The following is a 72089-nucleotide window of genomic DNA, read 5'->3' on the forward strand; positions in this document are numbered from 1 at the left end:
AACACTGCATTATCATATGCTGGAAAGAGCAATCTGTCAAGGCTAATGCAGTCCATGAACTGAGCTTTCAGCAGCATCCTGTGCAATTTATCCAAGACTACAGTATAAGCCCAGTCTTCCATATGTTTCCTGAAAATGAACTGGTGAGTCCTTCCTCCTAGCTACTGTCCTGCTTTCAAAACAAATTTCTGATTGTAAAGAGAGCCTTTGCGAAGCTGGAGCAGCAATTAAGCCAGGGCATCTGATCTCACCTTGACTTGCTCTTTCACAATAGCCTGTTCTCATGGTATTTGGCACTGGGAGAAGGAACTATTTACAAAGAGTCGCCAACAGGTTCGCTCAAAAGAGACAGCAGCTTCCATTTTCATTTCCTGAAAGCAGAGCTGCCAAAAGGCCAAGGAAGGTGGATGGAATACTTGAAGATCAAGATGTAAACCAAAGGGCTGAACTTTTACTGGGAAGGAACTGGAATTACCCTTCTCATTTCTGCCCACCCTCAGTCCAATGGCAATGGAGCAGTTCGCTGCACAGCCCCAACATCCAGAATGGTTTCGTACAGAGTCCTGCTAGAATTCAGCAGGGCTTATCCTCTGGTTTATGTGCTAGAAGCCATTTGCAAGACTATTCTGTCTTCCCCGTAGTTTCATCTATCCTGGAAACTCAAGAGACCTGATTATATATACCCCTGGGATTCTCTCTCTGAAGGATATCTGATGCGTTGAAACTAATTGCTGATGGGACACACACCCGTTGCAAAGAATTGATGGTTCTTTGGACCCTTAGACATCTGATATACTGTACCTATCTACATCAGCATGGATGACTGTACTATCTCTCTACTATTAGTGTAGGCTTGAATTTTTGTTCATAGATGGCAATGATAAGCGTGTTCTGAGGCTCATTGGGTCAACAGGAATTTCTCCATTGATGTTAATGGATTTTCTCCCACTGTTAGGAAAGGATATTTAGTAGAAAAAAATTGTTTCAGAATTCAGCTATCCATCTATTATCCACACAATTACCATACTGACCATCCCTTACAGATTACAGATCTGCCACTATTTCTTCTCACCTTCTGAGACTTGATCTGCATTCAAGAGTTCAAGACTTTCACCTGGCTCACTTGCTTTCCCCTGACTCTAATTTTTAAATACACTATTCAGCTTATCCTGAAGCCTAGTTTGTCACAGCAGAAAACCCTCTTTTGTTGAATTATTGTATCAGCCACATGCTCCTTCCAACATCCTGATGTTCATCCAGAATCTGAATGGAGCTGAGCCAAGCAGAACGATTACAGTAGTGAGTTCACCCTTACACAGCAGCTCCAGCTGAGAGATTAAATATTGGATGGGCACTTACAGTTGGGAGATTAATGGTAGTGCTTCAAAATGAATGGCCTTTTTGCCCATCCAGTTCCCACTAGTAATGCCAGAAAGTGCATCATGCACCAGCATTATCTACCAGTGAGAACTCCTATCACGCCAACAAGGCCATTTTAAAATGAAAAATATTGCTAGTGTTATCTCCTGCAGCCAGGGTTTGTACTTGCAGAGGCAGTCTGAGGCTGTGTGTAAGCTATTCCTAATCCTTTGATAGCTCCTGGTTGCATCTATGCTCTTGCTGTATTTCCAGGTAAGTATTGTAACAAAAGGCTAGTTGGTGTTATCAGAACAATTCCCCCAGTGCCTGAAGCCTTGCAAACCCAGGTGTAAACCTTTATCTGGACAGATATTCTGAAAGTTGCTGGTAATTCTGCTATCAGTGTCTGACCAAGGTCTCTCCTGTACAACTGAGTAAGCCTGGCAAATGTGTCTTTACTAATGATCATGAAGATGGGGCTGGGAGTGTGGACCTCCTCACCCTGTGAATGGGAGAAGAATATGGAGAAGGACAATTTTGAGAAGCAGTTGTGCCTTTGGAGGGGTGGAAAGTCCTCCAGGCAGGACTAAGCTGGTCTGGGCAGCTATGCAGGGTGGCAGTAGTGAAGGGAGTATCATTTGTGTTACACAGCTTTTGTTTTACTTACCCAGCTGTACAGACACAGTGATGGATGGACAGAGAGCTATGTCTGTTCTGAGTTGCCACAAGTTGGTGGTACGTTGGTTGGGTTGATTGGATGGTACTTTGCTGGGCTTTTTGTTTTAGAAAAGTGCATGCAGTTTTAGTATCCAAGTGCATCTTTATTATATTTGTTCTTTATTGCATACTCCAGCATTGAGAGTGCTTCCTCCATAGATACACCACCACATATATCGTAGGGGATCACAGCCAGCATTAAGCCATTGCTCCTAGTCCTCAGGGAAGAGGAGCCAGCTCTTATCATTTTAACTGACACTGTATCTTGGAAAAGAAGCATAGAAATGTCCACAGGGAGAGTAAGAGGAGATATGCAATTATATATTTGGATTTCATATGCACATGTGCACACACAAATGTATTTTATTTAACTTAGATATATAAACATGCACGTCAGGGCACACCTGAATCATGTACTCTTATAAATTCATGCATACACACACATCCATTTTCTCTCATACACGTATGTGTGTGCATGTATGTACTTAAATACATACACAATCTCTCTATGAATATCACAGTTCTGTCCCAGTCTGTTACAAGACAGAGGCAGTGTTCCTAACCTTAAACAATTGCAGATAAATGGTATACCTTGTTGTGGAATTTTCTTTCTAATAGTGATGTTTTGGCTGTGGGATGGTTCCATTTTAAAAGAAAATAAATACTTTTACTTAAAAAAAATACTTTCTTTCTTTGCTCTTCTTTTAATTTCAAGATTCCACCACCTCCTGGGCTCCCTTTGTGGGATGTCAGTTGTACAATTTGTCTAGATTACAAATTGGTTTGCTTTGCAGGTTCGTAGCTTGAACCAGAACTGCTAGTGGGAAACTCAAATGAATAAAATGAAAGAGAACCTCCAGGCACCACATGAATTTATAGCACAGATTGCCAGTGCCATCTAGAAAACAGAACGAGATCAAACACTAATCCATCCATGTCTGCAGGATGCTGTGGAATCCAGCATGGCCAAAAATGGGCACATCAGCCTCTTTTAAATATGAGTTACATTTCCCATCCATCAACAGAACAGAGGGATATAGACTGACTCTCTCAACGCATTACGAGTCTTGTATATATGCTTGCATATGTTTACTGTATACGTGTATTTCTGTAGTTAAGTTACTTAGGCATGTTTTTTCTTAATGCAAATTACTTTAAAATGCTCTCAGACTACATTTAATAACACATATTCCTGTACAATGCAGTTCTGTATGCAAGAGTCGTTGGTGACCTTCCCTTGCAAACCAAGATGCAATGAATGTGGTGAAAGCAGTGCATGTTTTGAAGATCTCAGTGAGTAGATTTATGATTTAATAAACAACACGTTGAAAAAAAACAGCTAAAAATCCCCCTCCAGCCCTGCCATTCTGCTGAGAGCACCTAATTGCTCCAGAGCTCAATGAGAAGTCACAGTTTAATAAACTCCACCTGGTGTTGCTTCACTAATGTGGCTTTCTACATCTCTATTGCCCAGGATATCTGAGGTTGATTTTATTGTTCTGAGTCTTTTGATTACACTCAGGATAAATTGAGGGATTTCAAATTCTAATTTGCAGCGACCCTGTTTTGCGAAAGGGCCTTGGGATGAGCAAAAATAGAAATGAGGGTCGTGGTCCTGTGTTTTAAACCATTTATCGTCATTACAGTGTGTAGTCTCAATTCCACAAAACTTCTTTATCTGTATATTTAAACATATGTTTAAGATTATTTGTTTTATCTAAATGTAACCATGTATTTAAATCTATATTTACACATAAGAGCTTGGCACAATGAAGTCGTAAAGCAAAATGCGATAACTGTGTTTTGATAGCAAGTCAGAATCAAGCTGTAACACAGTTCTAAGCAATATGCAAACTGTGACATATATTACAGCTAATGTCATAGGAGGACGAGAACATTTCTGGCATGGGGAGAAGATTGACACTGACAGCTAATAGGGGAAAAATACAAATTTCCTAAATCACACCAACAGCACACACAAAAATTGAAGCTGTCACAGTGCTAAGAGCTCTAGAAAAGAAAATACAAAACTCTCTGTCCATCTAGCTAACATTAGAAAATGAGGCAAAAGTGTGAAACTAAAGAGGAGTATAAATTCATTCCAAGTGCTCCCAGATGTCTCAAGCAGGGAAGAGGAGGAGATTAAATCAGCTGTATTGAAAGAGAGTAAGTCCAATGCATCCAAAGTGGAGCAGGACAAAAGTAAATTGAAGCCCACATTAGTGATACTGAAAAATTGGCAGTTTTTTCTAAAGGAAAACTTGATCTGAGTACAAGTAAAATGAGTTATCTGTTAGCTTTGATTTAAGAGGAGAAGGAAAAAGCCTCACAGATAGACCACAGGAACAAAAAGCCTGGTTTAATTTTAACAAACTACGGCAAATGTTGCTGATGGAAGAATGACAAGGAGGTCTAAGTGGATAAAGGTTAGTGTAGACTCCAGAAAAAAACAGCATTTTCAGTAATTTCATTACACCTAACACAGCACCTGTGGCTTGTTGAGCCATTTGTTTTCTCCTTTTTGTGAGATTCATATTTATAAGATTTGTGTATGCAGATGCTACAGCCTCTGAAAAGACATTACAAGAAATGTGACAGAAGTCATAATTTTCTTCTTCAGCCAAAAATTTCCCAGAGAAGTGCTGGATATCCTATTGCTTCCAATGTTTACTACACCGGACACAGAACAGACAGCTGTGTACGAGCTTGCCCTGGCAGAGGAGTGGAGTGGGTAACCTCAGCTACCCTTTCAGTCCCTGAGCTTTGATGATTCATATTTCGCAAGAGCAGCTTTGCTTATAAATAAGAGCAGGTTTAGCAAGTGAAACCAGTTAGCCTTTAAACACAAACTAAACACATGCCTCCTAACAAAAAGGAAGAGCTTGAAGTCAAAGAGCAAACCCCTCTTGCTGTGAAACACTTTCCAGAGTTTAATTTCAAATGTAGGACCAGTAGCACTCACAGGAGGAAGGCAGAATGAGTCATGTGGGGATGTCGGGAACTGGGATGAGAAAGCATTGCAAAAGTACTCCTAACATAAATTGCTTATTATCCTGTCCTTTATTGTTCAAACAGAGATGACTTCGGCACTATATCCTGTTCCAAGGAAAGAGAAAAAACAGGAGGGTGCTAAACTGAAGGCTAATCCCACCAGCACGCTTACCATCCCAAAAGGTAGCACAATTGCTTCTCATTCAGTGTTGTAATACAAGATAAAGGGGACAAACCACTATTTTTAGAAAGTGGGCCTGCTTCTTTGTTGTTCTCTGTGTGGACTGATTTATTTCAGAGTGGATGAGAGAGAAAAAAAAGGTCATTCCGGTTTGACAGAGTTCCTACCTGTTTTCAGAGGCCTTTGCACTATTCTGTAAAATAAAACACAAGGCAAAAAGTATTCAAACATCTTGGCAATGACAGAAACTTTAAAAAGCCTCCATTCAGTTTATCTCAAGTTTTGTCCTGTCCTATCATTCTAATCACTGCCAGTTCAGCTGATACAAAAGGAGCCACTGAGGAAGAAAGGGGTTTGCTAGGCTCCATCTCAGGGCAAGAGCACACATCCTCAAACCAGCCTACACTGGTTGTGCCGTTTCACAGAGGCTTTTATTCCTGACCACTCTATGCACAAGTGAGGCCACGTCATATTGTGAAGAAAAAAGCCCTTAAACTCTTCCCACCACATTTCCCTGGACTGGGTGGTTGAAATGGTGTCTTTGGGCAGTGGTAGAGTAGTGACAGGGAATGGGTACAAGGATCAGCTCCAGCTGCTTATATTTAGCTTTTTGGTGCTCCTAAGGATTGATGTTGTTGGGGTGGTTTTTTTGTTTGTTTGTTTCTTTCTTTCTTCCTTTCTTTCCCACTCTCTTTTTCTGTTTGTGGGTAGAAATATAGAAGACATAGATATGTTTCCTAAATGTGCCTGTTTCAAATAAGGCACCAGGTATCAAATGCTGATTAACAAATCACGAAGACCAACATTCCTCTCCAATGTTATCTCAGCACAGATCCTGATACACACATAGCATAATTTCAGATTAACTTTTTTTTTCAGGGAAAGGGAGAGTGATTTTCTTACCAATGTGGTAGGTAATTAATCTTGTTGTAAATCAACGAAATGAGGGCAAACATAACCTATACTAGCACAGTTTATCCTCTTCCTTTGGTAACATGTATTCCTCATCTGTTTTTGCTGTGCCCTATGGAGCAATTGCATCAGACCAAAATCTTCCCTGATTCAGAATAAGCAATCTCCTGCCAGGCTTTGGGAAACACAGAGATGTCTCATCTCGTGGTGGGGGTCAGTCAGTTCACTTCATACATTCGAGCACACCCATGTTTTGTTCTGCTGGCAGAGAGCAGATTCAGGCACAGGAGCAGTGCAAAAGCCTGAGAGGCCCTTTTTTCCTCCATGGCAATCATCCACCGCAGCACAAAGTGGGGGTGAAACTCTCCCCCCATGATCCAGTAACATTTGACAGCAGCCTGTGCTGTGATCGAACTCCACGAGGACCTGAGAACAGAAGACCGCAGCAAATACACTACAAACATGTTCAAATAAACATGGTCCTCACTCTAAAATGTACAAACGATCAAGGCTTTAATTCAGGCTTTTTAATTTAGTTTCAGTATCTCTAAAATAGATGCCTTGATGCTTTCCCTGCTGTGGGGAGGTAGGAGGAGCCCAAATGGTGTTTCCCTTTGCTTTTGCCTGTCCATAGCAAGTTTCTCAGGAACTGAGCAAAACAAGTGTCCTCTGGCTGGCTGGTTTGAGGCCGAGCAAGTCATTTGCTTGGGAAATGTGTTTGTCACGTGGGAGAACCTTCTGCTTTCACATGAGGCCAGAGAGAAGGAAGAGCAGGTCCCTGGTGCACTGCTTCATGACGACTCAGAGAATCTGGAGGTGGAGGAATAAAGGGGTAGGGATTTCTCATTTGGAGCAGATTAAAAGTCCTGTACCGAAAAATAATCTGTATTTATAGACGTACCCCACAACACAAGGATCATATGACTTCATTCAAGGGTGGGAAATGTAGGAACATCCATATCTTGGGTTTAGGTTTGATGATTATGCTTTTAGTGGGAAATTCAGTTTATTTAACTTCTGACACATACATGTGAGCTAGTCAGACTGAGCTCCCTTTACAGTCAATGGAAAGAAATGGGCATTTCCAAGCCATCATTCACCTGATCTATTGTAAAAGATTTCCACAGGCTGAGACAAATTGAACTTTTGCTGTCTTTTACCAGTGGTGTTTGTTCTTTAATCCTCACGAGGTAAAACAATTGATAGACCTGTAGTGAACCTCCAATAAATGTAGCCTCCTAGAAAGTATCTCCATGAAGGTAAGATAATTTTTACTTTATTAGAGAGATTATTTCACTAAGCAACACTTCGTAGATAATCTCTTGAACATCCTGAATATCCTGCACCACAAATTAGCACTAAAGGAACCTGCTGGCAGGGTCATAAGTCAATAAATGAGATCCACACTTGGATATCCCACCCAAATCCCCATCCACATTGCTATCACTGCCCAGAAGCAGTGCAGGAGCACAGAACTCTGACTACCAAAGTGACTGAATGTGCTTGCCTCTCAACCTCCCATTCCCTCCCTCCCCAAAGTCTGACTTGACACATATCTGAATTTCAGAAAGCTGAGATGGCATCGCAACCCATGTATCACAGGATGGTGAGGATGCTTTTGCTGGGTCACATACACACTAAGAGGTCTCCTTTGAAGAAGGCACAATTGAGACAAAAACAGAGCCTGGGAGACCTGCCTCACCTATCCCAGCTGTCAGCAGACCAGAGCATCCATCGACCAGCTCTAACTGCATGGCACATCCTGGGATGGGAGAGACACCACCACTCTGCATTATAAATACATGAAGCAAAGGTGGACAGGGATGGAGCCAGCTGGGAGCTTCATGTTAAAACACACAGGACCCGGCAGGTCTGAGGACTGCAGCTGATGGTTTCAGGGAGGAGTTGTGTTTAATGTATCTGAGCCGGAAGGACAGGTTAGTCATGCATATGGCCTAAAGCAAGGAAGAAACAGAGATGAAAGGTGGGGAATCCCCCACTAAAGAAAACCCCAAACTTCACTTTGGGATGGGCAGCTTGCTCTGGTATAGGGAGAAGTACACAAACAACTGAACATCAGTGAATGCCATATTTACCTTTATTCCCATAACAAAAGTGCATACATGTTTTCATTTCCCACTTAACTGGGGGAGTGGGGGCTCACATCTGGTACAGCCCAATGCAGAGGTGAGTGTAGCTATGGCAAACAGCCTTTTCTCTGTTATCCTTACTGTTTCCATGTTTGCATGTGTGAGTGCAGGGCACATCCCACATATTTGTGTCCTGAGAAGTTAGGGGTGCTGCTCACAAGCTGAGCAGATGGCACACAGCCTGTAAGGCATATATAATAACTGATTTGCTGAATGATGTTAAACAGTCAATATTGTTAATATTCATATTGAATAGGCCACAGACTCATGGGAAGTTTGAAGGTCACTGGTGACCTGCTGGTCCAACCATTTGGAAACCACTCATGTAGGAGGCCTCCTCAGGCAATAGTGGCAGAAGTTGTCAGTCCTTTCACAGAATCATAGAATGGTTGGGGTTGGAAGGGACCTCTGGAGATCATCTAGTCCAATCCACCTGCTAAATCAGGTTCACCTAGAGTATATTGCACAGGAATATGTTCAGGAGGGTCTTGAATGTGTCCAGAGAAGGAGACTTCATAACCTCTCTGGGAAGCCTGTTTCAGTGCTCTGGCACCCTTTGTGGGAGAGAACAAACAGGGCTATGATCACCTAAGTGATCTGAAATGGAGGTGAGTTCAACTACGCCAAAGCAGATCTCTGGCTTTAACTGTCATGTAAAGTAATCTTAATTTCCATTATGAACATACAAGCAAGGGAACAGGCACACTGTCACCTGTGGTACTTTTCTGTGTCCTTTCTCTTACCCAGCACTGCACAGAAGACTGTCTTGAGATCATGAAACTGCTGACCGTGCCTTGGAGTAATCATCTGACACAGGGTAGTAGGTACTAGGTGGCTTATATACAATAATATGCCACTTCGAAAAAACTTATTTGTCAACTTATATCACTGACATAGGATGGCCATGCTCTTAGTAATGTTTTGTTTTCTACATGTTAGGTAGACAGACAAGCCAAGAAGAGACAAAGAGTTTGTGCTGGCTCTGTAGTGAAGACCTGTCCTACTCACACAGGAACACTGTTCCAGTCACAGAGGATCAGGAAAACCAACTACAGGCTTCCTGAACTTCTGTATGAAGCAATCACAGTTACACAACTCATAATTGAGTTTACTGCACTTAATTCTCTGTTCTTTATTACAGTGTTGACGAATGAAGTCTTACTTTAGAATAAAACCCTGCTTCTGGTAACATTGGGGTGTTAACATAATTACTCATTGTCTGTGTGTTGTGCTTGTGCCAATGCTAAAGAGCAGATGTTAATAGTGAAATCTGAAGAGTTTATTATACGCAAAAATAATTAGCTTCCTGTTCTGTAGGAACACGTTTGTTGTTCACCAGACTAATTAGAACACCAGTCAGTCTTGTGTCATGTTGTAACCAGATCTCCAAAATGTTATTTTTTAGGGTTCGAAGGCCTGACAATGAGGCAACTCATCTGGATATCATATGAAAAGCTTGACTGCTTTCATTTATCTCTGTACCACCTTATTTGCTGAAGTGTTATCATACAGCTAAGATGATGCGATTATTATTTTTGTCTTTGTTCCTGTTACACGCTATAATTATAACAACATTTTATTTTTATTTCTGTAGGGTCTACAAGCTCCTGTGCACACAGAGAAATTCTAAAATCCAGGGAAACTTGAAGCTGAATTCAAAAGCAACAAAAGCAGATAGAGTCCACTTTAGAAAAGAGAAGAATCAGTTGTAGAGACATGAGGAAGATCAAATAGAATGACCAAGCATCTGAGAAGGGACATGATAACTGTTTTCAAGCACATGAAAGATTGCTGCAAATACCAAAGGAATTAATCTTCCTTTCAGTATTTGTGCTAGATAGGACAAGATTAAAACTACAACAATGAAGATTTCATTGAAAAATGAGGAAAAAACTTTCTAATTCAAAGGACAGTAAGCAGTGGAATAGACTTTCTGGGAAGGCTGTAGATATCGTTTTCTCCGAGCAGATTAGACATTTGCTATCCTTCTGGCTGCTGCTGTGGGATAAGATTAGATGACTCCTGAAGGTTCCTTCTGCTTTATGACTGTATGGGACAGCTGGGAAGGCTGTCAAGGCAGTGAAAGAGACATGTTCTGAGATGATGGGTGAGGGTTAGAAGAACAGTAGGGTTGTCTTGGGTCACTGGCACAGGACCTGGCAGGACACTGTAGTCATGACCTGTCAGGACAGCTTTGGTGAGAGCAAAGGCCCAGAGGACCTACTATAGGACTGGATTTGGGGCTGGAGGGGCGTTCTAAAACGCAGTTTTAAAGAATCTGTGTTTTAAAATAACTTGAGTCCACAGGCTATGTTTGAAAAGCAGGTCTTTATCTGACTGTGGTGCACTGCAAACACACAAAAGGAAGCTAGTCACTGCCAGAGATGGGTCCACATCCAATTTCTTCAGTACCAGGCTGTTGAGAGCCAACCATGCTCATACAAAGCTTTATCTGGAAAGCACAATGGTTAATAGATAATGGTGACTTCTTTTTCTAACCATCTCCCTGCTCACACAGGAATTTTTATAGTTGGCAAGTAAAAACTGAGCCTAAAATATCCAAAGTAGGCTCTGTCACCAAAAAATATGCTATACAAAGTATGGAGGAGGGGAGGGCCAGACACACAGATATTTTGACATGTAGTCCAGTCTCCAGAGAGCTGTCAGCTGCTGGGCTGAAACACCACCAAATCTTTTACTACATCTACTCAGAAAGGCAGGCCAAAAGAGCAGGGATCAGTTCATATGAATATCTCCTCAGGTCTGTGTTGTGCAATGCTGGTTTCTGTTCCTCTTCGAGCAATAACAAGCTGCAACTGCTGCTTCAGGGATTCTACAAAGGGTGCAGTTTATGTAATATCCATTTAGAAATGACAAAGCTTTCTTTTCTGGGCCTTTTATGTAGTAGTCCACCCACATGCAGGTGTTGCACACAAATGTTGTATCACCCAGGGGCTGAGACTTGCTGCAGAAATTGATAGTAAGCCGTTGTTATTCTAATTATGTGGCCGTCTTCCTTAATTAAAGCTATGCCACAGGTCATTTACCCTGGTGCAGAGTCCACGAACATTAATCCTGGCAGTGTTTTGGAATCAGAGAGTTCTCATTAGCATAGGATTGGCTGTGAGGGAAGTATAATCATCTGAAACCCTTTACAAAGGAATGTAAATTAGCATCCATGCCTCCCATGTACTATTGACATAGTGAATTATTTTACTGACTAGAAATGAAAATGAGCATGGAGCAATGACATTCATATTTGCAGCTCAGGCTATACTCTGTTTGCAGTGGGGATTTGTGTGTGTGTGTCTCTATCCACAGCCAGAAACTCCAATTATCATCTCTCATGGCTCACCAGCTCTTGAAGCTCATGTTCCTTGCCATGCAAAGCGCTGCAATCTGTTTACACTGAAGTAATGACTGAGAATGAAAAATAGACTTCATAATGCCTTATTAATCTTGGTGTGCTTCCCTCAGAAGCATGGAGCCCCATATTAGGAGTGGATTTAGTTTTGGAGTGGCTTCTGAATCCACTTTTAATAACAGGGATAACTCTCCAACTTGTCTAATCAAGCAATGTTTGAACTTTGGTCACAAACCATGCTTCAAGATAGATCTTTGGTTTTGCAAAGATTGAAAAAGGCCTCAAGAAGATAAAAAATGGATGTTTTTTATCAAGTACCACTGATTCCACCCATCATCATAAACATCACCCTCAGCTAATCACAAACCGTTCTTCCAAGGAGATGAGCTAACAGTGATTGCCCATGCTAGAGCTGAAGAAAAGGACACCACACCCAGGAACAGAAGCCAGATGTTCTGACCACTGGTTCCCTATTCCATCTATCCCACATCATTGCTTTTAAATTGCATTATTACAGTAGCATAGAAATAATAGATGCAGTTTTACAATATAAATTGTTCTTCTAAATAGTTGAGTTCTTCTTTACTTGGAATAATTACCTGGCATAATTTCCAACCTGTTCAAAAGCCAAGCAATGGTCATGGCTAATAGCCAATCATTGGCAACAATACCATGGCTATAATTTTGGAAATGAATTTTCAGAAAAAAGACTTATGCTCCTGATAGTAAAATACAGTCAAGACATTGAGCTGTGATATAAATTAGCATAATATTTCTCTAGCATGTCTCAGAAAGCTGTATTATTCTACACAGATGTAGTCAGAGTAGTTCTTTTTAAAGTGGAAAAAGTCAGGGAGTGGCAGGATAAGGCCTATTTTCCTCAGAGTCAAAGAGACTGGTTCTAAGGTGTGACCCTTCTGGCAGTATTTACTGGAAGAAGGAAAAAAATAAACAACTAAAGAATAGGAAACTGTATATTGAAAAGGAGCAAAAATAGCTATTGATCTTAAGGGCTGCATTTAGACTAGGATAAAGCAGTCTTCAGTAAAGCAATTTCATTTCTATTTAATTTATATTACAATATTGATAGGATTATCAGTAGCACACTATCCAAGTAGTTACACAGAAGGGTACTCACAGTACCACACAGAGGTGTTATTACCAACAACATAATTTTACAGATGAAGAAATGGAAGTCCAAATTCTCAAAGCTATTAAAGGACACCGATAAGGTATCTTGACAAAGTGACTTGCTTTATGGTGGGTCAGGAAATCAAATTCAGGTTTTTTACTCTCTCAGCAGCACCCAGATAACTGGTCCAAGGTCTGCTTTCAGTGGGATGGTTTTGCTTTTGTTACAATATAAAATAATTTTAACCAAGACCATATGGTGTTACTGAGTCCTATCCTGTACGATTTAAGAACTGTTCAACCTCACTTCTACTGTGAGGAAAGATATGTATTTTTTTGAATATTCAAAGTGACCTCGTATCTCTGTGTGTGTGTGTGTTTCCTAACAGCTCACAACTAATTTCTTTTCCTGGGTGTATCTCCAGTTTTAGCAGACATTTGCTCCTGGTTGCCAGTCATCACACAGTTATTCAAAACCAGCATATTGGCATCAGAATGATGTGATCTTCAGGATGATAGAACAATGAAGGTTGTGGACACTTCCACAGAGCATCTGAATGACGTGATAGAAGGCCTGGAGCTGACAAAAAGGCTCCTTACTCAGCTAGCAATTGAATGTATTTTGCATCCCTTGGTTCGAATAAATTTATTCTGTTTTCTGGTTTTCTTTGCAGGGGGGTGGGAGGAGGTGGACAGAGGGAGCAGGGGGGATGGACAACAAACAAACAAACAAAACCAAGCACAATAAACCAACAAGCAACCTTGGGACATTAGTTAACAAAAAAATGAAAACTGGGCCATAGACCAGTTTTTGGAGGCAAAAATTCAAACACTCCTCACTGATGTCCATAATTGAACTTTTATTCCTGAATAGACATCAAAAAACTTGGAAGTCATGAAGTTTTGTCCAAACAATGTGAAAGCAAAGGAAGGAATCCTATTGATTTTAATAGCCTACTAATGTGGCTTGGGTAGGCAGCAGTTGATGGTTTTAGTCTATGAAGTTAACAAATATGGCAAAGTTGTTGCAGCAACACCTTTGGCAAGGGGGAGCACCTAAGTCAATCAAACATGCAAAAGTCCATAGGACAAGAGGTAATTTATCAGATGGGACTGAGAGAGGTGTCCGATGTCATTGCAAGTCCATTCCCTATCATCTTCGAGAGGTCATGGTAATCAGGGAAGGTTCTTGATGATTGGAAAAAGGCAAATGTCACAAAAGTGTTATTGAAGAAAGTCAAGAAGGAGGATCCAGGGAGTTACAAGCCAGCAGGTCTCATCTTTCAGTCCCTGGAAAGGTTATGGAGAACATTGCACAACATACAAAGGACACAAGGGTGATTTGGAATATGCAGCATGGATTTACCAAGGGCAGATCATGCTTCATCCCAATTTTCCCCTGTGGTGAGATGATTGGCTCAGCAGATGATGGGAAAACAGAAGATGTTGACTTTAGGAAGACTTTTAACACAGTCTCCCACAGTATCCTTTCAGCCAAATTGGTCAGATATTGGCTGCATGAGTGGACAATAAGGGGGCTAAAATTTGGCTGGAACTTCGGGTTCAAAGTCTTGTGAAGAACAGTACAAAGTCCAGTTGGCAGACAGGTCATGGAACAATGGTGCCTCTCTGGGGTAGACAGCATTGTTTAATCAATGATCTGAGTGACAGGATGGAGTGCAGTCTCAGTAAATTCATGGATGATACCACATTAGGGAGAGCAGTTGATAAACTGAAGGCCAGGGCTGCTGTTTGGAAGGAGAACAGCAGGCTGGAGAAATAAGCTGAGAAGAACCACAAGCTTCAACAAAGGTGAAAGCAAAGTGGTGCATCTGGGACAGAGTAACTCCATGCACCAGTATAGGCTGAGAGTCATCTGGATGGAAAGCAACTTTGCATAAAAGGATTTGGCCTATTTGTTGGAGCACAGGTTGAATATGAGCCAACAGTGTGCCCTTTCTGAGAGAGGGCCAGCCACATATTGGACTCTGTCAAGAAAGCCAGCAGCTCAGTGGCAGTGACCACGGCCCTCTGCTCAGAACCTGGGACGACAACATCTAGAGAATTGTCTCCAGTTTTGGACGTATGAGAATGAGCACAGAGGAGGGCAACTAACATGGTCTGGGGCTAGAGCACATCACATACGAGAAAAGGCTGAGATTTGCTGAGGAGAAATTATTGTTATGGTTGACTACAACTACCTAAGCAGAAGGTATAAAGACTTTCTTCTCAGAGCTGCACAAAACCAGGAAAAGGACACACTGCAACGTTGCATTCAGACTATATGTCAGGAAAAAAAACATTCTGAGGATGGTAAAATATTGGCATCTATGTCCCAAAGAAGCTGTGGTATCTCCACTTTTTGAGATACTCAGAACTTGACTGGACACAGCTCTGAGCAACCTGATGTAGCTGGTGCTGCTTTGAGGAGTGGATTGGCCTAGATACTCTAGTGAGGTCACTTTCAACATAAATTATCCCATGGTCATGCAATTCCAGGTGAGCCCAATTACTTGCATTGGACTTTTGAGAAGACAGCAAGTCCTAATCTGAAAATTTAAGAAGACAGAAAATCCATTTCTGCTATTACTGCCCAGTCTCAGCCACAGTGCTAGAAGTGAGCTGTTCTTCCTGTCTCAAATTGCCTTCTCAGTTGTGATATGTGAAATAAACAATGACTTTGCAGAAATCGGAGAAAACCAATTCTTTCTTTATTTACATAAAACCCTGCCAAAAAGTAGATGTTCATTTTAGTGTGCTTTAGTAGATAGGCCGTCTATGCTCTCACTGATTTGTAGTGCTTGTCATTACCTTCTGGGAGGGTCCTTAGAATGTATCCACCTTTTTATAAAGTGCTGGCACAGCCCTTAACACAGCCTCAGATGGGCCCTCCAGCCATGGTAGAAACACAAATGTAAAGAAAACCTAAAAAAACACAGTACACCCAAAGGGCTTTTCCTCTCCCAGGTAATTTTGGTCAGACAGCTAGGTCATTCCCTTGCCCTCTATTTTCAGCTGAGAAGAAGCCCTTGAGATGCAGGATACAAGGGCAGAAAGGACAAATGTGTCATGTACATTACCAGTAACCTGCTCAGGTGTGGGAGGTGATTCCACACCTTCCCCATGGAGAGCTGAAGCATGAGGAGGGCAGGGAGCCTTGGGGTGGACGCAGCTGGCTGTGTCTCCTCAGCTCTTGCATCCCTGTGCAAGCGGCAGCCAGTTGCTGTTTTCATACCAGCACCATGGCACGCAAGTGCTTTGCTCCTTGTTTTCATATTGCTCAGACCACACAGGAAAAAAAGCAGCTGTTTTCCTAAACAAAGTGTTCTGGGGCTGCATCTACATTGTTCATTCAGTTTTTTTGTCCTTTCTTCCACCGCCTTCATCTTCCACCCAGCAAGCCAGGGCAGGAGAGGGGTGCCAGGAGGCACAATGTTATTCCAGAGACAGTCTGGTGCATCACAGGGAGGATGCCCTGGCTGGGACATCAAGCACAAGACTGGTCAAAAGATAGACAAGGCTTCGTTCGGCCTTTCTGACAGTGAAAAACAAGGAGCACAGCTGGTGGGTCTGCTTCTGCCACAGAAAGGAAAGGGTGGGTTGTCACTGATCCTGGGAGCCCCATGGGGCATGAGGGGCTGTATGGGGAGAGGCTGCCTGTTCTTCCAGGTGCAAACACAGCCCTCACCACCACAGCCTTGGCCTTGGCCACAATGGGCCACCTGGCTCTGCAGACTTGGCAAAGTGGTGATGGGCCATTTTGCAGGTCTGTCTGTCAGCTCCCCTTGGCAGCTGCCTGGTTTGCCTGCACCTTACAAAGACTGCAGAAGAAAATGTCCAGGACTGAGAGGGAAGGCGTCCAAACCCGAGCTGACACAGCTCTTTTAGGCTTGGCAGGACAACTGTCAGGGAGCAGCCCTTCTGGATTCAAAGCCAGTGAAAGGATGGGACTGGCAGAAGGATTCTCTGCTGCCTGTTTTTCTTTAAAGAAGCCTTGTTTATTGTGCCACCAAGTTTTGGGGCAAAGGCATTTGAGGGAAAAGGGCAGAGCTACAAGAATTTTACTCTGGTTTGGGGAGGAGAGGGAAAGCAGGCCACAATCTCTTTCTTTCTTTTTATTTTTTTCCTTAAAATATATATGACAGAGAAAATAATATACATTTTTATACAGCATGGTTGTGCAGCCATGGAGTCCCATAAATGCCAGTGGGATGTCCATCCAGCTTGTGACTGCTGGGATCAGCCTTGCCCAGTTTAGCTTGCTGAAGCAGAGAGCAACAACAATGAAAACACTGAAGTTGATCTTCATGCAAGATCCCCACAGATTATGTAGGGCTACTGATTTCACTGGGATTTAGGTACCCTACATAACTTCAGGAAGCTGGGCTTGAGGATCTCTGCAAATGCTGTAGCTCTGTGTCTCTCCTGCAAACACTATGTCTAACTTAAAGCTATTGATTACTGGTGTGTGTTTGTGTTGTATATCAAGTCATCCTGCAACAAAAAATACATAATCCTCAGGCTTTTTCTGTCTCTGGCTGTCAACCACAAATTTATCTTCTTCACATGTATGTAAACTAAAACCATTTTGTTACAAAAGGAATGGTAAACCCTCCCCACTCTCACTTGAAGCACTTAACAATACTTGATTTAAAAATGCACCAGCGCTGAGCTAGACTGCAGGAGCAAGTCTGCTCTCCAAAATGGCAAAGCGTCATGCCCGACTAACTTCCCCAAAACACACACAGAAATGAGGATAGAAACTGCAGTTTTGGGCTGAAAAAGGTAGAGGAGGGAAGTGGCTCTACCAAGCAAAACAGACAGAGTGGCCACATGGAAACTGGTAGGCCTGGGAGACTTCCAGTTCCTGAAGCTGGAGGCACATATCGTGACCAGGGTGAGATGGAGATGCTCGCCTGCAGTCATTCCCATCACCTCGGTCTCCTCTGGAAAGGAGATGTGGCATCCTGCAGGTGGGTCCCTAGTCTGCACGAATGGGGAGACAGGACACCAGCATGTCTTTCTATACAGCCCCAGAGCAGCCACAGCTGTGCCCAAATCAAGACTAGGAGCACTTTTGGAACGATGCATTGTCAAAAAAATCAAGGAACTGAACTAATGGAAAGTGCACATCCCATTTCTGTTTGACAGGGTTTGAAACGTTTCCTTTTTTTACAGATTTATTTTTATATCCTTCATAGGAATTACTCAATTAGCTTAAAAACATAACTGCTAATGAGCAAATATTCAGATTTCCAGGTAAAGAAATGGTCATAATTTTCAGAAAGTGAAAATAGACACAATTTAGATATCGACCTGTACAAAGCCATTTGCTAGAAATATTGTTCAAAACACGGCGAACAACATACACTGAATTATTTTAAAGTTGAAAACTTTTGCTGCTGTTTTATCCCCCATCCTCCCTAACCCTCCCCCCACCTCCCCCAAGGAAAAAAAAAAGGAAAAAAAAAAGGAAAATAAAAAGGAAAAGGCAAAAAAAAACACGGGGTTGCTGAGAACATTTTAATATTGAATCATTTGAACATCTGGAGGCACAAATGTCATTTCAGAAACAAAAACAAGCCAGTAAAGGGAAAAATAATAAATAAATAAATAAATAAATAAATAAATATAAAAAACACTTCCTACCAAGTCAAAATTCTATAAATGATGAAAAACTCCTTGGCAGTTGGCGTCTTATTTGGACGCAGGCCCGGCTGGCGTAGCAGCGTTTTGAGTTATGAGCTCACCCTTCACAAGCACCGGTGAAGCAAACACTTGCGTTTCATAGACTTGCGTGCAAAGCCCCTTGACCTTTGAGGCTGAGCTTTAGGGTGAAAATGCTCTTTTCGTGTGTTTATGTGACTCCAAACCGACGTGTGGGGTCACCTCTCCTCCCGCTCGGAGCAGCCCTGTGGTGGTCCCCGGGGGGATGCGGGTGGGGTGCCTTGGGGCGCGGGTGGGGTCCCCGGGCGGGCCCCGCGTCTCCGGGCGGACGGTGCCGCTCAGTGGTACCGCGCCGGCACTGCAGGCTCCGCGGGGGGAAGCCGGCCCTGGCAGCCTTCCTGGCTCCGGACAAAGGCAACGGAGGAAAGGCTGGGAGGTGAAATGATGAGTGCTGTCTCCGAACCGGGGTTTCAGCATGGCCGGGCTCAGCGCAGTCTCGCAAGGTGCCAAGGTGTGATCAGGGCCGGGGTGGGTTTCGTTTCTTAAAATTGGAGCTCAGCAAGGTGGGTCCCAAGCTGAGACTGCAACATCCAGAAATCCAGGCTTGAAACGGCTCATTGTGGCACCTTGTGAGTCAACAAAAAAATACCTTCCAGAGTACTGAGGATCCCATGTTACAGAGGATCCCAGGTGACTAAGAGCCGGGTGAAATGAAAACTCCTCTCCTTTTTTTCTCTTGCTGGATGATATAAGGATTTGGAATGAGGATGTTTATAAGAAGCCTTGTTTTTATTAACCAGGGACTAGCAGACCTTTATGTTGTTCTGCAGCTGGTATTTACAGCGGATATTTAAGGAGATGTGTCAGTAAGAGTCCGAGAGGGGCCGGAGGCAGCAGGATGCAGTTGAAGGCCCTTTTTCTAGCTTACCCAGAGGACTGGAGCAGACAAGTCCCCCCCCGCTCAGTCTCTTGTGTCCCTCACCTGTCTTCACGGTGCCCCCTCTGTGCTTTTGACATACTGGAGCAGTGCCTAGCACAGAGGGACATCCAGCTAGGCACTGCCATCACGCAGATGATAATAGGAATAACGCTAACAGATGGCAGGTCTGAAGGGGAGCCGCTGCCACCGATGCAGGCTGGCGGACAAGCATTCCTGCTCTGGCAGCTGGAACAACGGTAGTGCAAATGAAACATGAACAATTTCCTCCCTGCCAGCAAACAAAATAGCTCCAGGGAGAACCCAGGAAGAATAATTGTCAGCCTCCTCTAGGTATCATGGGAACAGAGGCCATTCAGTAATCCCGGAGTAAACAACAGCTTCTTAGTTTTAATACAGAATAAAACCTCAAGAATCTAAGAGTGGGTACTGTACAATTGCTGAATTAACTGCTCCAGTCCCCACCCCCTCCTGACCTTTCACTGAAAATCATTGAAGTGAGGCACAAAGGAGTTTTACTGTAAATGAAAAGGGCTCATAAGAGAGGGTGAATCTCTTGTCACAGAATGATGCAGATATGACAAATGCTTCACATTCTTCCTGCTCCCTTCTTTGCAGAAGAAGCTGATCATTAGAGCAGTGAAATCCCTCCCAGCTCCATCCTCTCTCCTGGGATTCTGCCAGGTCTCTCTGTCTTCATATGGGTTTTTTTTGTTTGTTTTGTTGTTTGTTTGTTTTGTTTTGTTTTGTTTTTTCTTTTAACTATGGTTAAAATACGCTGCAGCTTTATCGCATGTAGCACAGGCCTGCCAGCATGCCCCTAGAAACTTTTGGTAGCAGCAAGCAGGGTTGATAATGACATTCACAACAATGTATGTGGGTTATCTCTGCTGATATCCAAAGAGCTAGACCAACATAGAAGCCCTGTAAACCTCAGTGAAGTCAAAATCCTGTAAATACCTGTGGGTACTTCATAACAATATACCCATTACTGGTGCTATTTAGTTCAAAGGGACCATTCCTTGCAGAGTGAACTGTGTCTGACAGGCAGAATAGCTGTACTCAGCTACAGCAAGTCTGTCACACTCAGGCTTTCCAACAGCAGCTAATTATGGATAAAAAGGGAATAAAAATTGGGTAGACATACCTCCCTAGTGTGGTTTTCCAGTAACATCCTATGCCACTGGCACAAGACCTGGCTTTTTGTTTCCTAATACAGGGAATGTACTTTTACCTTCTGAGGAATTCATCAGATACTCCTCATCCCAGCAGGCACCAGGACTCCCTCTAAGCGGGAGTCTCAAGCTGGGCCATAGGCTTTATGCCATGGGCTCCAATTCACCTATACTTGCAGATAAGCCTGTTTAAGAGGTTTCTCTGAAACAAAGGGTTTATATATGGATGGTACATGCTAAGCAGCTTTTCCTATCTGCAGTAACCCCCTGAGCAACATGCCTCTGGTTCTGGTATAAGAAAACTGATGAATACAAAACTGCCATGAACATAAACACTGTAATGAACACAGCTGTTGTTGGGATTTGTTTTGTCTTGTTTTGTTTTGTTTTCTTAAAAGAAAGATATTTCTCTATCCAGTGCTTGGAGAGCAATGAGTTTTAATACTCCACATCTTGGCACAAGCACAGACCAAGAGAAGTTAATGAGAGGCCTGCTCAGCCCTTATCATGCTTTTTCCTTTTTCTTCCTGAGGCCTCGTTTGCCCTTGCTTCTGCCAGTAAAACCTGCTCTCATTTCCCCAGAAATGACACAGGTAGGAAGCATGTTTTCCTCCACAAGATTACTCGCACCCAGGAGCCCTACTCCAAAATTAATTCTTCAGTCAGTATCTCTCATCCAGCCTCAGCAGTGGAAAAAAAATGAGAGGGAGACATGAAACACAGATGATCCCTCTAAACCCCCTTTTCCCCTCAGTCTGATTCAGGGGGAAGAAAAAAATTCTGCACATTCCTGTAGCAGTAAATAATAACTAGAAAGCCTGTGGTATTTATCATAGGAAGACCTTAATACATTTTGCCAGGAAGGTTGTTTGAGCACTGTTGCAGTTTCGTAAACCTTCATTTCTCTATGCAAGGCCTTGCAACTGCTAAGGTCTTAGAGGAGAGCAGAGACATGGGGAAAGGGTATGTTGTGAGCAGCAGCCAGGCTGGCCAGGATTTTGGCACATCTCCTCCCTGCGATGGGGAGGATTTGGTTTCCATAGCAGCAACGGCATGATGTTCTCCCCACCTCAGTCCCACACTCCCTCTTTCTCCCCAGGACTTATATTCCACAATTGCACAGGAGAGTTATATTTCACCCCAAGGCTTCCATTTTCCTGCTGCACAGTTTTGCTGCGCTCTGGCAGCTCTGCCTTTTGCCAGCAGCTGGTTTGGGGAGCGAGGGGGGGCACCTTGGGGATGCCGTGCAAGCATCGCTCTCGCTTCCCTCTCCCTTTCCCTCTCCCTCTGCACACTGCTTCATAAAAGACACAGTGTTCCCTGTCCCCAGCTGACTCGTCTTCGCCAAGGTCCCCCCTTTTCCTCACTTGTCTCCAGCGATCAGCTCATGCATGCCTGGCTTTCCATAACAGAGTGGAGCTGTGTGCAAGTGCCAGGCGCCCGCACAAAGCCAGAGACTGCCCGCGGAGGAAATGTCAATACAGGAACACCAGACTATCTACAAAAACCCTACGTACTTGCATATACCCCTTTTCATTTTACCCACATGAAATGCAGGGATTCTGTTGTTTCTCTTGTTGCAGGGAAGGTCTTTTTTTTTTTTTTTTTTCTCAGCACAAAAGAAAGGAAAATATGCTCAGAAATAAGCTGGTGTAACTGCAAACCACATCAACTATTCTGGGGACTCGTGGGAGGATCTGGAAAGCAAAGCCAATTCATTTTTGCAGCTGATCTGGTCTTCAAAACAAGTGCTCCTTTAGTTTTACACATTTGACATTTGTTTGTTTCAGAACCACAAGACCGAACTCTGTTCTTATTAATACCATAAAATGTTTCCTTCTACAGCATAGAGTCCACACAGAGAAGAGGCCATATTCTCCCTGATTTTGGCAGGTTTCCCAAGACACGGGTGGATGGTATGTTGTGCACGTGTGCCAATGCTGCCTGTGCTCTGGGAGACCCCAACCCACATATTTGGGGCAGGAGCACCCCAAGGAGTCCTGCTGGTGGATGGAGCTGGGGCTCAGCCCCACATGGATGCGGTTCCCAGCCCTTAGATCACAGCTGATGCTGGTCCTACCAGCACAGAGGCTGCCAGGCTGAGTTAAGGCTATGCATTTTGGTGCAGGATCACCATGTAGTGAGCAAAGTATACAGAGCATGGCACACCACGGTGCCTTGGCCTCTCATGGCCCATCCACCAGTGGGAAGTTTGGCATCCACCCACACTTGAATTCTGGTTGAGGCTATTCTCATTGCTCCTAGTTGTTTGTTCCAGCACCTAGGGCAAGTTAGCTTCTCTTCACCTAGGAGAGAGTTCACTTATTGGCATAAATGTTATTTGCACCACTCAGAGGTGTTACTTGTAGTCACTAATGTTTCTAAGCGCCTTGAGAGAAGTGGTTTTATCACTACTTTTAGTAATACCATTAGACTGATGTGGTGGAAGAGCCTCAAAGGCTGCACTCACGAATCAAGACCTCCTTGTGGTGAGCAATGCTGAGGTAAATTTGACCACAAAGATCCCGTTAATTTCCATATGTTACTGAATTCTCCAGTTGTCTTGGAAGAGCCTTTTGCTAGAACACAACATCTGTTCTGGCTCAGAAGGATGGTAGTAAACGTCACATCTTAATTAAAACTGCAGTGGTGGGACACATCCCAGTACCTCCTAGGAGAAAAAAAAAAAAAAAGAAAAGAAAAAAGATCTTAATGGCTTTGTTCCCAGGTGCTGACAAGAAATGTCTGTTACTGTCATTGCCTTACTGAATTCCGAGTCTCCATTTGTCAGTGTCAAAATAGAGTCCAGAGGAAAGGCAATAAAAGGTTTCTGTCCCCTCTTGGCAGAGTTATCCCTTGACTACAGAAAATAACCTTACCCTTCATAACCAGCTTGGTGAGAAAGTCCCTCTAGTCAGCATTTCAGATGTAACAGTTGTAGGTCACACATTCAGCTTCGTATCTGTTAGCTACTTACACTCTACCTTTCTTTTCACTGCAATGGAAATATCTCTGGTTTTAAGCCATGCACAAATCAGGGTTATCCTTCTACGTTAGCTATTGCTTTCTCAGTCAGGCTCATATATTGACAGTGATGCAAACATTTCTCATTCTCAGTTTCCCTTGCTTGCAGACCTTGCAGCAGGACTGACATAGTTATCTCACTCAAATATGAATTCAACAGCTTCAAGAAGCTGTTTTCAGCATTTGACCCTTACTTGGGCACTTTGAGTTTCCAAGAAAAGTAGAGTTTCTTATGAACTCTATTTTAAAACTTTTTTTTTTTTTTTAATGAAACTGAAACCTAACTGAAAACTCCCCAGATGATGCACTAGCTCACTCAAATTGTTAAAATACCAGTTTTAGCTGAATTCATTCAACAAAAGAACATTTGCAGAGCCCTTCAGGGTCTATCATGATATAGATGTAAAAGATGAATATTCAGCATCTGTGAGAATGTGAGTTTCACTGGGCATCTGATGAAGACTTCCCACCAAGTTCCTCTGAGGCCATGTAGCCCATGAGTTCTGGATCCTCATTGCCAAAACATCTTTTCAGGAGGTAACATAGCTGTTGTTATTCTTATTCAAAAGCACTTGTCTGTCATGTAAGTGCCCATAGGTGGCTTAGACGCCTTTTGTAGCCAATGGAAAGAAACAGGCCCTTAGAGGTACAACTCGCCAGACACAAATAGCCTAGGATGAAAATGAGCAGTACTCAACTTTTCTCTACTGACTACAAAGGAGGTCTTGGTTGACTAAATCAAGTGGAAATACCAGTATTTCATCTATCTGAAGTCAAGGAGTCACAGAATAATTTAAACTAGTCCAGCGCTCATTTGGTCCAACACTCCATTCAGAGCAGGGCTAACTTCAAAGTTAGATCAGGTTGGTCAGGGTCTTGTTCAGCCAAGTTTTGAGATATCAACAGTTGGCGATTTCACTGCCTATGTGGGCAACATCCACGCTGGGAAGAAAAAGAAACAAACAAACAAACAAACCCACAAAACAAACAAACAAAACCACAACACAAACAAACGAACAAGCAAACAACTTTACATACAATCAGAATTTCCCTTGATACAACTGCTGACTGCTGTTCCCGTCCCTTCACTGTGCAGCATGAATGAGATCCTTTCACTCGAGGTTAGTCTGGCTCTGTCTTTCTCTATAATCCTCCATTAGGGAGGGTTATAAAGGCAGGAGTAAATCTCATCCTTGGTGCCCTGGTTGTGGGGCAACAATAATCTGTGGATTCTTTAAAAACTCAGAAAACTCTAAGATGTTTCAGATTAAATAGTACATGCTCAAATGCTTGGATTTTCCAGGAAAGCTTTTTTCTCCGTCAGAAAATTTATATTCAGTACTGGTGCTGAAGTGGGAAGATTTGTGCTAGGCCACTAATTTATTTTCTATTTTGGGTTCATCCTGCCTTTGATAGCTGAGCTGGATTTACACCTCTTGGTATAATCTGATGTTGGTACAAGCATGTGTTTTGCTGTTGGAAGCAGAGCACAGAGGCCATCCCACAATCCAGGATATAGCTTTTTCCTTGTAGGTCTTTCAGTCTATATAAAGCACAGCATAACTGAGGACAAAGCAGATAGAAAGAGCACATAGGTCACAACTGCATAGCTATGTGACTGCAGTGGATCCTGTGAATGCATTTTAGGTTACAGCCCATTTTGATTCAATTTATTTTCTTCTTCTAACAGTGTTGTGATCTGTTTGTTGTTTTAAAGAAAACTAATAAACAAATATAAACAATGCAAAACTGTTCCTATTTTATCACTGTTTCTGTTAGGTAACTTAATATGATAGTACAGTAAATGAGCCCTATGAGATAAATACCAAAAAAAAAGCTGATATTCTATTGATTTTTGTTTCATTACGGATGGTGTTGACATAAATGCTGACCATAATTAAGAGTTCATTCTGGAGCCATTGTGCCTTTCCTTCAGGCAAATGAATGATGACATAGCCTCATATTCGGGGAAGTCTAGAATTGCAAAAATGGAGTGGATAGAATTAATCAAAAATTCAGAAGCTTGGTGATTTGTGTCCTTGTGAAAGCTGAGGCAGATCATTTCATAGTGCTTTATTTTAAAAAGAAAATAGGAGCTGCATAAATATGTAAATGAGACATCCGAGAATGAGCAAGTGGGAGAAATATTATTGCTATTTGTCTGCTTGCCCTGATACATATATATTAACAAAAACAAGCTTAGAGTGGTACATGGCTCTTGTGTGCATTTTTAAACATAGATGCATGTTGCAAGTGTGTGCCTATGCATGTAAATAAGCGATAAAAATATGGGTGGAAGCATATGCATTCAAATGAGTTGTCACCTCTATTCAAAGAACAGAGAAATTTGTATGTTCCATGATTTCTCTTTAAATTCCAAGAATCTTTCTTCCTGGACATGTCTGCATATTCTCAAACACAAATTCTTCTGAGATACGGGGCACTTTCAACTTCGTTGTTATGTTTCACATTTTCTGCCAATATTTCTGTTCTCCCTCTCTTCCCATGTGAGACTTTAGTATATTGATTTTACCATCATATTCTTCCACAACAGTACTAATGCTTGTTTTAATTCAGGATTAATTTTTTGTATCAAGAAACTGTGGTAATCACTGTGGAGTAGAGTTTGGCATCTTGAAGATGTCCCCTTACAGAGAGATAAAATGTCACGTTTTCCAGGTGCAGCTCACAGACGACCCTTCAAAATCCAGATCTAGTTCCTAGTGTAGTGGCTTGAATAGTACTATCAGCGTCACCAGTGACAACCAGTAGCATCTAAGTTTATACCAGATATGCTGAAAAAATGATAAAATAATACTAGATAATGGAGAATGAAGAGTTCAATGCACATCATTAAGGAAAGAAATAGCAAGAGAGAAGCTATAGGAGACTTCTTCATGATCACTTGCTGGAAAAAAAAAAAAAAGATGACTCTGGAAACGTCAAGGAAATTTTAATCGACTGATGTGCTACAGTTTCCAGTAAGAAAAGATCAGAACCACTGGCTATGCTCAGGTGTGAATAAAATGTAATTGTTATTGACAGTTTTGCAAGCTAAAATGTGAAAACAAACATGTACAGGAACACTGTCCTACAGTATAACTGATGAGCTTTTAGGAGAATATAATCTCTAACAGTCAGCTCAGTCTGTGAGTCATTCTGGATAACCTGTGAGGGTACAAGAGAGTGTTTAAAAGGGATCTTTTTTTTGCAAGTGTCCAAGTTCTCTCCTTCTCCCATAGATCACCAGCCAAACTCAGGAGGTGCCTTTCATCTGTTAATCCACACTTCATTTTGCAGCTTGCCCTCCTCTCATACTTTTACAAGTTCCTCATGATCATTAGTCTAATTAGGTATCCCATGGGAAGTGATGAACTCCAATCTTCAGCCAATGCACCAAAAAACTTCCGAGTATGTATCTGCTATGACAGCTGAAAGACAAGAGCATGGTTCACTTAATGATAAGGCTTTGCAGTTAAGATGAACTACTAGCCTTTTGTCCAATATAATTCCATTTTTCCCCATTTGGTAAAACTAATGCCATATTTGCAGCACCTGACTGAGGGGTCACAGCGAGTCGCTGTGTTTTCTGTAGAAGGAGGCAGCAATGGGCAGGCCTGGAGTATATGGTTCCCTCCAACTTAGACCAGAATGCATTCTACCTCCAACACTTTTTGGACAAAGTGTACTACTAGTTCTCTCTTTCACTTCTTGCATTAAGATGAAGCTCTGCATGGAGGAAGAAATGAAATGGCCCTTTGCATCCTGTGGTCTTTGTGCTTTTTGCAAACCCAGACAGGAATAAGGCACAGCACTGCCTGTACCCTATGAGGTCCTTGGGTCACCATTAGGCTACTGGCCAACAATACTCCATCCTCCTCTGGATTTTATGGGAGGTGCTGCACTCTCGATAAACAAAGTAAATTTTCCACTCCAAATTATCTGGAATTATTCACTTCAACATTTAAACACACTCTCTTTGGTAATGTTTTCGCTCTTCATATTCTTGTTTTCACAAGCTTTTATTCATTTTTTGTTGGCACTTATTCTCCCATCAAGAGAATTTTGAAGTCATGTCCATAGCCACACCTTCAGTTCCCAAACAGCTTTACATGAGGAAAGGTAATTCACACTCCTCCAGTCAAAGAACTAATCTGATCAATCACAGATGATCAGTAAATTTAAAACACAAACAACCTCGATGAAAGATTTGCTTGTGATCTGTCCTCAAAGCTGAACATTTTAAATACTCTCCAACTCCAAGCACATCTATGAGAAGTGCAATCTGTAAACATGAGAAAAAAATACTACAGCAATTTCAAATTGTTCTTTCTGCTCACTTGATAAATAAATAAGAACAAAAACGCTGCTTCCCACAGTGGATAAGGCAGGAAGTAGGAAACAGTCCAAAATTTCCTGAGATGGTCTGTATAAACTGCATACTCAGACAGAATTTGAGAACAAAATGGTCAAAGTTGTTTTTGCTTTGTTCATTAAACCCGATGATTTGTGAAAATGGTAACTCAGAAGGCAGTTAGTTCGTTATTGCAGCAACACTGATTTTTATTGAAACATGGGGCCTTACCTATGGCTGGAAATTTTGACTGCTTACAGAGGAAAATTTTTGTAGTGTGCTTCTTAGAACAAAAAGGTATCCTGACATTCTTATCCCTTTAAAAAGTGTGCACTTCACAAAGGGTGTTCTAACAGCAAGCAGAGACAGTGTAAAAACATGAAAAGGCATTATGATCTCCAAGGGTAGACAACTGTGACTTTGGAGAGGCATGAGGGTCACAAGCTCTTGCAGCACAAGTTCCAAACCAGCTCTGTGTCCCATGACTCATGAAAAGGGGCTGTGCTTTTGGGATCCCCTATGCCAGACCCAAATGCAGCTGCAGATGCCACCCAAACACACCTTAGGCAAAGCCATTCCTTAGGTGTTTCCTAGAAATCTCGCCCCCTCCTTCCTCACCTTTGAGAGTATCTGGTATGTGTCTCACTGCTCTGAAATTTTGGGATGGTGTTTTCCAGGTCTGGAAGTCTGACACAACCCTGTAGGCCTCTTGGTCTATAAATCAGACATATCTAGAGGAGGATCCCTTCAGATCTTTGTGCTCTGTCTGCAGAGTCGTCCATCTTGTGAGCTATGGTAATGACATTGCTGTCTCTACTAGTGGCATTCCCCATAAAGAAGAATAAAACCACTGTAAATTCACAGATTAGAAGTTTTCCCTTAATGCTTTCTTATGAGAAGTGTAGTAGTAGCAGGATATTCAACTGCACACTCCAGTCCTTGAAGGATCTAGTATTCCCAATACATCTGAGTCTCTCCTCAAGAGCTATGTAGAATCAAGGATACCAGAAATTTCTATTGCTCTTAAAAAGGTCGTGCTCAAGATGCTTGGTAATTTCCCACTGGGTGGACTGGAGCAAAATATACAGTACATACTGTGCAAAGAATCTACTTTGACCTATTCCATGTGTTTCTAGGAGAATCCAAGATAGCTGGTTCATTCCTCTTCACGAGCTGTTGCTTCTCAGCACTGCAACCTTGCCCAGAGTCTTAGGTTCCTGCCATAAAAGGAGTAGTTTTACCATTTCTAGCATGTTTGCCCTCTCTTCCCTCCTAGGACTGACCAGAAGGTCAGTCTGCCTTGTCCACTGTGAAATGACTTCTGCCATAGTAATTAGTACAGTTGAGAGTAGAAATGTTAGTGGTAAGAACTCACACAGGAGGGCACTTCTCCTCTTTAGTCAAGATGTTCAGATGGGGCCCCATAGCAGCAGGGAGCCTGAACTTCTAAGCAAGAAGTTTGGGATTTGCTCCATAGCAAACAAGAAACAATTCTTCAAAAATTTTAAACTCTCAGCTCTTGAGCCAAACATACCTCATGTCATTTATTCTCACAGCTAGCTTCAGAGAAATATTATGATAGAAAACCTTCCAAGTCTGCAGAATTGGGCTGTTAGCCAAGCCCAGTGAAATTTCAAAAAGCAGCTTCTCTTCCATATTTTCAGTCTTGAAATACAGCTGCAGTGGGTGAGGGCAGATTTGCCCATCATTGCAATTATTCTGGACCCAGTGAAGTCCTGCACATAGATAATATATAGAGTGGTCATTGTCTGCCTCCCACAACTAATTGTGCTACTCCCTCTGCTTGCACAGGTTGGAAGCTTGTAAGTGCATGATATGCCTATAGCAGATTTTAAGTTAGGGATGGAGAGGAGAACTGGGACATGTCCATAAGCATTCAACACTCCAACTCTGAGCAAAAAATCTGACTACATAAAGAAGCAACTATGGTGAATAACTACACACAGGAAGATGCTTGGCAGCATTGCTCTGTACTCAGACAATATGGTAGGGGGCCATGTTTCCACAGGGATAAACTCTTCTTGCACTAAACCTTTAATGAGCAGGTGTAGAAATGTCTTCATCATCATGATCCTGTCTTTTTATGCACTTTCGGTACAACAGTGTCTCACCGTGGATATCTGTTTCAGGCTAGCTGCATCCCAAAGGAGAATTTTGTTCCCTGCTTCTGTTTGTTTATAACAGGCTCCAAGACTGCTGCAGAGCCAAGGAATGACTGGCTGTTTTTTCAGTCTCAGATATTGGCTCAGTACAAAGTGGTTCATCATTAGCCCAAGCACTCTTTAACTCACTTGCTAAAAGGAATGCTGCTGTATTTATCTTTCCTGATATCATTTATTATAGTGGGCAAACAACTTCACCCTTTTCTTCCACCCCCAGCCCAGTTTACTGGGGATAAAACACTATGTGCAAAGGCATCTAGTCCTTATGTGAGTATAATTCAAGGAATGAAAATTCTGTTTCACACGTTGTTAAACTTTTTCCCCCCTTGCAAAAACTATGAAATTATTTCTGTAGTTTAGTTGCCTTGTGTCAGCTTTCCAATACTAGATTTTGAAAAAGTTTTTGCTTAAGTTAAAAATGTTCTCCTACCATAAATCCTGTGTCAGCCTCAAAAGTACCAACTATTTTTCACTTTCTGAGTTGAGCCTCCTTCATGAAGATTGCTTCTGGAACAATGTGAAGGATTATGAGTTATAGCTTGGAAGCCTAAAATGAATCCTTATTGAAGAGAGACAGGCTATGACACTTTTGAAAAAGAGGGAATAGAGGGAGACCAAGGTTATTCAATTAAGGCTACTTCAAGCTTTTTTTCTTTTTCCCTTTCTGTACTGGGAAGCACAACTTTGCAACTTTGCAAGCCTACCAGAGGGAAAAAAACCAGTCCCTCTACAAAGTACAAAAGCCAATCCGCTTCTAAAAAGGTGTATACCTGAAAATTGATTATCACCTAATTGATATAAATAGGGCAGAATTTAGAGAACTGAAAGCTGGAAGGACCATCTTAGGAAAGACTAGTGGAGCTAAATATTGCATGTAAAACTTAGATAAACATTTACTGAAGAGAACATAACAATCTACAATCTATGAAGGAAATATTTACTGAAGAAATAAGAGGATTGGCCCATACAGATAGATATACATAAATAGTAAGATGAGGTCTATGGAAGACAGAATCTCTCTTTTCAACATGAAATGAGATTTCAATATTTGTTTTAATTTGTTATGACACTTCTTCAGCTTTAAATGGTTTATTTCAGATGGCCCTTAATATTCAAAACAGGAAATGAAGTGTTGTTCTGAAAGACGGATTGAAAAGTGGCATCCCAAAGATGCTGAAACTAGACATTAGCTTTGTTTGAATCTTTGCCCTTTCTCTTACAAGAACCTTTTAGCTCAAGCACTCTGATTTCTCCGTTTTGCAGAGCCTGCATTTTCTGACAGAAGACTTTTATATTAAATGGTAATATAAACTAAATAAGAGAAGTCAGATGAATATTTCACTTCCTGTCCAATGTTTATATGCAGTTGGTCTCTTCTTAAGAAGCCATTCTTAATGGAAATTATAGAAATATAATAGTACACCCAACAAGACTTTAAAACTTAAACCATGTTGCTCTGATGAAGACAGGTTTGAGAAAAGCAAAAAATGGTTACTGACTTACATCCCTAAAATCTCAAGTAAATGCAGGGCTTCTCAGGAAATTTTTCCTCAAAATTTGTCACCATTGTGGCATAATATTTTTATTACAATGTCGTCTATGCCAGTACCAGATAGCTTGAAGAAAAGCCCGGATGTAAATATCACTATCAAGTCTAGATCTGCATTTCTGCCACTGCAAGCATGAAATTAAATGAGTGGGGATGTTTCAGTGCTGGGGGAACTTAAGGATCAAACTTGCAGGGCAACTAAGGGAACTGAGAAAGATCTGAGCATCAAATATAGCAAGAAACATCCACAAGCCTAAAGGAGCCTCTCTAACATGCTTCTTGCTCTGCTCACCTTTCATGTTCTGAAAGCTTTTTATGGGGATGATATAAAGAAGAAAGCAGAGAGTCGGAGTAAAATTATCTGCATAACCCTGCTTTATTTAATATTATTTTTTGTCAAGCACTTACTAAAAACACCTATTGAGAACAACCAAAAGCACTTGAGCTAGCTGTCACAACGTTGTTTTTACAACTGAGTTTTTTGTGGTTCATTCTTGTGCAAGAAAACCAGGCTTACAGCTTTCAAGTAAAGAAAACCAAAGCAGAACAGAAATGTTTTCCTTTAGTAGCAATATACTCTTCAATATTCCTTTAGGATAGAGCTCAGTGTCTCAAAGAGAAATGCTAAGATATTTATTTCAGATAGGCAGGGCTCTCCATAGTTGTCACTGATAAAATCACTTTGAACTGAAACATCTGACCAGAACTATGAACTGCTGCCTAAAAATATTGCATCACATGAGAAAAAGTGAAGTTATACATCTTGAAATGCGAACCACGCTTTCGGCCTCCCTTATAAAATGCTTCTTTGGTTTTATGGTAGGTACATCCCGAATTTTTATATTGCAACCTATTTATTTAAGATGGTTAGGCCTTTGCTACATGTAGAAGAGGCAATTCCAAAAAAAAACCAAATAGAGTAGTTAGTGATTGTGAATTACATTTGCACAAGAAGAGAGGAAATGATCCCTTAGGTAAAATTAATCCTGAAAATGAACTCTCATAGTTAAGCTACATATTGATTTTTCTCTCCAATCTCTTTTCTGTTGCAGAAATCAAATGGAAATCCATGCTATGTCCTTGCTCCTGTGACTGTCAGAATTCAGGTTGCCCTGGAGACATGATGCCTCATTCACAGAACAAGAAGAAAGATACCTCAGCCCTGCTTTCCTCCTGGGATTGCGCTCCCAAAATTCTCCTGTGAGCCTCCTTTGACCCTCAAGAACTCACTGGCAAAGAGAGCCAGCCAAGTATTTGTAATGTGAGATGCAACTGTAAATTAAACGCTTACTAATGAAAGATCAGAGGGATCACTTTAAAAAGCGAGCTTCCTATTTCTCTGTGTGCCTTTAGGAAATACATAATCATGTTTTTTTAGAAGCAGCCACAGGCACTGTATATTTAAAGCAAACAGAGCAGCAAAATGTCTTAGTCTTATTAAAAGGTGTGACAGCGAATAACAATCAGTAACATCCTGGATATAAGAATATACCAGATTAGGGTATATTAGGGTTCTTAAATCCACATACATTTCTGTCTGAATCATTCATCTGGAAACACCGGATAGTATCTGCTGGAAGTGGAAAGTAGAACAAGTCAGCCTTACAGACAGAGCTTGCTGTCAGTCTTCAGAGGTATGTAAATCCCTCAGCAGGTCAATACATTATTTCCTCTGTCACATATAGGATTTACTGCCCCCATCAGTGCACTGTCCTATGGTTGCACAAGAGGCTGGAGTTCAGGGAGGACTTTGGTGCTCAGAGAACAAAAGCCTGGCACAGATGACATCAAGGCGAGCACACTGTGTGTATCCCCTCCGAGCCTCGGGACAAATGAGCACAGCTCATCTCCCACTTTGCATCACCCAGCAGCAAATCGAGCATGGAGTGGAAATGAGGACAGTGATGAGGGAATCTAGGAACATTGACTTCTTTGCAATTTAAGCTGGCAATTGGGAGCTCTTGTAGACCTGTAAAAAGGGAATGGGTTGGAGGATACTGATAAAGGTTGTGTGCTGAGGACAAAAAGTTTCACACTGCTGCTAAAAAAAAAGGCACATGCATACAGAAGAAAGTAGCACTGGTGCTGCTCTGAGCAGGATGGTATATGTTTCCTCCAGCACCCTGAGACTGGATTCACAAGCCTTGTAGGGTGATTGTGAGTGGTGCTGGACAGAAAGACTGCAATGAACAAGAGATAAGCTGAGGAAAATAAAACTGGAGGCAAAACCAACCACTTTGCAAACTATGTCACTGCTGGGGAAAGGAGACACTTTCATCTAATTGAATGCTTGTAATTTGGGAGAAATGGTATAAGTTCTGTGAGTGGAGATGGGCCCAAGTGTTTTTCTGAAGGTCCAGGCACACGGCTTCCGGCTTTGCTGCCACTCACAAACACAGTCATCAAAGGACAAACTCAGACCAAGCAACTACCTAGACCCCATCTTGTCTCCTTGGGTTGTCAGTGGAAAGCCACTAGCAGTCACCAAAGGACCAAGCCTCTATAAATTAATTAAAGACATTTTTAATCTAACTCCCTTAATATTTTTCACCTTTGCCATACCTGGGGCAATAAATCCCAGTCTGGGTAAACATTTCACTCATTATCTCAGACTTTGATCTATGCCTCTGAAGTTGCACACTGTTTCCCCAGGCGCTGGAACCAGAAGTCTGTGTTGGAGCTGCCCTGTTTTACTGGAATAGTAACTAAAGCCTTTCCCAGACATACTTTGGTACACTCCATTCAAATATATAAATGTAAATGAAGGAGTCCATATTCAGAATTTACAATAGCAACAGACACTAATTGCACAGTAATAGCTATGAAAAACAATATTCAATGTGATCATACCTTGTGCTCTCCTCAGGGCATACCATGATAATAATTAATAATGTTGTTTAATAACAATAACAGGGCAGATGCAGCTTATAAATTAATGGGCAAGGATGGGATCTGATGACTACGTAGGTACAGCTGAACATTTTATGAAGTATTTTAAGAGCTTCCCTAGAGGTGGTGAATCAAGGCTGATCTCCTTGGCTCCTTAAATGAGCAACAGGAATTAAAAGTAAATAATAAAGTCTCCACATAGAGATGTAAAACAGCCTTGCCTCCTTTTTATCATTCCCTTCCTCTAAACTTTCTTTTTTTAAAATACCAAAACTAAAATGTCTTTTTAGCAACGACTCTTGAAAGACACTCTGTATAATACAGAGCCCAACCTGTTTGGGGACTCAACATCATTATTATTATTATTATTATTATTATTGTTATTGTTATTGTTATTATTATTGTTATTATTATTATTTTCTTACTAGTCATGGAGTTCTGCACCTCAGTAATCGATGTACAAAAGGCTGCTTCCTGTCTTCACAGGTTTACAGACTAGGTAATTCAGTATAAAATAAATTTACAACAATTATGTTAACAATTTGTCTTCTAAAAGATAAAGCCTTTGGTGTTTCTGTTCATTCTGACGTGCTCTCCAGCTTGCACAGTCCTACTGTGACCTGTAAATGGTATTTTTCTAAACAGAAAGAAAGTCTTTGCTGTCATTCTTGAGCAGGTATGAGCAAGCCAGGGCTTACTATCAGTATCATGTTACCATACTGTTGAGCATTTGAACTGTGTTAAGTAGCATGGCTGCAAGGTCTTTCTACTTACTGCAAAGTTAAATTCATTAGTTTAAAATCATCTTTGTGGTGAGATGGGCTAAGAGCAGGCACATGGACACTTATGACGCTACAGTGTCAAGCATTACCTTGCAAAACCAAGTAGCTCAGCTGCTTTTGACGGCATGCATTTAATCCACGAGGGAAGAGGGTTAAGCAAAGGGCATTGACAGACACGCTTTGGCTGAGCTTCAGGTGCAGGGACTGAAGATTACATGGTGCTACTGCCCCTACAGCAGAAGGAAAGACACCTTTCTCACACCACTACTACCTCAGTTCATGCCCATAAAGTGGCTCACGCTTAGATACCAGGGCAAAAGGACAGAACTAAAAGGTGAAGGTAGGTTGTTGTGGGTTTTTTTTACCTAATGCAGCAAAACAAGCCTGTCAGTGTCTAAATTTTATCCTTTATTTGGAATAAGTTGATAATGCACATGCACATGATATGTGTACAAACCATACACACCATTAGCTAGTGTGTAGTAACATGCTTGGCAGCATTAAGCAGCTGAGGGAACTGGAGCAGTTTAGCCTGGAGAAAAGGAGGCTGAGGGGAGACCTTACCGCTGTCTACAACCACCTGAAAGGAGGTTGTAGCGTGGAGGGTGTTGGTCTCTTCTAACAAGTAACAAGTTATAAGACAAGAGGAAATGGCCTCAAGTTGCGCCAGAGAAACTTCAGATTGGATATTAGGAAAAAGTTCTTCATGGAAAAGCTTGTGAAACACTCAAACAGGCTGCCCAGGGAGGTGGTGGAGTTGCCATCCCTGAAGGTGTTTAAAGGGCATTTAGACAAGGTTCTTAAGGTCATGGCTTAGTGCTAGAGTTAGGTTATGGTCGGACTTGATGATCTTGACGGTCTCTTCCAACCAAAATGATTCTATCATTCTATGATTCAGTAGAGGAGTGTGAGTGTTGCCTCTGTTGGAACCCAAAGCTCCAGTTTGAACCCGTCAGTGAACACCACCACAGGGTATACAAAACGAACTGAGAATGATGAAAACAATGGTGAGGTTTTTAAAAGGTAACCGAAAATGTACCAATTTTTATTATCAAGGACTGCAGTGCTACAGCAGAAGAGGAATAATATTTCTAAGGAAGAAGTGGGAGAGTTGGAAGAAGTATTTTTTTGGTAGATGGTTACAGTCAGAGGGTTACATACTCAGAGCCAGGCTCTTCTCTGAGAAATACCGTCCACAGCTAAAAGGAAGTTTTTTTAGAAGTATTTTCTCCCAGAGGGCAAGGAAAGTTCTCATTTGGCCAACTCTGAATCACAGTCCAACAAAATGAAAAATAGCTTACTCTTCAAGCACCACAGATACTAGAATAACTTGGCAGATTATTATATAGGCAACAGTAGCAGCTTATGCCGTACAGTGCTTTCCAAAATGCACGGTTTGAAAACACGTATATCCAGTGCAGGCAGAGATGGAAGTGCAGCGTGAGCTAGCACTGACCCCTGGTGGACGTCGAAGTCCAGAATTGGTAAAGATTGTTTAATTCAAAATACAATATACGTCATGCAGACCATTGTCCCAAGGCTTGTGCTTGGCAGCTCTGCAAGCTACAGTCAGCATAGTTTTACTATTAGGAATCTCTCACTGTCTGTGTGTCAGGAGCTATCATGTCCATTGTAAAGTCTAAAGGCAAATTTTTTTATAGTCAACAGAAAACAGTGCACACTTAGAATTTGTTTAGTAAGACCAGTCAGCTACTGGTCAGTAAAATTAACTGATGCTAAATTCGCTTCTCTCTTTATATATTTATTAAATAACTTGGCACTGTTGAGACAATCTCAGTGGACATTAACAAGAGCACCAATAGTTCAAAGAAGAAAATCCAAAGGAAACATTAATAAGAATGTCACATCATATTAACAGTTTTAGTCCTACTTTTTCTACAATCAAAAAATACAGAATGGTGAGAGTTCATATATTTTCAATGTCTGTCCCAAAGAAGCTTGCTTGTTTCTCACTTTCAAGTTGTTTTCCATAGGAAAAGTCCTGAAAGTGTTTCGAAGCTCTTCTTTAAATTAATCCAAAGAAGAAAAACAATGTCAGGCACATAATTCCATAAGGCTTACCTCCAGCTGAAACTGCCAAAGTTGGGTGTTCTCAAACAGTTAATGGCAAAACAGGCTTTCCTTCCTGTATCAGTAATGTTATACTTAACTTCATTCAGAAGTCTCAGCCAGAAGCTTTCACTACCTTAAGACAGTGAGGTTTCTGGGAAACATTTTGTCAAGAAGTGTAAAAAAATCAGAGCTTGCATCTGCTCTTGCAGAAGGGCTTTGTCACTAGTGTGGGTTGCCCTTGTTTCCTTTGCACCCTGTCTCACACAAGAATTATGGGCCCTGCACACTAGGCATTTATTCTTGCCTTGGAATGTCAGGGAAGGGAAGAAGCAGGAGATCGCAAGACCTATGAATTCCCTGTTGCAAATCTGTGAAAGGAAGGAGGAAGAAATTCTACTAGGAGAGCAGGATGCCAAAAAAAGCACCAGACTTATTGTCTAAATACTGTTTGAGACTAAGAGATACTATCTCAGTCTTTGATTGATATGAAGCCAATCTGTGTCCCGAAGTTAGTGCCATCACGAAAGTGAGAGTAAAATTTATCAGGGTGGCATGCAGTACAGAAAGTGACATTTTGGTCCTGGTCTGTGACAGAATCATCTTGGATGTTCTCAGGAAGAATCCCACCACTCTCAAGAAGAATCCTTAAAGAAAAAAAAGAGAAACAGAACGCAATATTTTTTTTACATCCTCACGTTCCTTAAGACACTATAATTCAGACAGCACCTCAAGTACCAATCAAACAAATTGTGCCAATATTTGCCCCTTCCTTCCTTCCTTCCTTCCTTCCTTCCTTCCTTCCTTCCTTCCTTCCTTCCTTCCTTCCTTCCTTCCTTCCTTCCTTCCTTCCTTCCTTCCTTCCTTCCTTCCTTCCTTCCTTCCTTCCTTCCTTCCTTTCTTTCTTTCTTTCTTTCTTTCTTTCTTTCTTTCTTTCTTTCTTTCTTTCTTTCTTTCTTTCTTTCTTTCTTTCTTTCTTTCTTTCTTTCTTTCTTTCTTTCTGTATTAGACTAAAATAATTGCTTTTCTGTAACCAGTAAAAACACATTTAATTTGAACATTTGTCTATCATCCATAAACTAACAGCATGACTATAAAATAATAGTTGAAATCCAGTAAAAGTCAGCAGATGAATACCATTTATTCAAAGGCAGCACTTGTTGATGTGCAAAGTACTAGAGAGTACTTTAAGGTGGTGAGGACCCTCACCATAATTACGCTGGATAATACAATAACAATACAATTATTGATAACTAATGTGGAATTAATTTTTTGTTCACTCAGTAGTCTTACCGTGTTGCTCTTCTAATGTCGATATAAGGACTTGCAGAGTCAAATAGTCTCACACACTTTGGATCAATTCTGTGAAATTCTTTTGCTGATTCATGAGGAAGTTTATAACAACAAGGTCCTACAGATGGACCCAGCACCACAAGGATATCTTTCACGTTACAGCCATATTCAGATACCATGGAATTTACTGTGGCCATAGAAACTCCTAACAATGTGCCTTTCCATCCTGTCAGAAATGAGAGGTAGAAAAAAAAATGTTTAAATTGTCCCTTTGTTTTTACAGTAGCTAAAATATATGCTATTATCAAAGGTACAAAATAATTGGTATACTTACATCTAAAAATAAAGAATTATACAGAATAGTGAATTATTTTTTTAAAAACCCAACACATTAATAACTATCACTTTGCTGAGATCATTTTGTGGAGACAGAAACCAGACAGAAGAGTTTAGATTAGGATTCCAGAATTCTTTTTTCCCGGTGTCCTGGTTTGGGTAACTAGAGCATACCTTGCAGCTTCTCTTTGCTTGAAACATTTTAATTGGAACATGACAACAGAAATACGTTACAGTCAGAAGTGGATTTTTATAATATGGTGAAAACAGTTTTAATGTTATTTTAGAAAAAGAAAAAAAGAGGCTGAAGTTAGAGACATTGTTTGGAATAGAAAGAAGAAAGTCCAGCTTTGAGTTCTCATATCTTAGTTTGAATCCCAATAAATCTTTGCATTGCACAGAGAGTACATCACACCAAAGGACAGAATATACCAATAACTTTTCCTCTGCTTTTCTACATCCAAAGACTGAGATGACCTTATACCTAATTGTCTTTATTTGCATACACAGTATCGTGTTCAGGTTAAAAATGAACTGAGGTAGCACTGGGCAGGAAGAAGAGGATTTAGGAAAAGACAGTTGGAAGCCTGGCAAGGACCATCATGTGACAGTCAAGGCCAAAACTTGGGAGATGGAAAGTAGGAGTTCAGGCTCAAGCTGGGCGGTATCTTGGAGAAGGAAGCGGTGTCACTGGGGGAACAGTGTGGTGTGTCAAGGACTACATAAATGAAGAAGCAGCAGAGAAAGGAACAACTACAGATTTAAATATTTTCCAATAATTAGCTTTGAATGCTTACAATGTAAAACTCTTAAAACTTTCAAGACTGGATAAAATTATCTCCATTCCTTTTCCCTATTAAAAATCACAACATTCCCCTCTCCTCCCAAACAGACATGCCACAACTCTCATTTCTCTCGCTTTCTATAACCCAAGCTTGCTAGGGCAGGAGAGGGAAGGGGCAAAACAACTTTATTGAAGGACAGTCAAAGTTTTGATGATCTTATGATGACTCACAAATTTGAATTTATTTTGGCTAATTTATTGAGTGCATGACGAATTGTATGAATTCGGTGATATTCACAAGCTCTAGGCAGGGGTGGTGCTTCCTGCCATATCAAGGGATGTACTAGCATGAAAGCTGAGGAGAAACTCTCAGGTGTATATTCTCCTTGACCTCATAAATACAGACTTTTTAATAAAATGAAACAGCCCCAACAGGAAAATCTCACCACAAGGCTAACATTTGGGACATCTTCTGAAGCTGGACATAACCCCGGGTTGTGTTAACCATACCTGCTTCAGCTTTTCTCTCATTTGGTTTGGGTCAGACAAATATTTCTTCTGATCCAAAATGATTGTTGGGAGTATTGGCCTTATAGCAAGTTTTAAAATCTGAAGTTAGACAGGGCACAAAAAAAAAGGGGGGGGGAGGGGAGGAGTTTGCTGCCAGAGCAGAAAAATAAATATATAAATACATAAATCATAATTATTTTAGTTATTTATATATATATATATATATATATTTTTAAATAGCTTGGGAAACAAACTGTTCTCAAGATTAATCTTGTTTTAGCAGGATACAAACTTAACAGATCAGGATCTACTTTGTTACGTGATCTTGCATTTATTCATTCTCACTCAGTGCTCCTTTGGTTGCTAATTTATCATTGTTAGTCCAAAACTCAGTTTCCAGTGATCTCCTAGTTATTTTGATCTCCATGATTTAAAATTCCTACCAGAATGAGCAGCACCGCAGGCTTTTTTGACAGGATCAGCAAATAGCACGGGTATGCAGTCAGCTCCTGGCGCTGCTATCGTGACACCTTTCTGGTTTGTTACTATTCCATCATAGCTGTCAGGCTCTGTCTTTCCCATAATATACACAGCATTGGCATGATCAACCTGTCAAGAAAAAAACAGAACGCGGACACTGATATGACAGCAAAAAACTCAGTTCTGACTAATGCAAGGATTTTTCTTTGGCATGAGACACACTTCTGCACCAACTGCTCATGCGTGGAAATCAGGCCCTCCCTTGTTCAAATGCCACATAGAAAGCCACCACAGACGTGGTGGTATATATTTCTTCTAAGATAAACTGCTCTGATCATTTACCTGATTACTCTCTTCTGTGGAAAGTTAAATGTTAAAATATTCTTGGTGCTTCTTGGTGCCAAATGACTCATAGTTTGGATGACTGTTCCCACTGATAAACTGCCACCATAAATTACGTAATTGTCCTGCTTCTCACAAGTTCTTGCTGAGAATGATAAGAATAATTCCTACAGTTTTAGCCAGCAACACATGAATGAAGATCTGATCTGTTTACACACATCTACTGTTTGATAAGATACCTTGACTCTGTGAAAAGCCTCTGGATTGAATCCTGCAGCATTAGCTAGCCGGCGGAGATTTTCTTTCACAACAACTTGTGGATCCCTTCGCTTGGAACTGCTGAAGAGGTTGCAGGAGCTTAGAGTTGGTATGTAGGAAATCCCACCTGTCCTTGTGGTGAACCCATGTAGGAAGATATCATCTGGCAAAGCAAAAAAGACAACAAAAAATTGCTTTAAACACAAGACCAGTCTAAATATTACATTGTTTTATACTGAAGAGACCTGGAATCACTCTATCAAGTTGAGTATTGCTTTACCTCATATTTAGCTGTGGCATTTAAATGTAAGGATTCTAAGTTTCCTTCTTGCTCATAATCATAATCCTCTGAGGTACACATAAAGGAGTTTGAGCAAAAGTCCTAGAAGATTCAGCATGAATTTTTGAAAAATTGTGCTTCAAAACACAGAAAATAGATAACTCACTGAGGAAAACGAGAGTAGATTTTTAAAGCAACAGCCTAAGGTGGTATCTCCCAAGCTTTTTTGGCAAATTAATTGTTAGTCCTCAAGACTTCACAGAATCTCAAACAACTTTCTATAGTATATTGAAATCACTGAGAATTTCTAGCATTATTAAAAAATAATCTGTTTTTACCATGTGGATCCTTCATCATGGCCTCATGCACCGAATACAATCACTGTTTTGGGAGGTGATGGGGAGTGGGCTCCTGCATGGCAAAGTTGAACACAGAAAGACAGTCCCATAACTGGTATTTTTGCTGTCTTAACAGCTGACAAGCTCAGTGACATAATCAGAGTTCATATTCAATAACTATTTTATGTCATGTGATCCTTTCAAAGTCACTGTCAAAATCTTGAAGCACAATGATGACAAAGCTGTCTTTAAGTAACTCATGTTTCTTTCAGGTTCTGGATCATTTCAGACACATTTTTAGGGAAAGATAGATTTTTGCAGTAGCAAACCTCTCAGTTGTTCTCTGAATCCTGAGACCCCACAATCACACTGCTTGAGAGACATGCTGCAGTAAACTGGGTCATGCTGTGGCAGGAACACTGAGACATCAGTCTGATTAACCAGGCATACTTGAGGCTGCAGACCAGGAGAAACTCCTGACCCACCTTTCCAGAAGATGATGGTAACTCACGAGGTGTGTAATTCCTGCACAGAGGCAAGGAGATTTTACTGTTTCCGGTAATGCTCTCACTAAACCTGGGCCTCTCTTCACTCTGATCATGCCACTGGCTGGGAATAGACTTGCCAGCCTTTTGATGTATCTCTGTTGACACTTAGTCCTCTTATAGACATAATATAGATGCTATTGCAACATCATATAGGGTTATTTGATGCCTGAGGACATTTCCGAATCTTACCCACTTTGGTGTTCGCTTGAAGAAGTATGTTTAGGAACAGGCTCTAAAATCTGTTAACTGGTATTCTCCTTACCTGGGATGAGGGAAGACCTGAGGATGGTGAGCTCCCCTTTCAGGTTTGGCAGGCTTTCCAAGTACAGTGAGCTCCCCTTTCAGGTTTGGCAGGCTTTCCAAGTACATCCGAATCTCACTTTGGATGAGCTCCACGTCCTGTGTAGGAGGCATTTGCTCTTCACTCCGAGGTTCAGCTATCTGCAGGTTTTTACAATCAGATGCCACCTGTAAATCCTCAAATTCAAACTGGTAGACTGCTGTAAAGAGATGGTCTATATATACTTTCATTAAGTCTTTTCTTAAGGTAGGGAGTATAATTTTAATTATGCTTATGTCTTTTTCATCTAGTTGTTGTTTGATGGTGTACAAAGCAGCAGTTGTAGTCAGAGCATGTACCACCTTCAGTCTTTTCTTCAGACTCTGAAAATCTCCCAGAGCTGGAAGCAAAGACTCGTGTTCACTCCTCCTTTCACTCCCCTGCCTCTGGCGACAGATGACATAAACGAATGGAGCAGGGATAGAACAGCATTTCTCAATAGTTTGCAGCATGTTGCATAGTAATCCATGAATGTTCTCCAAGTTGGCTGGGAGGCTGAACAGGTCTATCAGTACTGCTTCCACCATATTCCAGGATATTTAAAGATTCCCACAGCTGGCAAGCAATCAGTGACAAAACATGAAAAACAATCAAAAAGATAAGATGGCATCATTAGTCCAAACACATAGAGTTATGTTATTAAGTTAATGCATTCAGTGATACTGTGTAGAGAAGGTGTCATAGAAGTAACTATTATCTTAGGATTTCCTTACTGCATCAAAAGAAGTTGCAGCAGAAGCAAAATATCGGAAATGGGAATTATTATGTATTTATTTAAATACTGAGGGATTTCCCTACCACCCCACCTACCTCGGGTTTTCCCCAGGTCAGGGATGATAAAAGGTTGGTACATAACAGATTTATTGACTCAGTTAACGCACATTAGCTTTATGCACCTTCTTGACCTCTGACTATTGAGCCCTTCTCAAATTCCCATGAGGGGAACCAAACACAGAGGTCCCTCAGCTTGCTGGGGCTGGGGAAGTTTCTGTAACAACTTTTTGGAGGCATTTTACACATTTTTGGCTGAGTTGGAGCTCATGTCTGCTGTCCGTCCTGGCAGCAGGGGTGCTGCACTGGGAGCGCAATCACATCTCTCCCACAGGCCTTCACAAGACCTTCTGAACTTCTCCCTTTTCTGTGATCGAAAGTATCGACTTGCTAATTTCTGACTTCTGTGTGGAGGGGCACATGATTGATATGGTTCTTCTTTTCAACACACACAGGAACTCAGCACAGGTTACTGAAACTTTACCTAGTAAGGCAAGAAGTACACAGAACTAAATGGAAATGATTTAATATTGTTCACAACCTCCTACCTCAGCTTTTCACTATGCTAGCTGCACTCTGCTCTGGAAACAAGACATATTAAGCTTATCCGAAATCATCTTGCAGTTCGTGGCTTGTCTTGTAGCCCGCGGTATAATTCCAGTTTTGTTGGTTTTTTTTTGTTTTGTTTTTGATTTTCTGCTCTTTGTTGATCTGAGCCTGGCTGGTCTGCCTACCTGTGGAAACTTGTGCACCCATCTCTTCCTCTCTGTTGCTGTAAGAGCTTATTTTACAGATCCTCTCAAAAACATCTTATTTTCTCTGTCTCTGATAATTTTTCAGTTTCCAGTGCAAGCCTCCAGAGCTCTGCAACAAAAGACTAGGTCACTTTGCTTTGGGAACCTTGAACAGATGGCTATTCAGATTTCATGACTAAGCTCTGTGCTTGGTCTAGAAGGACTACATACAGCTTCATCACCAGTTGTAAGATCTAGAGTATCCCTTAACACCACCTTTTTTTTTTTTTTTTTTGCACAGTAACAAACCGTGCATAAATATTAATTCCTTAACAAAGGACTGGAGAATCTTTTAAGTCTTTTAAATCAATGCTCTGCTCTAAAGCTAATTGTATCAGATGATGCCTGGCATAATTTTCCTGCCACAAGTCCTCATTTTCCTGTAACTACTCCCATGCTCTGGCTTCGTAACACTTCATTATCCTGAAAAAATGTTGCTTCTCTATGTACTTGAGGCTTACCGCTATGCTGGACTTCACATTTTATGGCTGACAATGGATTCCCAGAGTTTCTACACTCAAATGAGAGGTCAAAGACCTTTCTGTTTTCAACAGATTATTTATTCAGTGTAGGTTTTACAGAAAACATTATCTGTTTCCTTCATTGTTTTTTCCCCCAGACTGGAAGAAAAACAATCTTGACTGAAAATGATGGTTTACTTTCTGCAAGTTGAACACTTACAAAGATTAATTAGTGACTATCAAAACAGGTGAACTAAAAGTATTGAAGTGTGACAGTGGATAAAAGCATCTGCCAAGGAATTTATGACTCTTGATTTTGCTCAGAGTATCATTTACACACAGCTGATAAGAGAATTTAGAGAACAGCCTGCTAAGAAAACAGTGTCAAAACAGACTCATGTCAAACACCATGACTTGGGAAATCAGAATATTTCCTTCCCTACCCTGACACTCTCTGTGGGAGGCCTGTACGAGCATGATGTGGCCCCAATCTAGGTGTAGTTATTAGCCCCAGCAAAGACTGCACAACAGGGGGTTGTAGTGGAAAAACAGATTATTGCTCCACTTCAAACATGTCAATAGTGTAAGGCAGGTAGAGATCACTGCTGTCCTCATTCCTTGCCCAGAAAAATACCACCAAAGAAAGGGTGGAGGGAAAGTGTTTTCAGAGGGAGAGGTAATTGCCTACATTGTTATTAAGTTGTGTGTGTAATGCAAGAAGGGGCAATTATTGGGATGTACACGAAGAAACAATGGGGCTGATTCACCCTTGTATCTTTCCAGTTTTGCATCACAGAGTCCTGCTGAGGTCAGTGGTGTCAGAAGTAAACTTGCTTACAGTCATAATAAAATTTTTTGGCTGCTTTCTAAGTCCTCTAAGTAAAACCCTTCTCAAAATACAGGCTTGCCAAGCACAGCAATGTTTTAGCTTAAGAGAAATGCATTCATGGTTATTCAAGTTTTAAGTAACACATTCTACAGTCCCAGTGTCCTGTGGAAAGTCTTGCTGCACGTAACCACATCAGGAAACATCAAGTGTATTTATTAAGGAGTTACTCATTTCAGTACACAATGCAAGACAAACACTTGAACAAGCTTGAAGCCAAGGCCACCCATTAGCTGTTTCATTCTCTGAAACTGCATCATTACAAACATTTGGAGAAAAAGAAAAATCAAAGAAAGCAATGGATAATAAGAAGAGAGGAGAGGTGAGGAGGGTAACAAGAGTGATAAGGTGAAGGGCAAAGTGAATATGGAACAGAAACAACAAAGGAAATACAACAAAACAGTAGAGAAAAACAGTTCATGGTAAAGAAAAAAAAAAAAGAAAGAAAATAAAAGAAAAATAGAAGAAAAAGAAAGACATCTAAAAAGCAATTTTCAAACACGCCAGAAATCTAATTCTAAAATCTCCTGTTTGAGACAGTATTGCTGGCAATTTGCTGCACCTTTGCATCTTCCTGGTCACCTTATCTTCTTACAGGAATGCAGAGAATGGACATCATTTTGGGAAAATTTAAAAGGCAAGAAATATTTAACATCTGCCAGAGTGAGATGCCCAGAAAAAGAAAACAAGCCATTAAAGCAGCCTAAATGAACAGCCATAAGAGCACATTTCTAATAAAATTTCAATGATAGCAAAGACCAAAAAAATATTTTAAAAAAAGGGAAAAAAACCCAAACAAACAAACAAAAAAACACTTAAAGCGGACTACAGTAAAACATTCTGCCTCTCTTAACTTAGGGGTATTTAGACAAGGTTGAAAAAACAGAAATCAGCATTAGCAATTAAAATTTTGAAGTACCTGCAGTTCTCATTAGCAAACTCAAAGTTTAAAGCACAGGAATTTACTTACACAGGCAGACAATCCTTTTAAATTATTGGAAGATATCATCTGATACAAACACACACTGCTAGCTTTATATATCTCACTTCTCACTGCCAGTCCTTCAGCTGAACAAGATGGAAATTCCTATTCTAGGTAAGATTGGAGAGGGAACCTGTATTTCTTCTTTATGATGAGCCCCTGCTTTGTTATTGTCAGCAGCCATGGGAAATAAACTGTCCTGAAAGGCACCAACATGATTAAGTGCCTCGGTAACATTAAACCCGGAAGCAGCATTAACCCTGTCATGGAGCTTGCTGCTGCAATCCGAATGTGCTAACGCACCAGCTTTGCACAATCTCAAACCAATTCAGAAGCACACAGCATAGAAAAACAGAACAAGAACAAGAAGAAGGAACACTTGTGCAAATTGCAAGTTTCCTTTTCTGAGCTGTAACTGCATGTTCCAGTGCAGAATTTGGCAATCGGTCAAGAAAAAGCACAGTCGAAAGGACCCAGATAGAGAGGTTACGAGAGGTCACTCTTCAGGGCCACAGGCTCAAAATGAGGACGGCAATTTCTCCTCAGAGTGGTCAGAAATTTCGCAGAGCTCTGTAAAAGAATCTAAATGTTTTGACAGGACAATGCAAGGATCAAAAGGCAAGTGAGGGAATAAGGGATTTGTATCAAGCTTTGTTGAAGAATTGTATGATAATATATATGGTTTCTCAGCAGTGCTAAAATTGTAGTCATAATAGGTAAGTATATAACAACTGAAGAAAAGGACATGATTTATTTATTTATTTATTTTTATGAACAGATTTCCTGAATTACTGTCTGATGTCCCCTGTTCATTCCTTCCTCACAACTGCAGTAAACCTACATTTCTGCCAGGTCCAGAACACACCTTAGGAGTCCATCCCCATTTCCCTCCTGCTTTTCCTTCCAGCAGAGGCTGGGCAGAGGGATTAAAAGCGAATCTTTCAGCCTGTCCCCCCCAAAGTGATCCCATGCAGATATCTTGTCTTTCCTCCACTCAGACACCAATTTTCATAAAGCCTGCAAAAATTTGCTATCTCTGAGGCTTTCTGCCCCACTGTCAAATACAGCTGGACGAGGTCATTAAAAATTAACAGGGAGACTTGACAGAGAGAAACCAATACAACCATTTTCTTTTCTTCAACCAGACTAAGGAAGCAAAAAATAATTCCTGGGGTTCTTTTTTGGTGAAAAATGCTGAGAAAGGATAAGGAAAAGGTCAGAAAATATCCAGGATACAAAACAATATTGAAGAATGGCAAACTGATATCATGTCTCCAGCTGAAGTACTATATTCAGCTTCTGCCATTAGAATAAAAAAAGGATTAAATAAACAGATTGTATGCTGAGATCAGCAATTAAATTATAACAATTGTGGGATTTGGGGTTAAATTTCCTCAACTTGGAGTCCAGAGGAACATGAGTGGTTGCAAGACAAGTCTGTGGCCATAAACCGGGGCTCAGTGTGGAGCAGGAGACACTTGGGACACGGTTCCTCTTCTTCATAACCCAACAGTGCTCAAGTAAAACCTGCGTTCTCGGCAGCGCATATGGAACATTCACAAATTATGACCCCAAAAAAATGCAGTTTAGTACAATGAATCAAACAACTCAGGGGACTTAGATGCAAAAAAAAAAAAAGAAGCTGAGCAAACTTGCCCCTGCGGCAGGAGGAGCCAGGCTGCCCTGAGGCTATGGGTCCCACCACGAAGCACCCAGCCCTTGGCTGATGCTCCCTGGCTGTTGCTGGGCACCTCTGAGGGGGAGTGTGTGTGTGAGGGGGCAGCTGGTGCTGCTCACCCTCCTCTCCCCTCTCCTCCCCTCTCTGCCCTTCCCGCCTTCCCCTCCCGGCCACCACGGGCCTGGGAGCGAAAGGAGGTTACATCGTCGTTTCAGAGCGCCTGGCTCTGCTCTCTTCTCCATTCCCTGCCTTTGGAGGCACTTTTTAGCAGGGCCTCTGTTGCGACAGAACAAGGGGTAATGGTTTTAAACTAAAGGAGGGGGCATTCAGGCTAGATATGAGGAAGAAATTTTTTACAGTGAGGGTGGTAAAACACTGGCACATATTGCCCAGAGAGGTGGTAAACAACCCATCCCTGGAGACATTCCAGGCCAGAGGAGCTCTGAGCAACCTGATCTAGTTGAAGATGTCTGTGCTCTTTGCAGGGGGTTGGACTAGATGATCTCTGAATGTCCCTTCCAATCCAAACTATTCACAGAATCACAGAATGTTAGGGATTGGAAGGGACCTCGAAAAATCACCTAGTCCAATCCCCCTGCCAGAGCAGGAATACCCAGGTGAGGTTACACAGGAATGTGTCCAGGCAGGTTTTGAATGTCTCCAGGGAAGGAGACTCCACAACCTCCCTGGGCAGCCTGCTCCAGTGCTCTGGCACACTCACTGTGGAGAAGTGTCTTCTCAAATTTAAATGGAACCTCCTGTGTTCCAGTTTATACCCATTGTCCCTTGTCTTATCATTGGTTATCACTGAGAAGAGCCTGGCTCCATCCTCGTGCCCCAGCCAGCTCCCTCAACACCTGTGGTTGCACACCATCTGGACCCAAGGATTTATGGATGTCCAGATTGCTTAACTGGTCCCTAAACCAGCCCTCATCAACTAAGGCAGACTCCTCCATTGTCCTGACTTCCTTCAGGGCCTCAGGGGTACAGGGCTCCTCAGGACAGCCTCCAGCAGTGTAGACAGAGACAAAGAAGGCATTCAGTAACTTTGCCTTCTTTGTATCTCCTGTCACCAGGGCATCCACCTCATTCATCAGTGGGCCTACACTACATTGCCTCTAGTGTTAGTTTTATCTGCCATATTCTGTGATTCTATGAGGGTTTGGGACTATGTGCCACAGGGACAGGCCTGTTTGGTGTTGAGGGGTGTGTGGTGCTTGGGTGGGATAGAGGCGAAAAGTGAGGGGTGTGAGGACAGCCAGTGCAACAGCCCTACACATAAAGTGTTAGATAAAATGTTAGATATGGTTTCCTAGTCAAGGCTGCCAACCTTCAGGCACAGTTTGTGGATCGTCTGTATGCTGTTTAATATATTGGGCCTGAGGATGCACCTGTGCCAGGCTCATTGCATTTTCTTGAGAATTTGATGTCACTCTACGTAACAATACAGATTTTCTTCATTAACTTATACTATCTGAAGAGATACAAAAATCATACTAAATATTTTCTAATCACTGGGGGTGGATATTTACAGTGACGTTAAGGATAGTTTAATAATTAATATAGTAAATAGTTGCAGTATTGTAACTACAATAATGTTAATATTCAGGCTAAATATGAGGGCATACTCTCATGCATTTAAGATGCTCTTCAAGTGTTTTTAAGGGCTATGACTGTTCAAACACTGAGGATCTGACCTGTGGAGAAGCCAGAAGAACATTGCAATACTTTATTTTATAAAACTCTGCAGGAAAGGGTTCTAGTTCTTGATCATTTGCTTTGAGTCTCCACTCATCAGTAACCTGTTCTTATTAATAAAGAATGAATCAAATGAAATAATTCATGGATCTGGAATCCCACAGGAAAGGCCTTAATATTGTTCTCTTTCATTAACAGTCTTGAATTAAATAGAATGGTAATTTGTAAAAAATAACCTTTTTTTTTTCGTTGTCCTTACAGTTCTGCGCTTCTGCCTAAGATGGCCAAGCAAAATTCTCCATCACTAATTGAAGTTGTAAAACAAGTTGCAGAGCAGCAACATTCGCAAGCATCAGAGATGGAAAAAAACAAAACAGTTCTTTTCCATTTGCAGGTAATAAACTTGGTTTTGAGTAGTTCAATTCATTTAGTTTTTTCATTAGATGAGGAAGTATTCCTATGAGCAAGAGAAGCTGAGGGTACTTAATTTTTTTTTTCTGAGTGTTTGCATTTAAGTGTAAGGCAGCTATTCTGTTGTTGTGTGTGTTTCACTTAGGCTTAGCCAAAATTGTGTATGAGTATTGTTATTTGTAAGGCTGCAACATAGCTATGACTTCTTTAGAGCAGGTTATAGGAGAAGCTTTTATTTATTTATTATTTGGAAAACAAAACAAAACAACCCCTCCAAAGCACTGAGACAGCAAAACCACAAAAACTCAGTGCATACTTACAGCTCTTTGAATGTTGTATGGTGATTTCCTATGAAATTAATGGAAAAAAAGGATTTAAAAAGCGTCCTCTGGGGCAGATTTTCAACAGACTCTAACTTTTTCTTAGCATCTTTTTGATACAAAATATTTTTTTGCTCTGTCTTTTAAGTGGGTGTCCTAAATGGTCATTAAATACTGGTTTTATTTAGTAATATTTTGTAGAACACTAGATACATGTGGTGTCCATGAAGAAAGTGTAACTATTTCTGTTCTAATCTCTCACCGGTTTTATTAAGCTTTACATTATTATTTAACATTTGAAATCAAATTTCTGTTGAGAGTCTTACATTTAAGTCTGAGGAAGGACACAAAAGCATTCAGCCATTTTTGAGCATGAGAGAATGCAAATGGAAATAGTTCCAATTATAATATCTGTGAGTAGCCCTACACTTGATATCGCTGAGGTTTGAAATTTTGCACAAAGATAAGTTCTCTGAAGGTGCAGTGAAAATTTTTATTGCTTAGGAATGTCAATTTACTGGCCATGTCTTGCAATAAGCTTTCTCCTAATGATAAACTGTCCATAATATAGTATGATGATGTTGCAACAATTTGTTACCAAGCAATTTAAACAAGGGTATCTGGTTTTTGTTAAAAAAAAAAGGCAAAACACTGAGCTTTAGAGCCCTGGATAATTGAGTTAGCTCATTTATTTTCTCCCTCTTCCACACTTTTTTCCTTTTTCTTTCAAAAAAACCCAAACAGTAGGAAATTTCATACAAACATTAATGTTAGCAGAACAGCAAAGGTAAATAATTAGAAACTTAAAAGGCTGCAGAGCTGCTTTTTCATCTTTACACCTCTTCGCATGTGTACGTGTCACAGAAGACATGTAAAACTAATTTTCTTTCCAAAATTGAAGATCTTTGCCATTAAGATCTTTTGCTTTCCTATCTTCAGTTAATGGTGACTGGCACTGATACAAATCCTGCTAAAACTGAAGCCCAAGATTTTAAATTAAAAGTTACGCAGAAACCTTTTGTTCTTAACAGTTATTAATGTCTTTATCTGTTCAAGACAATGAGTAAGAGATTTCATAGCACTCATAATGCTTCAATTAGGGAAAAGATAATAGGTAAAATAAATCGTGATGTTTATTCTCTCACTTAATGTGCTGCTGTTGGCTGTTACTTCTGGTGGGATTCATCACAGCTAGCTTACATCACCTGCAAGTCAGATGTTAAGCCTGTGTTAGTCATCTAAGCTCTGTTGTTAGTCAGCAAAGAAAGAGAAACATTTCTGAGGCAGCAATTCAGCCCTCCCATCTTAGACTTCTTATAATGGGTTGAAGAGCTACTTCCTGGAGTTGTTCACCTCTCATCAGTGAGAAGAGGTAGAGGCCTTTTTAGCATATTCTTAGGAGGTTAAAATATTAATAACTTGGATTAATCCTACTGTTACATACTACCACGATGAAGACATGATTAAAAACTACCGTAGAACAAGTCTGCTTAAGCTCCCTCACCCCAAGCCCCCATGTATCTATTTCTATGTATCTATAAGTGATTTCTGGCATCATTAATTATTTTTAGTCTGATTCGGGCTTAACCCAATATAGGCTTTAAACAAATATTGGGATTTGGTTTGATCTGTCGTGTCCGATGTATCTTGCAAATAAGAGGTATTAAAGTAATTTCAAGGGTACTTTATTTCATATTTTAGGTTCCATCTAAGGAGAGAGGTCTAAGATAGTATTCTTGCAATGTGCCTCTAAAGTGATGATTTTAGGAAACAGAACCCTAATTGTCTTCCATTGAAACCACATTCAACAAGTGAAAAAGATGACTGTTGCATAAATATAAATTACAATGTTTAACTAGATATCTAGTATCCTCTGAAAAATATTCTTAAGCAAACACTGAAATATTTTACAGGCAAAGTTTCAGGAACTAGAAAAAGAAATGGATTCTATTCTGTTAGAAACAAAGACAACAGATAGGGAAATATATCTGCAAGATGATGCCATAGAAGTGACAAAATATCACTGTGAAAATCTGGAGGCACAAGTCAGAGATCTATATTCTGAAAATTTAAAGCTAAGGCATGATGCAGAAACAATACAAGAAGAGTTTGAGATGACATTTGCAAGAAATAATGAATATCGGGAAAAAATAAAGGCTCATAAGCATCTCATTTGGGAGATGGAAAGTAAAATGCCAGTTATGATTGAGCTTGCTAAAAAGAAAGCTGTTGTTGAAGAATTAAAGACAAAGAAAGAGGAGTTAATGCATGATCTCCAGAATCCAGAAGGATCTGTTATAAAACAGGTGCAGGTACTATATTTCTTCTTTGATTCTTTTCCTGTTATGAGAAGTGTTTCTGTCAGTTTAACTAACCTGCTTGTTTTGTCTGTTTATGGTTCATGGGGGACCGATGATGGGAAATATAGATAACTTACTGCGTTAATTGAAGTAATTTTGACTTCATTATGCAGTAAAAAAATATCATCAGCTGTTGTTATCTGTGTATTATTGTAAAAGTCAGGTTCATTCTATGGGATTGAATGAACTCAGCTATGAGAAAAATTGCAGAGCTGTAAATCAAACTGCCTCATTGCCAAACAATTTGTGGTCTTCTTTCGGTCATGGATGAACTTACACGGACACTTTTCAGAATGCTGTGGAACATTGCTATGTTGTTATATTTTTCATGTAAAAGTACAACATTCTTTTAACTTTGCTGTCAGGTAACTCACCAAACTGAGTTCAAATTCCTGTATTATTGTAGCTGTTGGCATATTTCAGACCAAGAATATATGGTCTTAAGTACCTAAAGGCATTATATAAATTATTCTAATTATTAATTTTAATTACAATTATTAAATTATTTTCCATTAAAATATTACTCATAATTTTAATATAAAATTGTTTATGATAAGCCTTTATCTTATCTCTATTAATTGAGACTGTTCAAACATGAAATTATTAATAAGTTTAAAAGATGTACTGTGCAACTTTTTAAAGAGACGATTTCTGTATCTTGACTTAAATCTGCAGGAAGAAACTACACTTTTAAAAAGAGAAATCACAAGATTAAAAGAGTGCATCAATAAAAAAACAGATTTGCTGGAAGAAGAGAAAAAAATGCATGCTAAACTTAGAAAAGAAATTGAGGTGAGTAATTTACATAAAATATAATTACAGTTCTCCTGACAGAATGTAGGTAGTGCAAATGAAGTTTGAAGTACCTTATACACCATTGCTGGCCATACATTATTCAACTATATACAGTAGCCAAGCTATCTTAAATTTTTTATACTGAATCTTCCAAATTTGTGATGACATTAAATTAAGGGTAACACAGCAGCTCCTAATTAGCTGCAAAGATAAAGTTCTGATAAACAGTCAAACCCTTCTCTTTTTAAATAATTGAAATATATTTTACAGTTTGTTCCTTACTAAAATACTTTCTATGCCTAGATAGTTTTAGTTTGGAAGTTTCATATTATTTATCTTGTTAGTTCAATTAAACACCATAAAATTTAATGAGCAAAAGTTGATAATATAAAGATAAGTGATCTGGGGTTATCTCTATTGTCCATTGTGAAATGTAGGAGGAAAAAATAATCATTTCTCATGTGACAGGGAAGAGTACAGAATTTTTAAACTGAAAAGAGAAACAAGGCCAATTCAGAATAGATCTATACTATTCAACATCTGAGAAAATATTATCAAGGCAGCAGGCTCCTAAGAATGTTCTCCAAAACTAAAGTGAAATTAGGCAACCTAAAAATAACAGTCTGTTCTGTTATCGGAATCAATTTAATTTAATAGTGAAGTTTAACCTGTTTTTCAGTTGATTGGACTATATGATCTTTTTGTCTCAGAAGAATGCATGATTAAAACCAGAATCTTTCAGGGTATCTTTCTATTAAGAGCTCTCTGGAAAACAATCAGATTTTTAATATAAAAACTGACAATGGACAGTGTCACCATTTAAGGCCAGGAGTGGCTGGAGAGCTGCCTGGCAGAAAGGGATCTGAGGATGTTGATTTACAGCCGTCTGAATACGAGCCAGCAGTGTGCCCAGGTGCTCAAAAAGGCCAACAGCATCCTGGCTTGTATCAGGAATAGTGTGGCAATGAAGATAGTGAGGGGTCTGGAGCACAAGTCTGATGAGGAGCAGCTGAGAGAACTGGGGCTGTTTAGCCTGGAGAAAAGGAGGCTGAGGGGAGACCTGATCACTGTCTACAACTACCTGAAAGGAGGTTGTAGAGTGAAGAGTCTTGGTCTCCTCCTGAGTAACAACTGATAGAACAAGAGGAAATGGCCTCAAGTTGTGCCAGGGGAGGTTTAGATTGGACATTAGGAAAGATTTGTTCACAGAAGGGGTTGTCAGGCATTGGAACAGGCTGCCCAGGGAAGTGGTGGAATCACCATCCCTGGAGGTGTTTAAAAGGTATTTAGATGAGGTGCTTAGGGACATGGTTTAGTGCTAGAGTTGCTATAGGACTTCTGGAACCTTGATTCTTGCTTTTAAGCATTCAACTAAGTCTACCCTTATATAGACGTATACTTAAATGCCTACAGAATTCCTGCTGAAGCCTTTTTAATGGCTAAGCTGGCACTCAGGCAGAATCGATTGACTTTCACAGCCCTGGTGCTCCCACTTTGCTTCAGTATTATTTTGAGTTTCCTACAAAGATTTCCTCAGCTTAACCTATTGTACAGGAATGTAAATCAGCATGCCTTTTTAAAGCAGCTGAATTTTGGAAAGTTAAAATTCATTGATGAAATGTCTTTCAGCAAGGACATTTTTTTGTTTGGTTGGTTGTGGGTTTTGTTTTTTTGTTTTGTTTTGTTTTTGTTTGTTTTGTTTTCTTTTCTTTTCCCAAGGAAAGGCAGTGATCTGATATTGCTAATTGATAAATTAATTCTTAACTGGGATGCTGCTTATCAGGCAAGGTACTGATGGACTTTAAAGGCAGCCTGCAGATGTCCTACTCTCTTTCTTGAGCACCAGCCCCACCACCCACCTCTTGAACAGCAGAGCCTGCTCCCAGCCTGGGACAGAGAAGTCAACAATAAATCAGGGTGGTTACCTGTGTGGAGACAAGGCTTCAGTCATAAAGAATAATTCAAGATATCCACAAATAATAGGAAACATGTTGTTATGTAAAAGTAATAGGAAAAAGCAAGCTCAAAAGATTGTCTATTCCCTTGTGCACTCTTTCCCCTACAGCAGCAGGTAGCTATATTATTCTTGACAGATGCTTGTCTGTCCTGTTCTAGAAGGACCCCAGTAGTGGAGATTTCACAAGTGCCCAGATACTTTTTTCTGATAGTTAACTTACAGATACACAAGGCCCAATAAAAAGAACAATGCTCCCCCTCCCCTCTGTCCACTAAGCGTATTAGTGCTCTGTGCCTTGGCAGGTGTACCAGGCAGTTCCCAATAATGATGCTAGAGACACAGTTCTAAGAAAAGCAGATAATGTTGATCACAGATGTTTCAGTGTCAAACAACACAATCTTAGTGATGTTCAGATCCTGCAAGCACTCCTTCAGTTTAGTAAATCTGACAGCATCCCACAAAAAGTTGTGAAGTATTGTAATGGAAAGGCAGGCAACATGAAGACAACCCATCACCAGCAAAAGAAAGTGGTGTAATTTATAAAACTTTAGTGAGGGAGGGAGTTAGTTATACATGAAATTTAGGTAGTGAGACTCACAGGAAGTCCCTGGCAATGCTGTAGTTCTGATGCAACTGTACACCAGCATGTGGATGTAAATACAGTATAATAATGTTTCTATAAACAGATGCAAGAATAATTACACACTACCACTCATATGCCATTCAAAGTAGGGTAAGTAAGCCCAAATTTTCATAAGTGAATACTTGTTATTTCCATTTTTATTATAATGAAGGTTTCATGCTTTTACACTTCAGAATGCAAATCTTCAGAGGGTTGTCTGCAGCAGCTATTATTCACATAAGGCAACAATGACAGCAAAATTGATGCAGCACTGCGTTGCCACGGTGTTGCCTTGTTAAGAAAAACATACTTTTTAAGTGCAGGGCAACAGGGAAGGTGCTACTACAGCCACCTAGGATGCATCATTTTTATTCTAATTTATACCCAAGACCACTTGTCAAAGAATGAAAATTTCTTCCTTTTCCACCTCTCTCTCTGGAGACTGAAGTCTTTAATGTACAAAGTGTTGCCATGGATATGAGGTGCTTGTTCTTTGGGTGAGATTTACTTTGTTAAATTTTAGATATCTACAGAGCAGACATCCACATTGAACTCATCACTTGAACTCTTAGTGAGACCAAGCTTTTCTTCCCTTAGTGGGAAAGTTAGGTGTGATTCATATTGTTCTAAAGCAGATAACTGAAATAAGTCAGATTAATTGCTTCCTAGATGTCTGTGTCTCTCCAGTATCCATAAAGTGAACATGGCATGACTTGGTCAAATGTCAGATTCTACACTTAGGCGAACAGAACCCTCATCTGTAAATACTCTTTTACTTGAAAGGAATTTTTAAGTGAATTGTGTTCTATTTTATTAGGTACAGAATAAAAGATATGATGCTATTCTGAAACGTTTGCATTGCCAGCTGAACAAACTCCATTCAAATAGAAGACAATGGCACTGGAACATTCAGCAGTTAGAGAAGAAGGCAGCAGAACTAAGGAAGTGTCTCGGAGTAATGGAGTTACAGAGTAGCATATAAAAATAAAATCAACTAACAAAGCTACAATACGGCTAACTTTTTCCAGACAGAGGAGCTGCTTGCTGCAAATAGTAAAGAAGCCCAGTAGTTACTCATTGTTTTCTTTCCTTTTAGTTTTTTTTTCTCCCTTTCATTCTGTGGCTTAAATAGCTTGTGTTTAATCTATAATGTTTTGGAATAACTTTGTGCCTTTGTTTGTTTGTTTGTTTGTTTTTTTCTGTAGCCAGAGGCTATTCAGGAAGAAAGTTATTAACATTTCCAGGTGTTTCCAAAATATATGCCTATTTTATCTAAAAAGTCATTTAAAGTCAACCAAATAAGATTAGAGGAGTTCCTTTTTATGTAACTAGATCTTTGAAGATTGAGATCTACATTGTTTTTCCTACAGATAAATTAATATCGGAGTATGTTTGCATTTTTGAGATACCAGAATTCCAGATCTTTTATCCACATCCCTTATTATTGCAATCTATTAAAGAACTCTGAAAGCTTCTATGGCCTGTATTTTGCTGTGTGGGAAATTCATATAGATGATGTTACAGCTTATTTGCCCTATATCTGCCAGGATGAGCCAGCATGGGGGACAAGGACAACATAGGCTATCCAGCTACAACAGGCTTAGGAAAAAGTACACTCAGAACTGGACTTCAAATATTCTGACTTCAACTAGTCTAATACATGTTAGCAAAGACAAATGAGCAGGTAAAAAGAGTACTACATCTGGACAGCTTTTAAAATTGAAAAACTCACCCTCTAGAAATAGAAATGCAATATAGATGATTGAATATAGAGGAATTTACTGTGTAGAGGATCTTAACTAACTAGTACTAACCATCTAAATTCTAAGTGCTTAATGTTTGGTAAGATGATTCTTACGATAAATGATGACCTGTTAAAATAGTAGTGAATAGCTGACATTTTTCTTTGCCTTCTTTTTATTCTGTGCTCAGCATTTGAAGAATTTACAGTACTTTCCCTAACACTTAAGGTAATAGTTCTGACTGGACATAACCTGTAACATTTATTTTTTCTATGAAAGTAGCATTTTATTTGAGGTGTTGACTTGAATAATTTAGATTTAATGTGAAGATTTAAGAAAATTGAGTATTTACTGTGCAAAATGTTAGACTGCGTATATATTGTTAGCTTAGGAAAGCAAAGTTTAAAATGCAATAAAATTTTTTGTGTTAGAACAATCATATGTTTCTGTATATTTATATTGCCCTTAATATGTTGTTTCAATTTATATAAAGTTATTTTAAGCAATATACTGACTGATAAAGGCTCTCTCTCAATGTTGTTAGACTCTCAAGATTGTTTGGCTTGGTCTTTTTCTTTTGCAATATTATCAGCCAGGGTACTTCCATTAAAACAATAAGGTAGAAATGCAAACCGCAATATCCTATGCTATAGTAACAGTAAGGTGATACAGATAATTTGCTGGTTTAAAACTTTTCTAACCTAATTTATTTTCAAAGAAGACAAAGAAAGACTCCTTAAAACTAACTGGTAATCTTAATTGCCTTTCTCTTCTGAAGTTACTTACACATTCATTGCTGACAAGTCCTGAAAGCACCAACGGAACATTGAGTCTTATCAAGTATTTAGTATGATACTGTAACATTACAAGTGTTTACCCCTACACACAGCAAAACACCTTGCATTTGGTTAATGTATAACTTCTAGAAAGGGATCCAGACTTGAAAAATTTGAGAATTTACTGTCTTATTGGTAGTGATTTAGTGATCAACTGCTCTTTATTTTGCATAATTTCTAATTCTAATTTATTCAGCCATCTAGTGAAATGAATGTACTTTATATCAGCTAGTTTATCTCCATAAAAATTCTTATGCAGTGTCTTCTTGCAGAATTAAAGAGATCAAGTCTTGTCTTGTTTTCTTCTTTAGTTTCCAGTTATTTCTGAACCAGAATGATCAGTGCATCAAGATATGTTTCTTATCAGCAGCACAAATCACTTCAACCAAATTTACTCTGACACTTATTACAAATGTTATAATATCACAGTTTAACCTTGCACTTTATTACTAGCTGAAAACAACTCTAGCAAACAATCCAAACCTTCTAACTTATCAAAAACTAACCTTCATTTTTCTTTTTGACCAATGAAGACGTTCATTATTACTTCTCTGAGTATTAGGGCAGTTTCTACACATCAACATGATTCACTCATGTCAAATAAATACCTTGGGCCTGTGTTTTCCCTGTTCCTTTTCATAAATCTCAGTAAGTTTCAGTATCTCACATTACTTTGATTGTTCTTTTCTATGTGTTTTTACATTGTTTAATATAATTTAACAAAAGTGAATACAAGAGCTGTCTGCAATACTCCCATTAGTGATATATATCTCAGCTTTCAAAAGTGTATTCCTCTTTTTTCCTCAGTGTAAAACTTGTTTTTTCATTATACATACTTAAATAGGCTAAGTTTATCTCAAGTGTGTCTCAACTATTCTGGTAAAACTACAGAATATTCCCCTACAGCTGGTAATAGCTGAACTCCATACCAAAATGAGCCCTTACCATTTGTGATTCCCTCAAATTCACGTCCTGGTTTTCCCAAGAAGAAACTCAGCTGTGCAGGCCAGAAAGGAGCTGCTGCGTGGTTTAGCTGTATCCCCACATGTACAGTGGGAGCTTTGGAAATTAAAGTACACCTCAACTTCTCAGCTTTTCTGCCACAAAAACTATCTATAGTTCAAGTATTTAAGGTATGTCTGTGCTATGTATAACTGTTCTGCTCTCATTTGGTTAAGAATTATGCGAGAACTAAGTTTATCTCCAATTCCATGTCAAAGAAAAATACTAGTGCTGGTCATAATACCAATACCTGTGGAATTCTACTGTGAATACCTCTTCCTTACGTTGAAGTTTCTTTAATAATTGTATGTGGAAATTTCTTAGCTAATCCTTAATCCATTTTACTTATGCCTTACTGATTATGGAATATGAACTTTGTAATACAAATGTTGCCACAATTATAATCTCTCATCCCACATAAACATATCTGTGTGTTTAACTAGACTCCCTTGACACTTGAGCTGATTCATCTCTAATCTTTGAAACTTTAATTGTGCTTTTCCCACTAAACTTGTAGAAGTTTAGTCACTGAGTAGACTGGAAATCTGTATTCAGTTGTTTCATGTGCTGAACACCACATTGTACAGGATCAAATACATTTTGCACACTTCTGATGAAATAGAACTTTGTCTCATACAGTATTTACATTTTTCCCCAGGTGCAGAATTTCAAGGTTAGCCTTCAATATTTAATAGATAATAAATATAAGAAAGGCATAAACGTTTCACTAGTGAATTGCAGTTGAGAGAAAATTTAATTTGGGAAAAAACTCAGCTGAAAAAAAAAAGGAAATATAAATCACTGTGCTCTCTAAACTATTAGCATTCTGTACAACATGTAAAAAAAGAAATATATGTAACTTTATAAAAATATCTAATTCCAACAAATTCTGGCAACCTGCTGAGGCAGATTTTTCTTGGTACAAAGTTGAACAGCAGTAGGTTGATGTCAGGGCATATTTTTTTTCCTTTAGCAAGCAAGCACAGACAGCAGGAGAATGATTTCTGATTTTCAGACAATAACTCGGTGAATGCACTTTGTATTCTTATCACAAGAGGCTCTCCCAGGTGTTGGTGAAGAAGCGTGCTGCCCAACCCCTACCAGTCATTTCTGAGAATGGGTGTGGGGCTAAGGGAGGATCTTCTGGCTTCAGCGCTCTGCAGGCAACGAGGTGACTACCCACCCTGAACAGCAAAACAGAGAGCAAGTAGCAACGGACAGGTCAAGAGTGTGGAAAATTACAACCAACAAGTCCTACCCACTGCTTAGCAAAAGTTTCAAGCACAGGAAACTGGATTGATTCCAAAAATATAGTGTAAATAAGTAAGAACATGTTGTGGGAACTCGAGACTCGACAGGGAAACAATACACCCGTTGGATCACGTCAAGTGGTGCAGCAAATGTGCCGATGAGTGCTAAAGGGCAGGATTTCCCCATGCTGTAAGCTGGCACTCCACACTAAACCCTTTCACATATGAACCAATGACCTCAGATGCTGAAGCAAAATAAATATGCCAGATAATGCAGACAAACCTACAAAGATCTTTGCTCTCATCAAGGCTACATGCAATACACAGCAGAAGAGGAAAGGTGGGCTGGAGGCAGATGCCAATGATAAGTTACTTTGCCTCTGATACAGAGTTTGCTTTGGCCCTGGAGAGAGTCACTTGCAGAGAGCTATGTGCCTGAGTGTGAGAGTAAGTAATGCATCCTGCTCTGCTATGGTTCACACATGGGGCTTCAGAGGAAGAAGAAATCACGGCCACACCATGCATTGGTGGTATGTCATAGAACCATAGAATGTCCTGATTTGGAAGGGACCCACAAGGAACATTGAGTCCAACTCCTGTCACTGCACAGGACAACCCCACAGTTCACACCATGTGTCTGAGGGCGTTGTCCAGTCTCTTCTTGAATGCTGTCAGGCTTGGGACCGTGACACCTCCCTGGGGAGCCTGTTCCAGTGCTCCAACACCCTCTGGGGGAAGAACCTTTTCCTAATGTCGAACCTAAACCTCCCCTGGCACATCTTCCTGCCATTCTCTTGGGTTCTAAAGAAAAGAGATAAGCGCCTGCCCCTCCTCCTCCCCTTGTGAGGAAGCTGTAGTCGCCATGAGGTCTCCCCTCAGTCTCCTCTTCTCCAGGCTGAACAAACCAAGTGACTTTAGCCACTTCTCATACGGCTTCCTCTCCAAACCCTTCACCAAGTTCATAGCCCTCTTCTGGACACTCTCTAGCAGCTTAATGTCTTTTTTATGCTGTGGCACCCAGAACTGCACACAGTGCTCCAGGTGAGGCTGCACCAGCGCAGAGCAGAGCAGGACAATCACCTCCCTGACCAGCTGGCAATGCTGTGCTTGGTGCACCTCAGGACATGGGTGGCTGCCAGGGACACCGTTGGCTCATGTTCAACTTGCCATCGACCAGAACCCCCAGACCCTTCTCTGTGGAGCTGCTTTCCAGCATCTCATCCCCCAGTCTGTATGTACAGCCAGGGCTACCAGGTCCCAGGTGCAAAGTCCGGCACTTGCTCTTATTGAACTTCATGGAGTTGGTGATTGCACAGTTCTCCAATTTGTTCAGATCTCTCTGCAGGGTCTCTCTGCCCTCAAGAGTATCAACCGCTCCTCCCAATTTTGTGTCATTGGTGAACTTAGTTAATATTTCTTCAAGTCCTTCATCCAAGACATTTATGAAGATGTGATGCTGCTGAAGGTGGAAAAAAAATTCAGAACTCTTACACAATTTTGTGAAATGCAGGAATATACTGTTATCAAAGTAGTTATTAAACCCTTTGTTAAAATGTGGCTGCAGCATGTAGCTCTGAGTCATGTTGAGGCAGTGACTTCTTGAGGAATTCCAAGCAGTACTGGAATATTTTTGTTCTAATTGTCAGCTTTGCAGGAGGCAAACACTTTTTGAGGGGCAGGGTCAAGGCAGTGCAATGAACTGCCACAGAAATATAGATCAAGCAAAAGCAATTCACACCCGTCTCAAAGTACCATGCTCAAGGCTTTCCCTTGGCTTTTTCTAGCATTTAAAGGAAGCAACATGTAGTGACCTAAGAAAATGTAAAACAAACAAATAAACAAACAAAAAACCCCACAAGCTGCAAATGACAAAACAAAAAAAACAAACAAAATCTCTACCCTCCCTGCCTCCAAAATAAAGATAATTGCACTGCACATTCCCCATCTGGATGAAAGCAGACAGAGGAGACATCATGTCAGTAAATATAGTTGTGGTTGAAAATGGTTGCTACTATAATGAGGAAAGGACAGTGCTCTGTGTTGAACAGCAATTTCTCCTGTTAGGAAATCACATGAGTGTTTCTACATTTTGCAATAACTTTTTAATTTAACTTAGTCTAGTTCTACATAATTCAGTAAAATTATCTCTAAATCTTTCTAAGAGCAGCAGGCTTCTTAATAGCTCATTTTGTTATAAATGTCATATACCATATATTCAACACTTATTGACCAAATGTCACATAAAAGCTTAAATGTTTTTCTATCATCTACACACTATATTAATTAACATAATATATCACTTGCAGTGTTTTAATCAGTTATGAGGCCTTTTCTGCAGTTGAAAATAGCACCAACAGTTTGAAATGCAGTTGCTTTTTATTTTATTTTATTTTATTTTATATTTTATTTTAATTTATTTTCTTTTTTTTCTTTTTTCCCTGCCACTGACAATAAAGTCTAATAGTTCCCTCTAGTGTTGAAATGAGTTTTTACATAGTAAAGGCACACTTCATACTTGTTTTGATTTGAAGGCCAGTGTTCACCGTGAAAATAGCCAATGTTTCTACAGAACACGGTGAATACTTTTTTTTAAAAAGGCAGGATGAAAAGGGGATGCTGAGTATTCTAACTCTTACAACTACAAACAACAGCTGGAGGATTCAATTTATTTATTCTTAATTACTGATCTGTTTTTAAAAGAGGAAGTCTTAGGCAAATTTCCTCAAACGTGCTGTTCTAATCTGAGTTATAATGTCAAGTCAACTATAAATGGAAGGACTTCACATTTTTTCTTAAAAGTCATTTCAATTATTTTTTTTTTTTTATTATTTTTTTTTTGTGAGCTCAAAGCAGTCTTCTACAAACTTTTCCAAACTTTCTTCTTAATAAGAACTACTCTGTTTAAGATCATTGGCTTCCTGCTTGTTGCTGAAAAATATATTTCAAAAAGATTAAGTCAGACTTATAGCTGGCTAAAACTAACTGTAGCTGGTAGTTATGGTTTTACAGCATATTATATAAACCTGTGTTTTCAGGCTTCATAAATAACTCTGCCTGGGCTGAAACTTTTGGCCTGAAACTGCAGTTCTGTGTCAAGGTCAGTGTTCTGCAACACTTAAACCTCAGGTATGAACATCATTGCTTGAGGCTTCCAATATCCTTGACAAGAGAAAGGCATCCCGCAGCTGACCCAGCTCTTGTGTGCCTTATGGCAGAGCCTGGCTCTTCCCAGTCACTACGAAGGAATCTTAGAGCTACTATCCTTCATTTAAAAGACTCAATTAAATGCCTATTTTGTGTAAGATAAGCCCAGAAATAGTAAAGCCAGTCTGTTGTTTACTCCTATTTAAAGGTTTATTTTATGGCTATGTGCTTCAGAGCAAAGGATTGAACTTTCTAGGGGCTTTTGTGGGAAGAAGCAGCACAGTCTCAGACTAACCATCATGTAATTACTTGTTCTTATCATCTGTCTCTTTTTTCAGTATCGACACAGAATTCTAATCTATTGAATCCTGACCTTATTACATTAATATAAAATTTACACCAGTAGACATTCTCAACCAACTTAGGGAAAAGTTATCTGTGTCTCATGATTAAAATTTTACCCCTAGCTTTTGCCATACCTGTCACAGTTACTAAAGGATTGGAATGCCCTGATCCTGTGCAGTACAAATATGCTATCTATCTTTTGTGTATCTCTACTAAAATCATTACAATCTCTCAAATTATGAATTCATACTGTTGCTAAGACTACTTTAATAGCTAATGCATTTGCATTAGGTTAACTGATGTAGTTATAAACGCAACCAAATGTTTTGACAGACGAGACCTTGAGTATCTCAAGTTTTTTCCTAGTTATATCTGTTTGATTTTCCTTTATAGTCCTGGAGGAAAAGGAACAATTCTAGAGGATGTTTCATCTGAACTGCTTTATATAGTTGCATTAGGATGACAGGAATTGTGCCCTAAAAATCCTATTTCTCTCAATTGACTGTGAGGGGAGTGAAGAGTCAATAGCTCAGATGTAAATAACTGCATTCTGATGTCTAAAGTTAGGTGAGATGTATCCAAGCCCTGCATGCTTAAGCCACCACAACCATAGCAGCAATATTAATAAATGCTCTTTTTTTTTTTCATTTTTATTGTCTTCCTGCTGGCCACTTATTTTTATTTATATTTCTCTAGTTTTCTCCATTGATTCCTTGGGCTGTAAGCTTCTTATTTATATATTATATTCAACATCATATCTTCCATGTGTTACACTGGGGAGCAGTGGGATGCTAATTTTTTTTCTATCTGCTTCTCCCAGCCAACTTCACTCATACTTTGCATCAGGCATGTGAAATTAGCCATTTTGCAGCATCAGCTACTGTGCAGGGGATTCACCTTGTCTGTCTTGGACACCTATTCAGAATTTAGTCACCCACATCCTGGTGGGTTGTAGATGGGAAGAAGTCTACTTTTTTGATAACTACCATGAGGTGAGATGAAATATCCTAGGGCTCTAAGACAGGTGGCATGACTTGCCTTCTAGCAGTGCCCATTTCTCTCTGTTGCTTGCAGAAGGAGACCAAGGCAACTAGCTCTAAACGCATGGTAGATGATTAGAACTGCATGACATAAATCCCATCTGTCATCTCCAGTTATCCCTCACCAACTCCAGGCCAGGAATTAGTACAGCTCTATCCGTCATAGTGAAACCATAATTGAGTTACCCTGTATTGAGAGTAGTAATACTTTCTGTGTTAAAGGATCACAAGGAATAATTTTAGAAACTCTAATAAGTTGTGTGACCTCCATGCTACATTTCTGAAATTGAATTCTCCCACGGCAAGACAATTGCTCCCCCACAGTCTGCCTCTCACTGCAGACAAGTCATAAGAAATAATTCTGGTATGTGTTCACGGTCTATAAAGACTCTCCCTCCTTTCCACTCTGCTGTATTTCTTCTTGTCTTTGGGGTTTTAGCACACTGAAAATTAGTTTCTGAATTGTCGGGATATACAGACCAGCTAGCAGTGTCTTTGTAGTACTGCCACTACATCACTCATTACTTTCACCTCTTACCCTAGACAATTTTTATCTAAAAAGCTTTAGCATTCCAGTCATGAATGATCTCACCAGCTGCCAATAATACTTGCATCAGTGAGAATTCCCAGTCTCTTCTTTGCAACCTAGACTTTTAAAATTAGTACCTAATGACCAGAAAAATGCTGAGCAGCCTCTTGAAAATGAGAATGGAACTGGAAACTTGGGTAATAAACTTAGACAACTATAGCAGGGGGAGGTGAATGGGAGACAGACACCAGCTACAATGAATGAAAGTAGAACAAACCAGCAAAGGGAGAACAGTAGCAAATAAGCCTGTGTTGACTCTGTACTGCAGAGCCCACAGTGTAACCTGAGGTTCCTGAATCTGAAAAATCCTCCGCAATCAGCAGATAACCTCATCTTGCTCTAGTTGCTGGGGAATCACAGTCTATTCTTATTGTCAGTGTCCATCAACTCATGTGACAGAGACCTGTGCAAAACATATAAAGTTGTTGACCCTATGAATATCAGCAGAATCTCACAAGGTTAATTTTTATTAATTAATTCTTTGAACCAACCTGTGATATTTGTTTTATTTACATGTTCAGTTTCCCATGGAACCTCTTTCTTTCCCTCATGGCATCTCCAGTGCTTCCTCGCAGGGTGCAGTAGGTGCTTTAATTTTTTAAGGCAGTAAGTATGGCAGCTGGAGAGGTAGCACCGAGATCCTGTTGCAGCTCAACACTGCAGCTGCTCCTTCACTGCGTAACCCGGGGGCTCAGGTGTATTCAACCACCAGGGAACCCAGCGTTTTGCCACTTATGCCCTAGAGAAGAAACGGCTTGAAAGTCCGAAGTGGAAGAGAGTTTTCTCATTGACATTCCGTGTTATTCTGCAGGCTCTTCAGTGGTGTATGGTAGCTCTTCCACCTTCAACACACTTGAAATATGTTTTTATGTGTCAAATTTGAGTTTCAGTGAGTTACCCATAGCAGAGGAATTGTATGGCCGAACTTTAAATCATACCAGGATTAAGGATACTCACAGTAGCATGTAGAGAAGAAAATCAGCCTAGTGTGGTGTCATTTCCTGGTCTGCTTCTGAGAGAAACTGTGTGCACAAAGACTTTAACTTCTCTAGGTAGGAAAAAGTAGTTTTTCAACATATTGTTTGCATAACTGTACGCAACCCCTTACTGAATTGCTGGAAAATCTCATTTCTATAGGCATACCCATTTTAATGGACTTCATTATAATTACTCAATTATCCATTCTGCTGCTGAAGAAAACCAGCATAACAATGATTTAACACAGCACTGTTGTAATTAGCACTCACAAAACAACAAAGAAACACCTCACTACTCAAAGAGGGATCAAAGTATGAAATCAAAAGTAACTCATTACAATTGTTGTAACACCACTTCAGTCCTTACAGTAGCAATCACGCTGTTTTGTGGTTTTGACTCCTTTGGTGCTTAAGGATTGGACCTAAAAAGAAGTTAGAGAGCATGTTTATTCCATTTTCAGAAATGTAGTAATTAAGAATTTCAAATACCTTTTTGCTTTTCTGTTGAAAAGTAGGAATTAATACATCAGTTGCTGATTTACTGCAGCTTTTGTCTAGTCTAACTCCACTCACTCTGATAAGTCTGGAGTTGAAAAAGAAACCATATGTTGGCAGTTACACCTGTACGTAGTTTAGTTGTCACTTTTAAAACTTAATTTAACTCACTTTGCCTTCATGTTTCCCAGGCAGCTGCAGATGGCTTTCTTTCCATTTGAATGGTTTTGTGATGTTAGGGTTATTTCCTTGGTACTTGTATTTTTTTTTCTTTTTTTTTTCTTAGTGTTACATTATACTACTAGCTGATGGCACAGGGGATTTCGACTACTTTTTAGGTTATTGGCACCAGAGACATTCTTAACCGTTCTTATTAGACCTTCAAGAGTGCTAATTTTCTCATACAAAGGGAGTATTGAAATTTCATTAGTGTATTTCCCAAATGCTTTAATTTTCTGATACCATTTAGTATAATTATGTTTCCTTTTAATATGCAAGTGTAGAAAATAATGTACACTGGGAAACAAACAACACAAAAGCTGTCATAAAATCATAAAAGAGCAGCTGATAAGAGAAACAGCAATGCAACATTGTTTTTAGAAGCAATGGAACACCAGAAGAGCTGACATATTGTGATGCTAGCAGCTTTAATTAGTGATGTATAGAAGGTTGAATATGAATGAAAAAGAGAAGATCTGTTAATAGAGAACATGTGCTAGTATACTAAAATTAGAAATTTAGGAACGTGCAATAGAAAAGCAGAGAATTCTGTTGAAACATTCGATTGGAAATACACTTGCTGAGATTTTTTTTCCTCTCCTGAATGGAAGATAAGGCATGCTTATTAGATGATGACAAGATGGAAATTTTGGCTATTGAGTCCAAATTACCAGTGTGAAATACATGTCCACTTTATATCTTCCTTATTCATACATGGTAATCACCTTTAGGGTAGAGTTCCGGACATGTTTGTTTAATCCATCTGTTGGTTTGAATCACTAGCCAAGTGGGAGTACCTTTTCGGTGGGGATTTAGCAATCGTGAAAGCGAATGGTCTGTTTCACGGCAGTTAATTCTCTTAACTTTTGCAGATGTGCCTAATAAACTCCAACTGGGAACTATGTTCCTTACTAGATACACTAGTGCATTTCTTCAGTGCTGGAATTCCCCGTAATTTACCTGCAAAACATCTCCCTCCACAGCCTGCACTTGGATGTTGTGTTAACTGATCAGCCCCCTCTCCAACAAGGCGAAGAGACTTTTAATAGTGGAATGGACAGTAAGGCAGAAGATCACTTGCAATGAAGCTTGCTGGATCTGTGGGGGATTTTTCTGGCCTAACGTTAGCCACACCAAGTGTGTAAATGTATAAGCTAAATTTCCTATGTGAAAGAGTGGCACCTTAGGAAGGTGATTCACCCTCATGTCAATGTTTTGTTGAAATTAATAGCTCTAAGAAAGCAGAATTGCCTTGCTGTGGTGTACTTCACCAGTGATGTTCCATTTGGCTCTGTTGGAATTTGTCTTGTCTAATATTCAGCCATTTAAGCGTTAGCTAATATAAGCTAATCGTCTAGGCCTCTTGGACTGAGGATCATATCTAGTATGCATGCTAAAACTGATGCTTGCTAGAGGTAGCATGACTCACCCTGTGGCTGGGACTCTTTTTCCGTGGGCTACAGAACACAATTGGCTTCAGCTGGACTTCAGACTCTTGCAGCTGAAATACAGCATAGGTGCAACTCACTTACTTTAGGCCATGTAAAATCTGAGTGTCTGTTTTAAATGAGAACACTGTTTTCACTTAGCCTATTTTCGCCACTTGTTTTAGGTGATTTCTGGTCACTTACTGTTGAAAATACCACAGCAAACAGTCTTTCTTCTTGTGTTTGTCAGAGACAGAGGTGGTGGCATCCAGAAAAGTCAAGGCAAAATAGTTGCTTTTAAATTACAGATTACCTCTTGTATTGAGGCACTCCACTGATGGTTCTGCCAGCATTTCCCGTTATGGTCTCCTATATTTAGAAATATACAGCTCCATCAACAACAAAAGAATAGGACTTGGCCCTTGAGTCTAGAGGGTGACATTTTTCCATTTGAGATAATTAAACAGATCCATATGGACAGTAAAATTCCTTCTTTTTGGGCACTGGTGGTTTGAGAAGACATTTTATATCCCTTTCATTCAAAAAACATTTTATTGGTTTTACTGCACTGTAAATGGCTGATCTGTAATGAGTGCAGTAGTTTAATTTTATTTTGTTTTAATGAAAACCAGAAAAAATCTTTTAAAAACACAGAGAACTTAACAGCTCTGCTCAGAAGTGTAAGGCAGACAGAATCTCTGATATTGTACCTCCCTCCAAATGAGTATAATTACAGTCATTTACTGTCCCAGAGCATGTAAAATATGATAGAGACATTACAGAAGACAAAGCTACAATTGTTACCACAAAAATACTAAGATTTGTAGCCAGTAATCTCTGGAGAAGAAGAAAATGTGAAAGTTGAAGTTTTACTTAGTATAAAGTTTATAATCTGCTGCCATTCTTTAAACTGGAACAGTCTGGTGAAACAGCTCCCATACTTTTCCACTTGTCCTGGCATGGTTTTGGATTCCCTTCCAGTTGCAACTGCAGTCTTTTATTCCAGGTTGTGAATCCTGCTTTTGCAATAAAACTTCTGTCACACTCACAACCCTTGCTGAGTTCTGTAAACCACTGTTCTCATGGTAGTTTTCGTCCGGTGTATTTTTTTGCACATATGGTGGGACATTCTGCTTTCCTTCTCCTATAATGATCGTCAGGCTTTTTAAGCAAGCAGCAAAAATGCTTTAGAAATGATGGCACTGACATAACATCATTGCCACTTGACACTGCAAGAAGGACAAATTGTATCTTTTGGTCTGCAAAGAGTTTGCCAAGTCCGAGTTGCCTCACAACATTCTGCAGCAAATTTGGTTAGCACAGTCGAGGAAAAATGATTGTCTGCACTCAAATGATTGGTGTCTTCACTTTCTTTGTTCCCATTCCCAAATCTGTAGCTCTTTGACATGGCAAATCAGTGCTAAGAGAGAAGTGTGAAGTGTCTGTCAGCGGATGGCCCAGCATCAAAACAGATCAATTAGCAATGTCCCCATCTGCTGCTCAGACTCATACTTGCTCCCTGCCTGTTCCTGGAGCCAAGAATTGAACTGGAAGCCATGGGTTTCATGCACAGCAGCAGCGGCCACTTTCTCCAATGTTACACATTGTCCAGAGAACTTCTTAAAGGAGCTGGAGAATGAAAGTATGGTCAGCACCTTTCCTACAGGAGCTAGGCCTCTTCTCTTAAATCTTAATGCTGTTCAAGAGATCACTACAGAATGGTTGGGGTCCAATTAAGACAGAAGGTTAGCGTTGGTGCCAAAAAGAGAGCTCTTACCCTTTCACACCTGTACTGGGACAGAAACTGCCCTTCCTAGTGAAAGGCATCAGTGTGCTGAATATCCTCTTCATTAGATTAAAATCTTACAGCAACCTGAGACTGATAAAAAATATAAAGGGAGACTAGTGATCCTGTATCTAGCAGGATATCAAATCTATATAACTTCAGGTTTGCAATATCAGTCCATTAACTACTGAGTAAACTGAATAAAGTGAGAACAAAGTGTTTGCACACATTGACACAAACACAGTCTGTTAGATTGGGTCTGCATGCTAACCACAAAATGTATACCACTTTTATTGTCATAAATTTCCTTGTGGCCTTCAGTTACCCCCTTTGGAAAGCCCTGATTGCACATGTGGCAATAGGGTTTGCAACCTCAGTTTTACGATTTTACTGTCTAGAAACCTCTCATTTTAAGGGCTGTATGAAAGGCTTTCCACAGTAACTCCAGTGTTTCCAGTCCTTTCCAGCACAACTCCAAATGGAGTCATATAGCCTTAAATTCCTCAGTGTGTGGCTGCTGCCAAAACTCATACTCTTGAGGGCTACATAAAAATCTTA

The 72089-nt window shown here is 40.1% G+C and overlaps 2 protein-coding genes across 2 annotated transcripts; one reads left to right on the forward strand and one right to left on the reverse strand.

Annotated features, from left to right (window-relative positions):
- Nucleotides 1–36375: 36375 nt before the first annotated feature.
- LACC1 (laccase domain containing 1) lies at nt 36376–47076 on the reverse strand. Its single transcript, XM_065054375.1, has 7 exons — nt 46827–47076; nt 42950–43499; nt 42867–42909; nt 41420–41601; nt 40802–40967; nt 38729–38954; nt 36376–38082 (listed from the first exon to the last, which is right to left on the reverse strand). The coding sequence occupies exons 2-7, from the start codon at nt 43469–43471 to the stop codon at nt 37908–37910; spliced, it is 1314 nt and encodes a 437-aa protein (XP_064910447.1). The 5' UTR covers nt 43472–43499; nt 46827–47076; the 3' UTR covers nt 36376–37907.
- A 3404-nt stretch (nt 47077–50480) lies between these two features.
- CCDC122 (coiled-coil domain containing 122) lies at nt 50481–59347 on the forward strand. The gene is made up of 4 exons (XM_065050190.1): nt 50481–50608; nt 52859–53257; nt 53981–54097; nt 57497–59347. Exons 1-4 carry the CDS (start codon nt 50495–50497, stop codon nt 57659–57661), a joined length of 795 nt encoding a protein of 264 aa, XP_064906262.1. The 5' UTR covers nt 50481–50494; the 3' UTR covers nt 57662–59347.
- Nucleotides 59348–72089: the final 12742 nt, after the last annotated feature.

This window comes from Columba livia, chromosome 1 (genome assembly GCF_036013475.1).
Source record: "Columba livia isolate bColLiv1 breed racing homer chromosome 1, bColLiv1.pat.W.v2, whole genome shotgun sequence".
In the NCBI taxonomy this organism is placed as follows: Eukaryota; Metazoa; Chordata; class Aves; order Columbiformes; family Columbidae; genus Columba; species Columba livia.

Bases quoted from the DNA above. Each gene is read 5' to 3' on its own strand.
- LACC1 (XM_065054375.1), bottom strand. From the start codon at position 43,471: ATGGTGGAAGCAGTACTGATAGACCTGTTCAGCCTCCCAGCCAACTTG. The intron at 38,955-40,801 runs GTAGGAATTTTA...CATTTCTGACAG, and splicing joins CTGCGGTGCTGCTCATTCTG to GATGGAAAGGCACATTGTTA. The intron at 38,083-38,728 runs GTAAGACTACTG...TTTTTCTTTAAG, and splicing joins GACATTAGAAGAGCAACACG to GATTCTTCTTGAGAGTGGTG.
- CCDC122 (XM_065050190.1), top strand. From the start codon at position 50,495: ATGGCCAAGCAAAATTCTCCATCACTAATTGAAGTTGTAAAACAAGTT. The intron at 50,609-52,858 runs GTAATAAACTTG...AATATTTTACAG, and splicing joins CAGTTCTTTTCCATTTGCAG to GCAAAGTTTCAGGAACTAGA. The intron at 53,258-53,980 runs GTACTATATTTC...TTAAATCTGCAG, and splicing joins CTGTTATAAAACAGGTGCAG to GAAGAAACTACACTTTTAAA.